The 72,089-nt window shown below is 33.8% G+C and overlaps 4 protein-coding genes across 4 annotated transcripts; 3 read left to right on the top strand and 1 right to left on the bottom strand.

Moving 5' to 3' along the window:
- The first annotated feature begins 2,202 nt into the window (after positions 1-2,202).
- Positions 2,203-8,763, top strand: LOC111998520 (pterin-4-alpha-carbinolamine dehydratase 2, mitochondrial). Its single transcript, XM_024030615.2, has 7 exons — positions 2,203-2,347; positions 2,454-2,488; positions 3,487-3,584; positions 6,843-6,928; positions 7,011-7,134; positions 7,252-7,320; positions 8,402-8,763. Exons 1-7 carry the CDS (start codon positions 2,252-2,254, stop codon positions 8,488-8,490), a joined length of 597 nt encoding a protein of 198 aa, XP_023886383.1. The 5' UTR covers positions 2,203-2,251; the 3' UTR covers positions 8,491-8,763.
- Positions 8,764-11,986: 3,223 nt separating this feature from the next.
- LOC111998503 (probable methyltransferase At1g29790) lies at positions 11,987-15,472 on the bottom strand. Its single transcript, XM_024030596.2, has 2 exons — positions 14,032-15,472; positions 11,987-12,311 (listed from the first exon to the last, which is right to left on the bottom strand). Exon 1 carries the CDS (start codon positions 15,171-15,173, stop codon positions 14,049-14,051), a length of 1,125 nt encoding a protein of 374 aa, XP_023886364.1. The 5' UTR covers positions 15,174-15,472; the 3' UTR covers positions 11,987-12,311; positions 14,032-14,048.
- Positions 15,473-18,185: 2,713 nt separating this feature from the next.
- Positions 18,186-26,208, top strand: LOC111998517 (uncharacterized). Its single transcript, XM_024030614.2, has 7 exons — positions 18,186-18,331; positions 19,850-19,915; positions 20,018-20,067; positions 20,198-20,262; positions 25,431-25,522; positions 25,781-25,852; positions 25,938-26,208. Exons 1-7 carry the CDS (start codon positions 18,329-18,331, stop codon positions 25,974-25,976), a joined length of 387 nt encoding a protein of 128 aa, XP_023886382.1. The 5' UTR covers positions 18,186-18,328; the 3' UTR covers positions 25,977-26,208.
- Positions 26,209-30,625: 4,417 nt separating this feature from the next.
- LOC111998504 (two-pore potassium channel 3) lies at positions 30,626-37,381 on the top strand. The gene is made up of 3 exons (XM_065761139.1): positions 30,626-32,158; positions 36,678-36,938; positions 37,033-37,381. Exons 1-2 carry the CDS (start codon positions 31,023-31,025, stop codon positions 36,823-36,825), a joined length of 1,284 nt encoding a protein of 427 aa, XP_065617211.1. The 5' UTR covers positions 30,626-31,022; the 3' UTR covers positions 36,826-36,938; positions 37,033-37,381.
- The last annotated feature ends 34,708 nt before the right edge of the window (positions 37,382-72,089 follow it).

Genomic DNA, 72,089 nt, shown 5'->3' with positions numbered 1-72,089 from the left:
AAACCCCAAAGAGATCCAAGAGGCTTGGCTGGATGTGCCCGGCCCTGAATCGATTCATTTCCAGGTCGGCCGACGATGCAGACCGTTCTACCTCACTGCTTACTAGTGGAAGGATTTGAGTGGTTCGAGGAATGCCCGGCAACTTCCACATCCAAGAGCCGCAAGATTCATCCTGGCCTGCACCAGAAAAGAGCATGGCACTGATTGCCGTCAACTCTCTGTGGGCAACTCACTTGCAGCAAGGTGATTTGAGGGTAGCATGAGATCTCGTCGGAAAAGAACCTGGTTTCGCCCTAGCAAGCCCATTGCTCTCAAGCCAAACCTGTAAACTTCTTGGAGAAAGCCAAATTGCTCCTGCTCGGCGCGAAACTGAGGCTCCTGAGGAAGACCATGGTCGTCCTTAAACTACAAACGATGCTCTCCGTATCTTTGAGGAAAAAAAAAAAAAAAAAAAAGACTCCTGATAGGATTCGCTCTTCTCTCCTTAAAACCCAAGCAATTGCCATCTCAAAACCCTAAATTTAAATTCACTTTAAGATTAAAAAAAAAAACAAGAAGAGAGACTCACATAAAAAAATAATAAATAAAAAATAAATAAAAATAAAAAAGATGTAGGTTCTCATGTGCTTGAGATTTTCATTCTATCTTATTCTTTTGTTATGTTTAGAATTGATTTTCTTTTGAGTATTTGGGTTAATCTCTATATTTTGGCAGTGTTTTTGTGGGTTTAGTTTTTGGGTTGAAATTTCTAATAATTATTTTATATTGTATATGGCAGATGAAGCATCTTTATTTTTTAGAGAAAAATCAAAGCTGCAACCTATGTCTTCCAACCCAAGGAGTGGTAAATTTTTATTTGGTGTATTGTATATGAATTTTTTGATCTTAATTCTTTACCTTATATGTTTTTACTTTATTGAGAATTTTTATTTGGGTTCATGTGATTTTTTGTTTTCTTAATTAAAACTATGATTTTTGGTTGATTGATTATTTGTTTGGATTAATTTCAATTAATTATTTGTTTAGATTCAACTTAAAAGATAATAGAATTAGGTGTTATAATTTTGATAATGTTCCATGTTTTAATTTTGATAATGTTCCATGTTTTGAATTGTTTATATTGTTATTACTATGACTAAGTAAGATTTTTTTTATATCTTTGTAGTTTATATTAGTTTTGAGTGTGTGTGCATATATAACTTTTGGGAATTTTGATTTATTAATTTAGGAATTGTAAATTATTTTGTAGGTTTCAGTAACTATGCAATACAATATAAGCATACATATATATATATATATGGTATAAAATTTTATAAAATTTTTCTTACAACCCAATAACATTCTATGTTAGACAACACTTATAATCTATAGAAAAACATAGAAGTTAAATATTTCTTCCTATTGTATTTTATTTAATTATTACAAATCTTTTTTTTTAAATGCTAACTAGCAAAATGTCTATAATATGCATATTATTGACCCAATTTTCTATTTCTAAAGTTCTTAGATTTTATTATATAAATAAATTTTCCGTGCATCGCACGGGTTAGTGACTAATATATATATATAAAATCAAAACTTCTGAAATTCCCACAATTTTTTACGTCAGCATAATATTTAAATAAAATTGTCATTTTATTTAAATAAAATTATTTTTTTGGATCCAAACTTAATAAGGAGTGAAACTCTATCTCTCTGACAAGTCCAACCAAAACTCAAACTCATCATTTTTTTTAAACAAAATTATTTTTTTTTAATCCAAACTTAACAAGGAGTGAAACTTTATCTTTCTAACAAGTCTAACTTAAACTCAAACTCAAATGTTGATAATTTTTCTTTAATATTTTTTGGCTTTTTAGAAGTTTTAATATCTGAATTTTTAAGTTTTTTTTTTTTTTTTGTAATAATTAAAATTGTCTGACAAATTTTTTGTAAGCTATTGCAATGGTGTAGTTTCTTAATCAATTTAAGATTTTATAAAATTATTTTAATTTATCTTACAAATAAATAAGTTCACGTGCATAATACGGGTTAGCGACTAGTTAATTAATTATTCTCAAAATAAATTTTATTATATGATGATAGAATCATAGATAGATATGGTAAAAAAAAATATTGTGAGGAAGTGGAATTGGGCCCAAAAACAAAAAAATATACTATTTGATGAGATTGAGAGTTGGTTGAGACTTATCAGAAAAAAGTGCGAACCTATCCAGTCCTATTGTAGAGCAGATAAAAAACAGCACTTATTATGAGACATACGATGTTTCGTGACTCTATATCTATGTTTCGGATGCTACGTCTCCATCATCCCGTTCTCTGTCTCTCTAAACCTGATCTTTTTAAGGTACCAAACTCTCTCACTTCTCTTTTTTGTTAAGCTTTCATGAGTTTTACATAATACCCTTTTGGCTAATCATAAATCTTTGCTTGTGATTTTGTTATGCTTTCAGCCTCCATCGGTGTCTTTGTTTGGAACTCATGGACGGTACTTGCTTTTCCTATACCATGTTTAATTTCAAGAATAACCCATGTATTGGATTCTAGTTTGTGTTCTGGGTCTAAGTTCAATTCCGAATTTTGTACATGTTCGTTTGTTATATCCTAGTTATAATATTAGAAAAAAAAAAAAAAAAAGATATGGGATTTGACGAGTTTAAGCTATGCAGTGCAATGTTTGTGTTTATACCTGATTTTTTTTTATTAATATTTATTGTATATTCCTGAATTTATATTCCTGAATTAATGTCCAAGTTTAAAAAAATAATTCAATAAGTCTTATATGGTTGGCTATAATATATGGGTATAACTATAAGAGTCTCTGTGGGAAAACAAGGTGTTGTTTTTGATAGGCCCAGTTGTGGAAAACGAGTTGGGTAATTCTATTTCCATGGTTTATGGTTTGTAAAGGGCTATTTTCTGAATATGAAGATTGAACGGCATAGCCAAATATGTCATAATTCGTCTAGCAGGCCGGTGCTTCCCAAACACAGTTAGTTTTGTTTTTAGGATTTCCCTAAGAGATTCTTAGACTGACATGTTAATTTTCTGCAATGATATAAGCTAAAGGGGGTCAATTCATGTCCTTCTAACCGGCATTAAACTCTTTTTGATTCTTATATTCGATTGGTATCTGTGTCTTCAATATAATATCAAATTAGTTCATGAAAGTATTAACGTTTGATTTTTTCGCAGAAACTTTTCCACTCATGTTGGTGAACATGATAGAGCTTTCTGTCACCTTATGAATTGCACATGATTTACCTAGAGTACTTAGATAATCTTCATGAAAAATGTAACTCTCTTATGTTATTATTGTTACATGGTCTTTGACTTATGTACTTGATGCTTTGAAATGACACTCTAAAACTTCTCCTAGTTTTCTGAGATGCTGCTCGTCTTTCCTCTTTTTAAAATTTCCCCCCTTTTCACATCCATTTCTTTTGGATTTAATTTTATTTGTGCATATGAAATTTGTACTTACAGTTCCAGTATACAAGTAACTGAGATACTTCTAGACCATGTGGGGGTGTCATCAAATAGGAACTCACTTTATGGATTTAGAACTTTTTGCACTGGCCAAGGTGTGTGTGTACATTTAACCAGCTTGTTCATTTGATTATTAAATGTGATTCCACTCATGTGCCAATCTATATACATCCTTTTCAATTTACATGCAGAACAACGTCCAGGTTCTTTGTTATAATCACCACACCATTTTGAGGTCATTATTTCATATAGGCCTATTGCTGACCTCAAAGTTTAGGGAATAAGGGTTTTTTTTTTTTTTTTTTGAATTCCATATTGGTCTATTCAAAGAGTGTGAATTGCTTTTAGCATCATATAAATATCCTCTTAATGCTTGGAGAAATCACTTTTTCTTGCTACACACAAATTCAAACAACTGGTGATTAGATTAGATTTTATGCATGTCTCTGTCTTGATTGATTCCTGTGAGATAATAGTTTCTTCACTTTCTTACTTCTTTGTTTCATCTTCCATATGACAAAGATTCCAAAATTCTCTTAAAGCTTCATTTATAATATAACTTTATTTGCCTATTGTCCTGTTTTATAGCCCTGAAACATTTTTTATTGAGAATATTAATACTATTGTTTTTTTTCAATAAATGTTTGGTATGATTTGTGGTGCCTACGTATATCTGTAAGACTGTGTTGCTTCTATGATTAAAGCATGCTATTTTGTGAAAGACAAATTTCTTCACCTTATGTCAATCATTATATTTGTATTATTATTATTTTGGTTAGTCTGATTCCAATTCAAATTCCAATATCTTACTGCATTTAGTTAATATTAGAAATGCTAAAATGTATTGGCAATGCTAAAGCCAAAATTTTAGCCAATGTCCTTTTCTGCCTGGTAGTAGTTCTGAATTTGCAAGATAATTAGGGCCATAACCTAGCCAAGAGTCTTGTAGCTTAATTTGCACCTCTTGGTGTTTCTGACGTAGACATCCAGGGTTCAAATCCCCCCACTCCAACTATCAAATTATCAAAAAATAAAAAATAGAATCAGGGCCATAACTTTACTTTACCCTATGCTTAACTATTTTTATATGGTAAAACAAATAAAGTATATATTACATATATATCACACCTCTAATACAGAAGAAGAGAGAAGAGATTAAATCATAAACTTTCAACAAATCCCTAAGTCAAGAATCTCACTATCTCTAGATCTTTCTATTTTTTAGTAAAATAAGTGGTGGAAACCCATAATGATGGTTGGATATCATAGATAACCTTGGGTTTTCACTTCTCAGATGGTTTGGGTTTAATATTCCTCCTTCAAATTTCAATCTAATGTATTTTTGATAATTGTGTTTAGAAATGAAGTATTGGTTTTTGGGTTTTCAAAAATCATTCATCATAGAATATACATAAATTGATGTATGAGATGTACATGAGTCAAGAGCTCCTTGGCACTAATTCTAGGACTTGGCTAACCAATATGCATCACGGTGGGTCAGTAAGAGCTTAGAAATTAATTTAAATCCTCTTAGCTTTTCCATTGATGATTCTTATTCTTGGAATTCCTTTATCTCAGTCTCTAGATTGGGTGGTAGAATATTTTTCTGCCGTATGCCATTGTTGTTTAGTCTAAGGTTAAAGTCCTCATGAATTATTTGGTATCACTTTTGATGTGTAGCATAAACATTTTATGTGGATTGGTAGTTTCATACATTGCCTAGTAAATGGTTATGAAGGTAATGGAAGTTCTGGTAACTTTGATTTTTTTAACTTTGATATGTTAATGAAGCTATAGGCCTGTTTCAAATCAAAATTGCCTCTATTGGCTAGTTTAGGGACTGGCCTCTTTTCCTAAAAGGGTGCATGGTCATGAGATGCTTATTAATGCCATAGGTTCAATCTGCCTTTTGTAGCTTCTAAGGCAGCATTTGAGGAGACAACAGCAAATAGATTTTAAACTTTGGTAGAATGAATTCAGACCAAATAAATTTTTTTGACTACATTCTTTTGAGAAATAAATTTTGGTATCATGCTAACTCTTACTAGAAAGTAATTATACTAAATGAAATTATGTTCAGTTATGTCATTGGAGAATTTATATTTTGTCAATAAATAATATAAAATATTATTCAATGTGACAATTTCTCCAATTTCTCTATAATGATCCACAATTTCTACAATTGCTCTACTACCCTTCCAACCCACAAATACCAGACCAACCCCAACCAAATTATCCAAATCCCAACTTTATACACCACCGTGAACGACCCAGATTCCCTAATCACAAGTTGGTTTTGTGATTGTGGGGTTCCATTGTCGAATCAAAATGTTACAAACGAAAAGGGTAAAGAAAATTCAAGAAATTGAACTAAATGAATCAAATTCAATTGTCAATCATGCAAAAAATAGTCAGCCTCTTCGAAGACCCATACCAAATCATCGGCCAAGGTTCAAGCTGCCACCATTGTGAAACCCATCCAAACTGCCATCATGCAAAGACCCAGCCACCTGAATAACAACACCCCACCCCTCTCTCTCCATTAATGCACCACCACCCTCCATGCCACCTTGAGCCACCATGACCCAAATTGCATAAATAGATTATTGAAAAACTTTGGGAAAATCAATTACCTCCATTACCCACATAAAATCACTTTGGGAGAAAAACCACCGTGACCCAAACTCCAAGCCTTTGACTTACATGAACCTGTGCCATGAACCCATGGTCAAGCCACCACACACATTGCCAATCTCCATCACCCAAAATCAAATCAACTACCATTTTCATCCGAACAAAAATCCCCAATCCACTAAATGCATCCTCCCCCAAACCTCCACACTCAGTCAATACCATGGCTACCCGCATCTGCTAATCTACAATTTAAAAAATAAAGAGGCCTAAAAAAAGAAACAAGAGAAACAGAGCTTGTGCTATCTTGTGCAATATGATATGTGTCCCATTGATTTTTAGCAAGAATTATAACTAGAATCCTTTTTGGCTTAAAATATCGAGAGAGAATGCATTCTCAGAAATCTTACTAAACAGGGGCTAAATTGGTAGTTTACTTCTATTTTATTTTGTTCAGGAGATAGGAGGCGTGTAACTTGTTTACTTCTGACTTCCTTTCTTGTAATAATTATTGTCTTTTTTCTGTATCATGCTTATGCACTTCCCATATTTTGCTGGCTGCTGCATGTTGCTTTTCAACTTACAAATTGTGTCTTTTCTATCATCTTTCCATCATTGGCTCTCAATGCCCACTCATTTCATAAGTTGGAATTGGGTACTGTTAGATTTGTCTGAGATTGCATATTTTAAATTGGGTAGTTGTGTGACACATTTGATGTTAGATTTGTCAATTAAGAAGTGTGTGCCATGCGACTTAAAAGATCTGCGACCCATGACCGAAGAAGTGGCAAATGGTCTACTTCGACAGGTTGGTGCTTGCACATATGTTATCTTTCACTCCTTTTTTTTATTATATAAATTCATATTTCTTAGTGCTCTATATTGTTTAGGTGGCTGGATGGAATTTAGTGAATGAAGGTGGTGTGTTGAAGCTGAATCGATCAATGAAAGTGAAGAGTTTTACCAAAGGTCTGGAATTATTCCAGCTTATAGCTGGTGTTGCAGAAGCAGAAGGTATCTAGCTCTTAGCTAATAAGTTTGTGAATATGCACATGCCGTCAATTGAAACACATGGGAAGCATATTTTATGTTGTGAAGTAACAAATTAACAACAATACCTGTTCAATGCAGGTCACCATCCAGATCTTCATCTTGTTGAATGGAACAACATAACGATTGAGATCTGGACTCATGCAGTTGGTAAGAGATATCCATTAATCAAGTAAAATTATCTGTTCTTTTTGTAAAGGCCAATAAAACTGACTGGTTGAATAAACATTTTCTACAGTCCCTCTAATCTGTCATTGTTGAGCTATAAATTTTCTTCTAACCAGGAACAGAAGCAATTATCTTCAACCTATGTTTGTAAAACGTTTTTGCTAACTTTGCTTGTTATGGTTTCAAACTCCCAGAGAACGTACTTCAGTGTCATAAGTTATTTGACCTGAATTGATGTTGTATTCCTTACACATATTTCTTACACCTCGTCGGTATCTTCTCAAAGCAAAATGTAATACATATCGCTGATTTGAATCCTTTTAAGTAAGCATCAAAATATCATTTTATGTGTTGAATACTTAATCAGGAGGTATTAATCTTTTTGAGAACAACAGAGATGGAGAATAATTAGAATCCAATATGTTACATTACTTATGTTAAGGATCACTCAATTTTTTTGGGTGTGTGTGTAGTGTGGGAATTCTATAGGGGCTATATTACTCAAAGGTGTTTAATATATCAGTGCCACTTTTTTATAATGTTTATAAATTTTAAGAAAATATGGCAAGCAGAAGAAAATAAGGCTTTGTTGTTGTTATAATAGAATATCATTATTGAGTTGGCAAAGCTGGCCCAATTTAGCCGCTTGCTTTGGATTTAGTCCTGGTATCCATTGACCAGCATCTGATGCCATTGTATAATGTTATAGGCTCCTAGAATATTTTTCAGACAATTTTTTTTTTTCTTTTTCTTTTTCTTTTGGTTGCTTTTTAGTCTTGGTTATATGTGGCTTAATATATACTTCAGTTTTTTAACCAGGAGGACAGGGCAGTTTCAAGACCTGCATGAATCTGACCCACTCAACAGTGAAATCACCCTATCCTTATTCCTAACCCATTGCATGATAAAACCTACTACATATCACTCTAACAAAGCATTTGAATTTTGAAGTCATTCTTTTGGAATCTAGTTTCAGACATAATATTTTCTTAAATTTTCTTTTTCTGGCACAAGTTTGCTGTGCATTAGAGGTGAGCTTTTGACATCATTTTTATTTGTGCAGATGGACTGACTGAAAATGACTTCATACTTGCTACAAAGATCAATAAGCTGAATATGCATCACCTACTGAGGCGAAAACTTACCGATTAAACAGTCGGCATAATATGGCGTGTGAAATCTGTTACGTCAGTGTGATGTAGTGGATTTCTATCTCTTGTTGATATTTTGAGTTTGAAAATAAGGCACATGAATTTTGCATCTGTCATCTGTCAGTGTGGCATTCTTTTTTTTCTGTCTTTTATGGATACAAATTTGAGTTTGAAATGGACAACCTTAGTAGCATTTAGTTTGTGACGAATTTTGGGATATGTGAGACATTGCAGCTGTGTACAGAACACTCAATCCACAGTAGGTGTTCAATATTGCACTGTTGTTCTGAAGTTGCAAATTAATTTTCTAGTCCATCTTCTGTTAGTGGATCTATATTAGAAGTGCATATGGAGGCCCTATGGTTTGGGGAAAATACAGTATATTTTGTGTATTATGTCTCTCTCATATTACTGGATATAATGTGTTACAGGTGAGGCCTACCCTTATGTGAGATGTTTTGAATAGACTGCATAATCATGTTCGCAAACCAGCCATATGAAAAGAAGCTTCATCTATGAAGCTTGTCCCACATTGTTTGGCTTAAGCAAAATTCTAGTCATATTTAGAATAAGAAGTTACTTTATGTATTTTAACTAATCGCTTTTTACAACAATCCATATCTCTTTATTCTAAACTTTATTTTCTTTAAATATTCTTTCTTCGTTTATTTTTATTAAGTCTCCAACAGTCATTAAATACATTCAAGTGTCTTCTTAAAAAAAAAAAAAAGCATTCAACTGAAACAAAATTTTCTCATAGAAAGAAACAAGTTTCATGAAGGTCTCTTTGTCCAAATTCTTTTGGAATCAATAATAATAATAATAACTCATACATTACCTCAAACAAGCATGTGTAAGTGAAAAGGGACGAGATTGTAAATCATTCAACCATGGAGCTTAATCCATCCCAGTCATTCCCATCAAATACTAACCACTGCCATCAAAGAATCTCCATAGGCACTAAACAAAGAAAGCCTCAAGGAGATGTTAAGGTCCAAACTTTAATAGGACAGAAAATATGGAAAAAAAAAATTTCTCATCAAAAGAAAAAGAAGGGTGTAAGTTGTCTACCTCCCATGAACATGGCTGGGAAAGATTTGCAATTGCTTGGGTCTTGAAGCAACCCTCCATGATCACACATCACGAGTTTCCCTTTTTCCTTTTTTGGTTAATCACTATAGCTAAAATCTATTTTAGCTAATGAGTTACTAATCCAATGTGTGTCAGTTTTTTAGGTTTATTAGGACTATTTTAGTTGAAATGATGTTTCGGCTAAAAGCCATTGGGAATGCTCTAAGAAGAGAGTTAGTTGTGGTTTATAACTAATAAGCATCCAAGCTGCAAAGTACTCCTTTTGAGTAGACTTGTGGCTTACACCTATAAATGAAGATTTTATGTTATATACTATTCTCTTTTGCCGGGTGATGGACATATATTCATCACATTAAATAGAAACAGCTACTTTAGGGGATTTTGTCCCCTTTTAGCTGCTTCAGCTTTTCCTCCTTTCTTTATATATACGAGCTTCTGCTCTTATTGTTAGGTGCACTAAGAAATATTTGAGAAATACCAAGAGTAAAGAAAGATGTACATATGTGTATTCTATATCAGTCTCAGAAATTATATATTGTGGTGAATGACCACTAGACAAGAAGCAATTTAGATATAATCTCATTCTCATATCTTCTTTTATTGCCTATATATTTCCTCTATTTTACAACAGTTTATTCATCTTCTCTCCTTTTTTTAATTACATTTATAATTAAAAGAAAAGGAAAAAAAAAAAAAAACTTTAAAAGGGTCCAAGGTGGACTTCAACCCACATCAGTAGGAGGGAGTTAGTCGGGTGGGCTTCGAGGGTATGCTTGGAAGCTCTGCCATTAAGTTTTTATCTACTCCTCTCTCTCTTCTTACTTATTAAAAGAAAAGCAATAATGCTAAGACCAAAATTTTGCTTAAATTTGCCTACAAAGTAAGTTGTGAGTAGTAGAGTTATGAACTCACTATTTTTACTCAACTACTCACAAATCACCATGTGAGCAAATTGTGGCTATATATATATATATTGTGGATTTAGTTGTGATTCTAGTATTTTTAAAATAAAGTGTTTGGAAAAAATATATGCCCTTAGGCGAACCTAAAATATATATAGGGTTCGTTTGGATACAACTTATTTTACTGAAAACTGAAAATACTGTAACAAAATAATTTTTAAATATGTGAATAGTACCGCGGAACCAATTTTTAATATTTTTTTCTAAATAAAGTGACGGTGAGTTTCGTGAACAGTGCGTAAACAGTATATAAACAGTAATAAAGTGATGAACAGTAATTTTGTCACCTTGAAATGCATGCAGCAGAAGGAAAAAAAAAAAAATGAAAGAGAAAGAGAGAAAAATGCAAACACAAAACGCAAATACGCCAGATCCAAACACTCACATAGTTAGTAAAAGAAAAAACAAAAGGTTCCTTGAACTAGGTTCTTGTATCAGACAAGTGATGCTCGTCCACATCCTGAAAATGGGAGAAACGATTGTCCTTTTAAAAGTTATGATTAGAAAAAGGCCCACAAGGTATGTAAAGTCAATACCATTTCAAGTTTTCAACTAACCGTTTGTTTTGTTAGGAGTTAGGAGGATTGGAGAAGAAAAGAAAGGAAGGGAAAAGAAATATAATTGTTACCCTATGGCTTGGAGAGTATGACTTTAATGTCGATTCTTATCCAATATCCATGTAGTGCTATTTAGATTAAAATAGAATTTTCATAATCTTATATGGGAAAGTTTGCTTGTGAACCCACAGCTTGTGACATTTCACATTTCAGGATCATGCCTATGTAACTTTAATGTTTTAGAAAGGCACATTTATTTACTGGTCTCCATTTTCATCTTGGAGGATCAAGGAACACATAATCGAGTACATATGAAGAAAAGGATTTGACAAGTTTCCATTGTTTATCAAATGTTTCACTTTAATATTCTAAAAGATTGATACAATCAATTAAGGTAAAAGAAAGATGATGAGGAGAATGAAATTTCTTTGCTCGCAATGAAGAAGATAATCACTTAAAAAAGAACAAAACTGATTGTGTCTTTTTTTTTTAGATCCATTCCCTTTTAAGCAAAGGCACATCACATAAAATAGCAACATGAGTAAAGTTAGATCATCAACTTGCCATGCATGATTTCCATGGACAGTTTGTAGTTGTATAACCAGACAACTAGGAGTGGTGTGTTGAAAACTTAAAAAAGCAATAAAGTTCGATCATCCTTCATGTTCCCCTTCCTCTTTGCTTTCTTTCTCGCTTTTTAACATGGTATGGGATCAAAAATCCATACTTTTTTTTTTAATCTAAAAAAAAAATCCATATTTTTGGGCTTTAGAGCCTTAGACCACCAAATGTCTCTATAAAATAAATGCAACTTTTTTTTTAAGTGTAATTGCTCTGCAGATTTATCTCTAAACAATTAAACAGAAATAACATAATCTAGCAAGGATTATTAAGAGAAGGTTAAAAAAAATATAACAATCAATCAAAACCAATAAAGGGGATCCACCTCAAAGCATGCCTTCCACACCACACCCCCCCCTCCCCCCCCAAAAAAAAAAAAAAAAGACCCTTTGGATCTACAACTAGACTTCAACTTCCCTATGATTTTTTTCATTCTACAAGACTTTACATCATTGATATCATGATAAATGTATAACCCACCTAAGTGGAAATAAAATATTTTGCTTCATAACTCATTTACGGAGGACTCCATGTCTAGGAGCACGGGGGAATCAAATCCTTTGATGAGGCAATCAGTTTCGCAGCGATACCTGTGAGCCAACCAATAATCAACTCAGAGCACTCAAAACAGAAGTTGCAGAAAGTAGTGTAAACTATACTCTTGAGTCTTAAGACATGTTCATTGATTTAGATAAATTAATTTGAAGTTTGATGAGGAGAAAAAAAGGTTCGAAACCCGTAATCCATTTTAATGAAAACTGTTAAATGGTAAATCAATCTAACTGGTTGGACTTATAAGTACTAGAGAATGTATACAATATAATTCACAGACGGATCAGATAACCATGATGCATCATGTAATAGTGACCTAAATTACACAATCAAGCAAGAATACAATCTATCTTTAGGTTTTTTAGGTTCATATGGAGCCCAAAAACTCTCGACAATCCAATTCAATTTTTGCATACAAATTTGTCATGAATTTTATTGCATTTGATAGGAATATTTCCTCGTGATAGGGAAAACTTCACTGTTTTTGAAGATTTCTTTGTGAGGAGGAACTTTAGGGGAACTAATCAAGGAACAGAGGAGAAATGGGAGACTAGAAGCCTTCTCATCGGCATACTTCATCAACTCTTCAAAATGAGTCATGAATGTGAACATCCATAGTTTAAACAAAATCATTATTAATCATCTCTTGCTAAATTTATTTTTTTATTTTTAAAAGAAACTAATGAGAAGAACTTATGAAATCATGAATATTCATTGGTTAGCCTATCAATTCTTGAATTTGATTCAAAATGTTCACTGACTAACAACTAATCACTACTAAGGGTTATCAAACTGAACGCCCATAGAAGACGTGGATTTGATGGGATTATTGAGCTTGATGTATAGTATGTCAAATGGCCTCTTTACCACTGATGAATTGCCAAAAGTTGAAAACCAAGGTTTTTTTGTAAAACACTAAAACTTATGTCAGTCTCAGGAAGGAAGATTACTTCTTCTTTCAGAAGAGATATCATGAAAACCAGTAATTAAAACAGAGCCATATCAGGGCTTCAGATGAAAGTTACTGATCTAAGCTTCAAGATATTGTTCCTGGATAGTTTACATGGATATCCCTTTTGTATGTTGGAAAATATAAGCATAAAAAAAGAGGGCCATCATGACTAGTGATTTGTGAATTAGCTAAGTACCTAACAATCTGATAATAACAGAGCCAAACTTAAGCGAAAAAGACAGGACTATTTCAGCTAGGAATTTCAAGCAGTGCTCACAATTGACTTCAGTTTGCATAAAAAACTTGAATTAACTTTGTCAATCAAAGAGCTATAATTGCTTGATAGATCAATGATGTGGGCGAAATGTCATTAGATCAATTGAAATTGACAGATATTATCAATGCATACAAAATACCACAACCAAACTTTCTCGTATGTAATCGAAAAGAGCACAACAAACAACACACCACAATTGCAAATCAGCAAATCCTGTGTCTTCACCAACCAGATTCAGCTTTGGACACAGGATTATGAACCAGGTCTCATCTCTAAGTAACACTTTAATCTACACTCTGCACCCCCCATTATTTTCTTACCAACAAAAAAAAAAAAAAAATGCAGTCAGTACTATATGCTAATATTATAAATAAATACCCACCAACAAACTAAGTTAATTGTTCAAATCTCAATTATTATATTAAACAGAACACCAAGAAGTTCTAAATGCACATCAAACTCCACCGAGGTAAATAAATTTCCGAATTCAATTCAAACTACTAAGGTACCAAACATTTGTCTACCTTACCTCAAAATATTGAAAGCTCATTTGGAACCAGGCTTTTGCAAGAGGGCAGTCAAATAAACCTCCCCATACTTCGAATTGGCCTTACTCCCAGTTGCCCACTTCACTTTCTTGTACCCCAACTTCCCAATCAACGGCCCATAAACCTTATCAAGATCCACACTTTTGCTAAAGAAATGATCCAACCACAAGTACCCTCCACTCCTCAACACTCTGTCCACATCAAAAAGCAAGAACTCCAGCGCCGCCGCCGGTATCCACCTATTCACGGCGTGTCCACACCGCACCAGATCCAACACCCCGTCGAAAACCGGCAACCTCTGCTGCAACGGCACGTGCAGAGGCACCAATCCCCTCAGTGCCACCGCCTCGTTGTAAGGAGCTCCTAAATTCATGGTCGTCGTAACGACAGTCACATTGTGGAGCTTCATTGTCGCGGCGAAAGTCCCGGTTCCGCCTCCGATGTCGAGGCCGAGTCGGAGGGCGGAGTTGGCCGATTTCGCAATCTGGAACAGCTGCGGGATCGGGAGGTCGAGCTCGTTGGCGTAGGAGGTGAATCTGTCGATTTCGCGAGATGGGTCGAAGCCAAGCTTCGGGTTTGAGCGAATGAGGCAGCTGAAGGAGCTGCAAGAGTAGTTTTTGTCAGACCAGAGGACGTTTTGGTCGGGAAGAGAAGAAGGGAAAGGGTTGTGGGGAAGAGAGGAAGTGGGTTTTGGTGGGGTTTTGGAGAAGCAGCGGCGGCGAGGGAGAGGGTGGCAGCCGCGGAGGATGAGGGACTCGGCGACGGAGTCGGAGTCCGGTGGGCAGAGAGAGTAAGGAGTGTAAGTCATGTACTTGTGGAGGAGGTCAGCGTGGTTGTGGCAAGACGAGGCGATTGGGGAGAGGCGGGAGTGGAGGAGGAGATCTGATGGGGTGGTTGTGGTTGTGGCGGTGGTGACGGTGGTGGTGGGTTGGAGGCGCGTGAGTTGGTTGATGGTGGCGCGGATGGTGTGGAGCTGCTGAATGAGGTGGTCGGGGACTAGAGGTGCAGCGGTTGGGGGCTTCTTTGGGGTCTGAATTGTGGAGGAAAGGTGGTAGAGAGATAAGATGTTTGTAGCCACCATGGCTAGGAGGAGCAGCAAGTTCAGTCCCATGGTGAAACCCATTTCTCCTTTTCCTCACTTCTGCACTTCTAGACACTGTTGTTTTGTGTCTGTCTGTACTTAGATTTTGTTTTTGCTTTTAAGCTTTCACTGTTTGTTGACTTAATTTAAGTGTGAAAGTGAGTTGAAGTGAAGTAAATAATAAGTTTGAGTGTGGTAGATCTTTGGAGAGTGTTATAGAATTTTTATGGCCGTTGGATTGGAATGATTGGTGGCAATGGAATCTGGAGAGTAACTATGTTTTAAAAGATGCAAATCTAGAGATTTTGTTGGGATCCAGTGGAGGAAAGTGGGTTGCATGGGTCGGCCATTTAGGGCTCACCAATATTTTACTTCTTTTCTTTTTTTCCTCTTTCTTCTTTGCTTCTTTAACGTGAAAATGAACAAATTGAAAGGGAAATCAAATAACTGGAGGCACGTGAATTAAGGGACCTACTTTGGTCTTTGTCAAAGCATATTTCATGCAGATCTGTGTTTCTGTGCTTATCATTAGAATAATGTATGAGATAATGGTATTGTTACCATGTTTCAAGGTATTGTCTGATAGTACCAAAACCACAAATACTTGTTTTTAATTGGTTTTTTTTTTCTTTAACAAAGAAGCTTCATTCCCAAATCAATAAACAAGACACAGGCACTTTCACATGACTTTTTTTTTTCTTCTTCTGTCCTCCACATGACTCTCTAGTATTTTTTTTTTTTTTGGAGAAACGACTCTCTAGTAAATATAATATCAGTAAACTCAACATCATTGCGTGCCCTTCCAAGACATAGCACGTTGTTACGAATTTCAATTTACTCAAGAAAATCCCCCCCCCCCCTAAAAAAAAAAAAAAAAAAAAAAGAGTCTAATAAAGAAAGAGTCAACTCAATATTGTTTGAGGTACTGATAAATTTAAGTAGGACATATTATATTTAAATATTAATTAAATAAAATTATTTAATATTGACTAAATTTTTTTTTTTGGGTGTGGAAATACTGTATAAAATTAAGGTTTTTTTAATTTTATTTTATTTATTTAAGAATCAAGTTTAATTTGATTAATTAAATACATAACTTGATGAATTAATTCTAACAAAATTAGGGTTAATTAATATCATATAGAGAATCAAATATTATAGTTCAAGCATAAAAATATTTAATAAAAAGAAATGAAAAGTTTATATATGTGGGGAGTGGAAGAGTCCCCATCCAGGCTTGGGGCCCAAAAAGTAGTTAGGCCATGGGAAATGAGTTGGACCCATCTTATATGCTACAAGGAAGGCCCAAGGGATAATGGGCTGCGGAGGAAAAGCAGCTAATCCATCCTAAGTACCATGGAAGAAGACGGCGACGTGGGAAGGTAGTTCTCGTGGAGAAGTAAAGAACTAATCTTATTTGAAGGATGCTACATGGATTGTCCACGTGTGGTTTCTAGGAGATGCCTGGAACTGCGAGAAACTTCCAAAACATGCAAGAAGATTGAACATCTTTGCCTTTGCATTAATGATGGGGTTCTTACTTAACCTCTGCCACATTAAATACAAATAAGATAGTCTGAACAATACAAACAACTCCCAAAAGTCAGAGTTCTAGGATAAGGGTGGAGAGGAAACCGATAAAGCTAAGGAATATATTCCTAAGACTTTGGTAGGCAACATGACAGTTTCAGTGATAAGAGCAAGGATTGAAGCTATAAAATGGGAGGGAGAGGCAAAAGGCAAGGGATCCAAAGAAAAAGAAGGAATAGGATACACAGAAGAAAAATCAATCAGAGAGAGAGTGAGGGTAACACCGTAGGAATGGGAGAGTCACCTATTGTAATATCTAGATAGAAATTATAACATTTGAGGTCAAAGAAATCAATTGCTTGAGTTTTCCATTGTGAAGTGTTTATCCCTTGTTGTTTACTTATATATAGGTTATTTGAATAATCGTAATGGTAATTCGCAGAGAACTCCTCGAGGGCCAGTTTTTGTGTCCCCATAATATATATATATATATATATTTAAAGAGGGGTTTACTTTATCTTGGATATATGGAGATGCATGGTTAAGTAAAGTTGTAATTTAATTTTGATTTTGGTATTAAGAGAGAGATAGAGATTGTTTGGTATATAGCCACGAGGGAGATTAAGTAGCTAATCTTGAAAATCTACCATTTAGAATATTGGTTTACAAAAATTATAATCTCAAGTTGTTAAGGAAAATTAATCATTATTAATAATTGGGCTTATTTACAACATTTTTTTTTCAAACAATTTAGGATTTAAATTGGATTGCATTTGTATGGGTTTAATATTTTTGGAGAACTTAATAGAGGTGAGAAAAATAATGCATAATTTTTTTATAGAAATTTTTTTGTCTCCTTTCATAAGGAAAGACAAGGCCTATTGACAAGGACATAAAGCCTTTTTGTAGTGGGAGCGTTAGGCTTAGGCCTTGTACCGACCCTAAATAAAGAATAAGGTAGAACATGTTGTTAGTCTCTAAATTTTAGCCCATGAGCAATTTTCGTTAAAGTTTAAAGTGATTCTTTTTAGTCCTTTAAGTGACATGGACAAATTATAAATTGACATATTATCACTCTTTTAGACACATATATGGACTAAAATCAATCCTATCAAATTTGTAAAGGATTAAAATCAATTATATTTTTTTTTTATATAAGATAGAAATTTTATTATAACTTAATCTAAATGTATATGTGTGTAAAACTCTCTCTTAGAAACTTGAATTCCAACCTCGACCTTGACTCTCCATACTTCACAAATACTTATACTTATAAAGTGATCATTACACAAAAGATACGTGGCAAATACTTTTGTTTTGTTAGTAACCGACAGAAATCGCTTTAAATTTTTTTTTTTTTTTAGAAACAATCGCTTTAAATTTAAGATTAAAAATCAAAGTGTATTTTGACCTTAAGAAATAGGAAGGAAAGTGAAAAAAAGAAAAGAAAAATGTTGCAATGGGTAATGGAACAATGGTGGACCTGAGGCCCATAAAAAGCCTGTAAAATTGCGTCATACAAACGCGAGTGCAAAGCTAAAACAAAAACCCCCAAAAAATCTGTTGCTTTGTGTGCAAGGAGGAGAAGAAGAAGAAGAAGAAGATCCTAATTCCCAAATCCACAGCAAAACAAAACCCACTTTGCTTCTCTGCGTTCAAATCAAACAATGGTGCGTATTATAATTTCTACTTTTTCTTCTTTACTTTACCTATTTTTCTCAAAAAAGGAAAAAAAATCATTTTTTTTGGACGAACCAAACAGAGCATTAGGTTTTGTGTTCATCTTGTAAAAAGTTAGTTATCGATAAGTTTTTGTTGTTGTTGTTGTTTTTGATTTCATGTACTGAATGTCTTATACACTTGCTCACTTTTCAGATTCTGGGTATTGTAGCTTTTGGGTCATTGTAGTTTGAAAATTATGCTGTTGCAATTGTGTGTGTGTAATGTGATTTTGATAACTGTGAATTGGCTAAGAAATAGTTAGTGAAAAATGAAAACCCATTTTTTATTTGTTTGTGTAAAAACTGAGCAGGGCTAAATTGAATCTGGAGTATGCTCATTTTTAGTGGGTTTGCTTTGCTTGGTCTTTGAAGAGATTTTAGTACTTGGTGGTTTTTGGATACTCTGACTACAATAATGTGCATGTGTGTGTTCCTTGGCATGAGCATGAATTGCTTAGTTCATCAGATTAGTGGGTTCAGTTGCATGTTGGTTATTCTGGCTAGAGGCGAGTCCAATGGGCTCTTCTTTAGAAAGGTTCCCTACCTATTAAAAAGGGGAATCAGCTTCAATGAATCAAAAAGAATACTGTGTGTGATACCGATGATACATATGAAATGTGGCTACATTGTTGGGTCAGGATAATTAGCGAACCTAGCTAATAATCGCTTTTAAAAGGACGAACTATGATTTATGAAGCAACTTTATATTCCTTAAGAGTTTGTGCATTATTAATTAGCAATGATGTATTTTTATAAGGTGTGAAACTGAATATCTAGTTGCATAAAGAATAACGCATAAGTTGAGTCTGTTCTGGTCATAGAAGAAACCTTGATCATGATGATAAGCTGCTAAATATAGCCTAAAAGAAATAGAAGGAAGAATCATAAAGTGAAGTTGTCTATGTACTCGCTTGTTCTCATGAGCCCACACTTGCAAGAGTCACGTGAAATATGCTTCCCAAGTAGTGCTCGTCTGTAGTGAGGGTAATCTGCTATCAACTATGCAAGCAAGAAAGGCCATACAATTTGGCACTCAAATGACTACTTAGCTTTTTCTAAGAATAAATGAAGACAGTGAAACTTTAAATTCAATAGTTGTTGAAATGGAATTTCACCTTGAAGCTGTTACCTAAGTATTCTTGCTTTCACCCTTGTTATGTGTACACACTCCAGATGCTGCTCATGGTCCTGAATTTTGTATTCAATGTTTTGTGCTGGATCAGCATTTGATATTTGATTATGGTTCCACTGACGGATGTTTACAGTTTTCTCATTGCAATATGGCTTAATAAATGCTAAAATTAGCATTTTAATTCAACTGATAGGCATTGGTAATAATTTGTTTTGGTTTTCTAGAATATGGTGCCCTTTGGGAGTGTTTATTTAAATTTGAAGTTTTCTTCCTGCCCTTTATTACTGGAACAATTATTTGGGTTTCAAAATTTACCACTTATTGTTTTTATTTAGGCTGATCCTGAGTTAGAAGCAATCAGACAAAGAAGAATGCAGGAGCTTATGGGTCAACATGGTGCGGTAGGCAATCTTCTTTTGACATGTAAATTTTTTGCATAATAGTATTGCAGCTTGCTTCTCATGCTTTGGTGTTGAATGCTTATCATATTATTTGATTTATAGGGGAATCAACAAAATTCTGAACAGCAGAATGCTCAGGAAGAGGCCAAGAGGTTGGTTTTTGAATCTAGTTCTATGCTTGTGGCATTCTGCCACAAATGTTTGCCAGTTCAAGGGTTTTTACTGTAAAGGCAATTGCTTATTCATTTTTAAGTTATTGATTTGAGCAAGAAATTTATGTAGGGAGGCAGAAGAACGGAGGCAAATGATGCTTAGTCAGATTTTGTCAGCTGAAGCACGGGAAAGACGTAAGGTCAAATCTGAAATTAGTGGTTGTAGTTGTTTATTAGGACCGTTATTTTTTTTCCTCTTAATATAATCATTTCTTCATATGTTTGTCAGCTCTTGCATTTTCCTGAAGAATTTACTGTTGGATACTGCTTGTCTAAAAGGCAACCAATTCTAATCTTGGTTTATTTTTATATTTGATCTCCTTTTGCCTGTTGGTAAACTATGCAACTTGCACTCAATCTAGATATCACTATGTCTTATCATATAGGTCTAGCAGTGTTTCTGTTGTTTAAGAAGTTTGGACTGGTCACTTTGGTCATGAATGGAGAATTTAATTCTCAAAATGTGAGGAAGTCTACCAGAATTCTTTATTTATTTATTATTATTTATTTTATTTTATAGGTAAGTAAAAACTTCATTAAAAATAAACCGAAGTAGTTCAAAAAAAAAAAAAAAAACAGTTACCCTGGTACACAGGGAGTGTACCAAGGGCAACAAAAACTAAACAAAACTACATAAATCTTGAAAATCCAGCAAAGAAGGTTAGGCGAGACCACTCATAGCAGTCATCCAATCAAATAAAGACAGTATGAAAAAGCATTTCAACTCTAGAATGCTCCTCCCCTTTGAAAGTTCGGTTGTTCTACTCCCTCCAAATAATCCACATAATACACTGCGGAATAGCATCCCAAACAGTTGCTGCTCTATGTCACCCAACGCCTCCATGCCAACAAGCTAGCAACTCAACCACTTGCTTATAAATAACCCAAGAAATACCAAACAAGCTAAATACAAATGACCACGGGTTATACTTATCCAAAAAAACAAATGACCACGGGTTATATAAATAGGAATAATGAAGGAGTAGGTGATCCACCAATTCCCAATCATTCTTACACATGCAACACCTGTTAACAACACAAATATTCCTCTTACTCAAATTATCCAATGTGAGAATCTTTCCCTTAGCAGCTGTCCAAGTGAAAAAGGCAACCTTAGAAGGAGCTTTCACCTTCTAGATACTTTCCCAAGGGAAAGAATGGCTTCCTCTACCCGTTAAAGTTTTATAAGACGACTTTACTTCAAAGAAACCACTCCAGGTAGGTAACCCGTAACCACACCAATTTATCTTCCTCATTCTGACCAACATCAGCAGAATAAAGAAGAGAAAAAAAAAGATTCCAAGCTCTCCAACTCCCAATCTTGTATCTGGTTAATAATGAGCACATCCCAATGAGCAATCCCGTTTTTCTAACCCAAATGTTTGGCCACAAACGCATCCTTGTTCCTTGCAATGTGATACAACAGTGAGAAAGTTGTCTTAAGAAGTAGCTCCCCCTCCCCACACCACATGTCATCCCAAAAATGAATCTGAGAACCCCTCCCCACCTCAAACTGGACATTTTGAGAAAAACTTCCCCAGCCACCTCTAATTTACTTCCTCAAAGAAACCCCATGAGGTTCATTTGACACTCCAGAACACCAATCACTCCTACAGCAGCTATATTTGTTATCTATCACTACTCTTCACAAAGCATTTGTCTCTAAAGCAAACTGGCATAACCACTTACCCAATAAGGCAGTGTTAAAATAAGTAAGACTTCTAATACCCAAACCACCCGATTGTAGTGGTTGACATACAGTCTTCCAATTAACCAATTGCATTTAAACTTCATTGCCTAAACCACCCAACAGAAGATCTTGCTGTAAATTTTCCAATCGGCGAGCCACACTGGTAGGGGTCGGAAATAATGATAAGAAATGGGTAGGGAGACTAGAAAGGGTACTCTTGATGAGAGTAATTCTCCCACCTCTAGATAAATACCTCTTCAAGGCACAACAATAAGTCGTTTCTCCATCCTTTTTAATATCGAAGTCCAAACAGCAGTGGATTTAAACTGGGCCCCCAATGGCAACTCAACATAAACTTGCTAAAGGCCTCCATTGCTAAAACAAATAAAAGAGCAGAAAGAGAATCCCTTGTCGCAGGTCCCTAGTAACGATAATATTTAAGTGATGTGTGTTTGTCTATTATCCATATTAGTTTGCTGTTTGTTATATTTCTTCTCTTCCTTTTGTTTTTGTGCAGACAACACCTGTAGGTTTAAGCCTTATATGTATATATATATATATATATAAAATTTATGATAAGTAGGTTTAAGGCTTTTTTTTTTATTTTAGGGTTTTCATTGTAAGATTATAGATGAATTCGGGTCAATGTGTGTGTTTGTAGGGCTGTCCACCGTAATACTGGTTGATTGTTGTTGTGTTTTGTTTGTTTTTCTTTCTTCTCCTTTGGCTTGACAATATCTGTATGGCTCAATGGGTTTTGCTGGGCATGCCTAAGAGCATTGTGGTTGTGCTATTTGGTTGGAGATTATGGTTTGGTAAACAACATCAGAGCTCTATTGCTTGGAATGTTGCCCCCTTATACTTAACGTGGTCCATGTAGTGGGATAAAAGCAATTACACTTCTAATGGTGTGGAACTCTCAATCATTGAGCTGAAAATGAAATGACCATATGTGACAATGTTGTTTGAGTGGTCCCACAACCGTGGCACAGGGGATAAAGTTTCTATTGTTGATTTTTTGAGTCTCTCCCTTCGTTTGGAAAAATGTGTTATGTAATACTTTAGGGGAGCTTTGTGTGTATATCCTGTATTCATGTGGGTTCTCCTCTATTTTAATAAAATGTTACTAGTTATCAGGAAAAAAAGTAAACTGTATGGCTCAGAGTTTTTAAGGTCTGTGAAGGGAATTATGGTTGTGTTTTGTGTGGTTTTTAGGTGTTTTTACAGAATACAGTAAAACAAGTTGCTCCAATTCTACATCAAACAAAATTTTAGATCTCAATAAAGGTAGTAGGGTTTTCTGGCGAATGGGTTTAGGTTAACTGGATGAATCTGGTGTTAATGATAGGCTGATTATGGCTGAGAGCTCTATGCTGCAGACTGTAAATTAACAAAAGAATAAAGAGAGAAGAACTCTATGCAAGTCTTATCTTTGAATCACTGCAAACTCTGCATTAAATTCCCATATGTAAACTTGTTTGATTGTCTCTCATATGGAAGCAAAACTAAGACAAACCCACTTTGGAAATTCTTACTTAGTCAAGTCAAAACTTGCTCATAACTAAACAGAATTTTAGAAAGTCCCCAAATTGGAAACTGCCACTTAGCCAAGTTTGAAACTTTCTAATAATTGCACAGGACTCAAACCTAAAATTTTTTATTTTTTTATAAGCAGGACTCAAAGTCTCAAACTAGCATAAAGCTAGAATAAAATTAATTTGATCCGCACTCTTGCTCAAATTTACTTCCTTCTCACAAGCAAATATTTTCAAACAACTTTTCTTTATGGTATGATTTCAAATATAATACAACAAGTGGTTGGTTTTGGGTTATTGGTGTGAAAGCAAAGTTATAAAATTTTCGCTGTATTGACTATTACAACTGAAAATTTTTTGTACCGGTTACTAAACTGGTATGGTTAAGCCCTCAGAAACATACTGGTTTAAATACTGGCCTGTTTCAGCCTATACTGGCCGTTTCAGTCTGTTTTTGGAAAGTTCCGCTAGTAAATGCAATTCGGGCTGGTAGAACTTCAGCTCCTCTTCTTTCTTTATTTTCTCTATCCCGTATGACAGCTCACGACTTTTCTTTTTGGTTTTCTCTGGGTTGTTAGATGGTTAGGTGTCATCTTTTCAAGTTTTACTCTCTAGGTGTACTTTCTTTTTTAATTAGATTTATTAGGGTCCACATGTACTTTTTTGTTTGATTTATTAGGTTGGTGGTGAACATGACCAGAATATGGCTGATTGGCTGGTGGCATGAGTTTGCATTTTTGAAGACTCTCCATGATTCTGTGGGTTTTAAATTGTAACCAAATATATATGTTCATATATATATATATATATATATTTTTTTTTTAAGTTCACGGTTATATGTTCATATATATATATATATATATATATTTTTTTTTTTAAGTTCACGGATAAATATAAATATATAAATAGCAATAATCCTGAAATGTTACTTTGGTATTGACTTGTACCAAAACATTTATGTTCCTTGGCTAATCTTAAACGGTCATTGGTATGGAACTTTGTGTCAAAGGCTTAGAAACATAATAATATTGACCAAAACTTAATAGGTTGAAAAAATTGATAGCCTGAGAATCAATTGTAAATAGAAGTGGTTTCCATGGCAGCATGCTTTCTTAGGCTTCACCTTTTTATGATGGAAAATAATTGAGTAGAATTGTACTAACAGTTATGCAGCATTATGATTGTGATGTTTGTAAAACCTATTAATTTTACATTAATTGTAGGTAAATATAACTCATGCACCTATACGGGGTTGAAACCTATAACCTAATCCTCTATCCCTTATCTAAGTGGGGAAAGATTGCTGTTTGGTTCAAAGACCATTTGAAATCTCTTATACCTGAAAATTCTGTGACGGTTCTTTTTTCTGGATACATAAAGTCGGGGACAAGATGTTAATTTTGAATAACCTTGCTGAAACGAGCTTCTAAATACTACCAGACATGATTTTGTGTAAGTGGAGATCACTTGCTAATGTAAACTAATTCTTTTGGAATTGGTATGAAAGCAGACATTAGTTTACATGCAGAGATGGAGATGACCTGCTAATGTAAATGATACATGACAGATGTGTGATGTGCTTCACAGCAAATGTAAATGATACTTTGTTGTTGCAAAACTTCTTAGAAATATTATAACATAAGCTTCAGGTTATGATCTCCTTTTTTCATTAGATGTCTTCTCTCCTGTAATTAATTTTCTGTTCTTTTATTTTTTTTTTGCTTGTACTATTTGACTACTTTGTTCTCTTTTTGCATAAGGTTGTATTTTTAATGAAGACTTTTCTTACTTATCAAAAAATAAAGGGGGCAATAAGAAGTCACTGAGTGGACGGCAAGGTCATGGGTTAGGTGTGTGTATAATAGTAACTGTAACTTATGAATAAAAGCGGGCAGTAAAATCTAAAAAGCCAGTAATGATGCGTTATATCTCTTTGTAAATCAGCAGCATATGGGAATGCGTCTTAACCAATTTGTACATTTGTTTCATTAGGCAAATTTGTTTGATTTTATTGTATGTTTATTCTGTATATGATTGGCATCACGTGTCCAATGTCTGTTGTTATGCTGTCTGTGCAGTTGCCCGAATTGCTTTGGTGAAACCTGAGAAAGCTAGAGGTGTTGAAGATGTGTTGCTAAATGCTGCTCAAAGGGGTCAGATAGTTGAGAAGGTATACCAAATCAATCTTGAGCTTATCATCTTATGTAACAATTGCATGCAACACCCCTCTCACTTGGTTGAGAAGCATGGGATCAATTGCTATGCAAGGGGCGTTGTATGCATCTGTTACATGAGATAATGCCTCACCAATCGTGTCCTAGTGCAATCTTAGATGCCATTTGCTTTTGGTGGAGCATCTATCTTAAAAAATAAATCAAAAGAAGTTGGTCTCTGACCAATAGCACACACTTTTACATTTTATATGTAGGTTTCTGAAGAGAGGCTCATATCATTGCTGGAACAAATTAACACCCAAACGACTAGGCAAACCAAAGTCACAGTAAGTACTCAAGGTTTTTTACAACTTGCAAAATTTTTTTCCTCATTGCTGTAATTGCTGTCTTATATTGCTATATATATTCCAGATCCAGAGGCGTCGGAGTGTTCTTGATGACGATGATTAGCTCGTATCTGGAATGAGTGTGCTTATTTGATTATATAATGCTGTTTGGAGTGAGATACATCAATGGTACAATGCTTTGTTGGTTGTATATTAACAAAGTTCACAGTTGTATTTTTATGGGCGAAATGTTTGGTTGAAAAGGACGTTGGAGTTGTAGATCTTCATCTTGCGTTATGTTTTATTACAGTATCTTTTATGCTTAATTATTGAATCAATGTTTGCTACCTAAATAATTTGATGTTCATCCTAGTCCTATAAGTTGCTCTAATATTGATGCAAATTGAAAATTATCCCATGCAACAGTTTAGCTGGAATCTTCTCCTTAGAGATTTGAAACTCCAAGTGACAGGATCACAGAGACAAATACTTTTTTTTTTCAGTTGAACTACAGAATTAGCTATTTTGGTTAGAGTTCATGGAGCTCAAACGAAATAGAAAATGCTTATATATATATATATATATTTGTGATAATGAAATATAAAATACTTGGAAGACATGATCTATTTGGTACTGTACTTTTTATTATCAGATGGTACTATACATATTAATTGTCAATAGTTATTTATTTTCGTATTAGACGGAAAAGTATGGATAAGGGTCATCAAATAGCCCATGGCTCACGGGCCGACCCAAAAACCCGGCAGCCCATCGGGCTAATGGGCAGCCCAGCCCGTTGTTATTAAGGCACATGGGTAGCCCACTAGCCCAGTGGGTTAGGCCGTGGGCTAGTTTTTATGCCCATGGGCACCCAGTGGGCTAGCCCAGTAGCCCAGCCCGTTGGCCCAACCCGTTGCCCAGTCCAATAACTTAAAATTTTTAACAAAAATATATAGGAAGTGTATGAAGAATTGATCTTGAGATATTGTAATAGAATTTCTTAAGAAAACTCTCCCAACTAGGGCTGTCCACGGGTCGGGCCGGGTCGGTTTTGGACCCAATCCGGACTCGACCCGCCGGCGTCGGGTGAAGAGTGGAGGAACCCGGACTCGACCCGCCGGAAGCATCGTTCGAGTCGGTTTCGGGTGAGGGTGAACGTCGGTCGGGTCGGGCGGGTCACCGGAATAAAGAAAGCATCAAAATCTGGAAAAAAAAAGTCGCCGGAACCTGGAAATCTCACCGGATTCTGGAAATATTCGCCGGATTCTGGAATTTCTCGCCGGATTCTGCATTTTTTGGCTAAAAATTGATGGGACTTGGCCGGATCTCCTCGAATCTAAGCTCGACCTCGCTGGATCTGCTCGAATCTAAGCTCGACCTCGCCGGATCTACTCGAATCTAAGCTCGACCTCGCCGGATCTCTTCGAATCTAAGCTCGACCTCGCCGGATTCTGCATTTTTTGTATAGAACATCGGTCGGGTCGAGTGGCTCGGGTTTTGGAGAAGAAAACCGCCACTCGACCCGCCGGCGTCGGGTCTTGGGCGCGGCAACCCGTAACCGACTGACAGGAGCGTCGGTTCGGGCTGAAATCGGGTGGAGATCGGGCGGTTTGGTCGGTCCGGCGGGTGTGGGTCAGGTCTGGACACCCCTACTCCCAACCACTAAGATACTTAAAGTAATTATGCTAAACTTAGTTTACTAAATATATATTTTTCTAGTAGTCTAGCAAATTTGAATTAACCATTTGATTTTTTTTATTAAAGATAAAAATAAAAAACCATTTGAAGCCTTATTTTTTTAAAAAAAATTAAATAGATTTGACAATAAAAAAATTTGTAATTAAGTATTAAAGTCTTTGATCCTTTCCTTTTAAAAAAACTAGATTGACTATTTCCTTATTAAAAATTGATTATTTATTTCTAAAAATAATAAAATAATATGCTAACACAATCTCATGGGTAGCCCATTAGGCCCAACTTAGTAACCTAGCCCATTAAAGACAAAATGGGCATTGCCCATGGGCAGGGTCATAGGCTGAGGTTTTCTCTTTCGGCCCCGCCCGACCCGGCCCGTTAACTAGTTAATAGCCCATTATGCCCAGCCCATTGTGCCCTTGGGCCAAGTAAAAATGGGCCGGGCCAGCCCGACCCGACCCATTGACGACCCTTAAGTATGGAAAAAAAAAAAAATCAGCTTCCCTATAATCTAAATTTTTTCCTTATATATGCGGTATCTTTTTTGGTTTTCCTTGTATATGCGGTATCTGTTTTTGGTTTGGTTTGGGTTCCCTTTTCATCGATCCGATGCTGGAGCACTCTCCCACAATGGGATGGTAGCAACTGGATGAATGTCATACCATCAAAACACTTGGTGCTTATTAATGGTTATACCCACCAAGGACCTTGGTATGAAGGAAACACTTATCTCAACTACAGCAATCCCCATAGTCTTGCTGAATGTTGGAGGTCCTATTTCAACAACGAAATTCCCGTTGTTGCCAAAGAATTATGGAAGAATTATCATTTTGTTGGAAGTACAGGAAGGATTTCTGTATTCACCACCAGGAACTACTCAAGTGCAGCCATGGGTCTCCGCTGGATCAACTATGCTACTCCTAGCGATTTCCTTACTCGGCCATCAGAGAGAGAAGATTTAAATTGGTGTGGAGTTTATATATATATATATATATATTTTTTTTTTTGTATTTTTTTATTAAAAAGAAAAAAAGAAGAAGAAGCGCCTTTCTTTCCCCCTACTTTTTTTTTTTTGTATTTTTTTATTAAAAAGAAAAAAAGAAGAAGAAGCGCCTTTCTTTCCCCCTACTTGATAATTCTTAACAAACATATATGATATATTGTACCCAAAATTATAAGAAGTCTTATTTGGTGGAAGTGTTAGCAGCACCGAGAGCAATCTGTTTTGCACAAGAACTGAACTTTCCTCAAGTAATTTGTGAGGGAGCCTCTGAAGTTATCATTAAGGTACTAAGGGTCTGTTTGGATATAATTTATTTTGCTGAAAATTAAAAACACTGTAACAAAATAATTTTTAAATGTGTGAATAGTGTAGTGAGACCTATTTTTAATTAAACTTTTGGCGAAAAAAGATATTTGTGGGTCTCGTGAACAGTGCACAGAACCCATTGACAGTGCCATTTCAATGAAATGTGTGGACGTAGAAAGTGGTAGTGGGTCCTGTACATAGTGCATGGGACCCACTGGCAGGTTTGTGTTCACGTGCTTCTGGTAAAGAAAAAAGAAAAAAAGGAAACGCAAGTGCAAAACGCGCTGCTTTCATTGAATCCAAACGCTGCTTAAATAGTAATAATTTCACTTCTTCTAGCTTTGGGCATATCTTACAGGATATCAAGTTTGTTCCTTCCTCTTTCCAAAACTACATCTTCAGCCACACTAGAAGACAAGGGAATAGAGTAAGCTCATGGTCTTGCTAGATTAGCCAATTTGTCTTCCAATTTTCAAGTCTAAAAGGAAGATGTTTCACCAAATATAACTAATGTCTACATTTACGAAATTACTTAATAAATTTTCTCGTACTCCAGTTGGAGTGGATTCCCCAAAAAAAAAAAAAAAAAAATAGTTGGTTGGTAATTAGTTGGTAAGAATGGGCCAAAGATTGGATCAAGTGTTTTTGTGCATTAGACTTTTTGAAATGTAGACACGTAACAAGCGTTTGACCCATATCTACATATCAATGAATCTAGTACACATAAGCAATCGATCCAAGCTGATTTCCATAAGAATTTAAAGTGGAAGTCAAGGGAATTATCAATATTACATAGCTTGTTTGGTTAATAAATATCTAAAATTTCAAAAATGTAAAATGTCTCAATTATCTATTCTTATAAAATTTTGTACCTTGAGTGTCCGTTTGGCAAATATTATTTTTGCCAACTTATTTTATTATTTAGCTTATTTTTGTTACTTTGCATGAATTTTATTGTACTTTTTGATACTATTTATGAGTTTTATTGTACTATTTTAGTTAACTTTTACTTTTATCTATAATACTTTGAGTAAAAAATTTTCAGTTTTAGCAAAATAAACAGATTCTAAACAGACCCTGAACAGTGCTAATGAGAAAAGATCTCCTCCATTTAAATCCTCTGATTCCTTCTTATTTTTATGCAAGCAATAATTGATATTTATTTGCACTTAAATATCATATATCTTACATTTAAATAAAAATAAGAAGAAAATAAGTTACGCAATGGGAGGAAATACTATCATATTTCACTTATGACAATTTTTTTGTCAATAATTCTAAAACCAAAATTTTAAGATCTTCTCAATATAAAATAATAAGATATAACTGGACAGTAACGGTCCACCACAATCAGAATTACCCACATCACCCATAAATTCATTTCTTTTACGAATATTAAAATACCACCCAAACTCTTTTTATGGAAAATAAAAAAATAAAAAGAAGAGAGAAATCCAGCATTTTCCTTTTCCAACATATTTTTATAGAAAAAATATTAAGTGCAGAAAAGACAAAAAAAATTTGTCAGAAAAAGTAAGAAAAATCTGATATTGTACCTACAAAACTGAAAAAGTGACATAAAATTGAAAAAAAAGACAAAAATTATGTCAGGAAAAAGTCTCCTTAACGGGCACCGTAACACAACCCAAAAAATGAAATAGAAAAAGAAGAGTGAAATCCAGCATTTTCATTTTTCCAATTATTGGCCAAAATGTCCAATCTATGACGCAACGATAAAGTACGTCTCCTTTTTCGACTCTCCATCCATTTTCTTCCACGCACACCACAAAACAAAGCGCGTTTCCCCAAGTATATACACCTCTCCTTTTCTCTCTCTTTCTGCACCACATACCGAATCCATTAACGCTTGTCTCTCTCTCTCTCTCACTCCCAGCTTCACTCGCCACGTTCCTAGGCTTCACAGTTACTTCACAGTCACACACACACAAACACAAACACAACCCATTAAACACAAACACAAACACACACAAAAACAAACCGTCCGAATCATACTCTCAACACCAACAAAAAACCAACAACAACAACAACCACCCTTTTTCTCGAACTCTTTGTTTGTGTTGTTTCATTCGTTCCATGTAAAAAAAAAACATCCTTAAATTTTATATATTTTTTTCCTTAAACCAAAACAAAAATTTTCAGACCCATATGGAGAAAGAGCCTCTGCTTTCTTATCTAAGCCCAAGAAAAAAATATCAACCAACACCACCGCCAGTATTAGTACCACTCCCAGAAAACGACGAGATCTCTATCCCTTTAACACCTTCTGAGCTCAAAGACCGTCTCATCTTTGGACCCTTTTCCTCTTCTCCACAAGAAGCTTCACCTTTAGTTGATGCCTTGACCCTTTCTCTCAGTTCTCCGAGACCCTCTTCATCTTCCATTTCTATATTTGACCCTTCAACCCCACAAGCTCATGACACGCCTCAATCCCAACAAGCTTGGCTTCTTGACCCCAATTGCCCATGGACCAAAACCAATCTTCACCGATCCAAAACTGCACCGGCTCTGGCTGTTCTCAACGATTTTACCCACCCTTCTGTGCCAAGACCTCAATTTGGGTCCCAATCTGTTGTGGGTCAAGCTTGTATTCTTCTAATTTTGTATCTGGCATTAGGGGTGGTTATTTATTGGTTTAATAGGGACAATTTCTCTTCTAATGAGACACACCCCGTTGTGGACGCTTTGTATTTTTGTATTGTCACAATGTGTACTATTGGTTATGGTGATATTACGCCCAAAACTACAACAACCAAGTTGTTCTCCATATTGTTTGTGTTGGTGGGGTTTGGTTTTATTGATATATTGCTGAGTGGGATGGTCAGCTATGTGCTTGATTTGCAGGAGAATTATTTGTTGAGGACTATGAAGAGTAAGGGTGGGAAAGAAGCCGGGAGGTCTTATATTGTTGATGTGAAGAAAGGGAGGATGAGGATTAGGATGAAGGTGGGATTGGCATTGGGGGTTGTGGTTCTTTGTATTGGAATTGGGGTGGCTGTAATGCATTTTGTGGAGGAGCTTGGGTGGGTGGATTCGTTTTATCTTTCAGTTATGTCGGTTACCACAGTTGGGTACGGTGACCGGGCTTTTGAGTCCTTGACTGGTCGTATTTTTGCTTCCATTTGGTTGCTGTTTTCGACACTCGCGGTTGCTCGAGCATTTTTGTACTTGGCCGAGGCAAGAGTTGATAAGCGGCATAGGAGGATGGCAAAGTGGGTTCTTGGTCAGGACATGACTGTCTCTGAGTTTCTTGCTGCTGACATTGACAACAATGGCTTTGTGAGGTATATATTGGCCTTGAGTCAATTGCTTGCATTTTTATTTTAATAATTATTTTGTGGTTTATGCATCTCCATTTTATTGTATTATGTATTGATAGATAAAGCTCAAATGGGAGATATTGAAAGTAGCAAAATAATAAATGCAACCTATGTTTATTACTTCAAGAATGAAATAGATAACAAGTGAACTTCATTTATATGAAAACTTAAATAATCGTTTATTTCTTTATAGAAACTTAGGAATTGGGAATAATTGTTTATGAAATGTGAGTATTAGGTCCTTAATTTAGAAATGCTACATAATTATACTCTGTAGATTTATGAATTTGCTAGAAAAACCATTTGATTGCACAACTACTGTACTTTTATTTATTATGTCAAGTTTTAATGTCAAGTACTGTACTTTTCATTTTAAAAACCGTATTGTTCATAACGATTTCTTTTTATTGATAAAAATTTATCAATAGGAGGGGAACCTAAGTGCAGAGGAAGTATGCAAATGAGTCCCCTAAAGAACTATAAGTTGAATTTACTCATAATATAGTCAAAGAGATCTACAAAAGAATGAGAAGCAACATTTCCAAATGCTGTGTACCGCTAAGACAAAAATTTGTAGTAATAAGAATTTTGGCTCAATAGTAGATAACTCAACGCAGTTTCTCTCTTTCTCTCTCTCTCCCCAAACTATCCACATAAGGAAAAGATGTGTCATGAATGTGTTAGTTCCGTGAGAATTCCCACCCCCCCTAATTTTTGTCCAAGAAAACCGAAGCATAGGCTTTTAAGTGTGTTGTTATGTGTGTGTAATTTTTTTTTTAAAAAAATATCATTATGAAAATAATAATATTATTAGTTGACCCCAAAAAAATTAGGACTAGGGCTTTGTTGTATTATGACAATGGCCTTTTCTTATTTTTTGGAGATTTGTAAGTTTATGCACATAAAACAAGAGTAAGTTTTTGTTGTACAATGAGAAAACTGTGGAAGTGTTGCAATCACCCTGGCTCTAGCATGTTTTACTGGTTTTATATGATATGATAAAGATGCAACTCACGTTGGCAGTGCATCAACCATATTATTGTATAAATGTATTGTACTAATGGTTGCACATGACTATAAGGCCTAACTAATTTTTAAGTTTACATGAAATATATTCTGAAATTTCTGATACCTTTTGACATGAGTTATTGTTCTGTAAGAACCCCTCATTTCACTTTTAACATACATGTTTAACAATGTTCTCTGAGTGACTTAATGAAGTCCTATAATCTTCAACTTTAACAGATTGTGAGGACTTTCTGTGTGAAGTAATGATGACTTAAACTTTATGTTGTGACACTCCCCCCCCCCCCTCCCCCCCCCCCCCCCCCCCCCCCCAAAAAAAAAAAAGAAAAAAAAAAAAGAGAAAATGTTTGGATTTCTAATGTTATTTTTGGCTCTCTTGGGCTTTGGAATGAAGGCTCAGGTGAATTTCTCTTGCTTTTGTGATTCTAGTAAATTGTGATACAACTTTAATTAGAGGCCCTCTATATGCATTACCTTTGTAAGTGAGAACATAAAATATCCCCAAAATATATAAATTATATCTAAATTAAATATTAATTAATTAATTTTCGTATCCTAGTTTTTCAAGAATTTCCGTGTCACCATGTCCCTTGCTGTGTCCATGGTTCTTAGGTCCATTGAGTGCATTGTAACTTACCAATAATAAAAAGTTACATTTGTCAAAGAACTTGAAATTATGTTGTACTTGTTGAATGCCTCCATCAAATGATGAGCATTGCATTCAACCATCTGGCTCTACCAATAATTAAATTTGGTTAGACATACAATACACTTTCATAATTCTTTTATTGTATTTGGTTTATCAAGATCATAACAGGGTTGTCTGTTAAAGTGGAAGGAGTTTAGGGCTTTTAGTTTGATCAGAATTAACATAAAATGAGGTTTGGAAGCAAAATGTTTAAAATATAGAAGAAACCAGTTGTGGAGTTTTCTGGGCAGCCACAATGAAGGGTTTTAAGTTTGGTTTTGGTGGGCTAATTGGTTGCAAAAGGTCAAGGAGACCTTTGGAGGTTCTGAGGATTGGAAGGGTGTGAGATAAGCCAGGATTTTGACCAATGACAATTTGAGGAAGCATTGGCTTATTGTTATTGATTGGTGTTGTATATGTAAAAGGGCAGGGGAGACCGTAAATCATCTACTCTTGCATTGCCCAATAGCTGGAGAGTTGTGGAGTATGTTATCTTGCGTTATGCCTAAGGAGGTTGTGGAGCTTCTAGCTATCTGGCCAGGAAAATTCAGAAAACATAAGAATGGGGTGATTTGGAACGTGGTCCCCACTGTTTGATGTGGGGCATTTGGAGGGAGAGGAATGCTCAGATTTTTGAAGGAACCGAAAGAGTGATTCATGAGCTGAAGATGACATTTTTACAAACTTTGCTTGGGTGGAAAAATGCATTGGGCGTCTTCCTTTTTTCTTGCTTGACTGATCTGCTAGATAGATGTAGCTTAAGTTCTTTTTAGTTTCTGCTTATTCTTTCATTGTCCTTAGTACACGTCCTGTGTGCTTTGGTTTATGTTGTTATTTTGTACTGTCCTCTTTTTCTATCAATGAAGCTTATTTACTTATAAAAAAGGTTGTGAGATAAGCCTTTGGTATGGGGTTGTAAAGACGTAAGAAAAGGGGTATGAGCAGTAATCTGAGACAGAAACATTGTTCTTTTGAGTTATTAAGGACTAGTTTTTTATGGTGGAAAGGTTTGGGTTATCAAATTAGGATTTATCAAGGTTAAATAAGTCATGCTGGGATCTGGTTCCAGGATTAAGAGGGTGATGAAAATGCAGAAAATTACAGGGAAGAGTAGGAATTAGGAAAGAAAAGAGAGAAAAATGCAGCCAGATAAGAATGCCTTCAAGTTAAAAAGTACTTAAGATCTCAGCAATTAAACTGTAATGATCTTTGGATGGTTCTCAGATTTATTGGTTTACAACCTTTCTTTATCCTAGTAGGTATTGGACTTCATCATTTAAAAACTTTGAACAATAGACCAAGCTGATAGAGCAAGAACTTCTTTCTGCAACTACTGCCCGCTTCCATCAATTATTAAAATATAAAATTACCCTTGACTAAATAAATGTGGCTAAGTATGCTTTCATCTTTTCCTAAAAGGAGAAAAGGCAATCCAAAAGGTTCAAGATTACATGGTGATTTTGAATGCAATGCTGTGAATGCCAGAGTTTTTGTATTTGTACTTGTGGTGTTGTGATTTGATGCCTAGAAGATGAAATCCACAGGTGCATCACATTCCTGGACCTGGGTGATTTTAATGGACTTGGTTGATTGTGACTGCCACTGATTAATGCTATTAGAGAGATTTGATTACTACTTGATTTTTTTCTCCATATAATGTCGTAATTTCATTATGAAGGTTTTTTTTTTTTTTTTTCATGTCTGATGTAATTTAAAAACCATATTTTAAAGGGTCCAAAATTCATTAATGTAGGAAATTAATCATGGATTAATGATATTTTGGTTGGAAGTTTTCTAATAATGCGTTGAGCTGATTCTAAGGAAGCCTGGGTGCTGATTCTTGGGTTCTGTCATTATCCATGCTTGGTGGCGATTCCTAGGTTCTATTTTTCTATTTTTAATCACTTGGTGCTAATTCCCAACAAACTTATATGCTATTTCTGAGGTCCTATCTGTTTGTTTTTTTCTTCTTTTGCTTCCCCAAGACAATTCTCCTTGTTTGATTTGATTTTCCTGCATCAGATTATCTGCCTAGATTTGTGCATCAAAGACAAGGCAAATGGTTGATTATTGTTGCTTCTGTGCATCCAATGTTTATTTCCTCTTTGCTTAGTTTTCCTTAGGAAAATCATAGCCATGGTTATTGTTGCTTCTGTGGTCTATGATTTTACTTACCCAAAAACAGAAAAGGGGATCTCTCGTGAAATCTAGTGATAAGTTACGTTCAAGTTTTTTCTGTGCTAAGGAATAACATGGCAAGTTTTTTTGGGTTAATTTTTTTATAAGTAGTTTGTTTTGTTTGGTTAATAGTAGCACAGTAGCTTCTGATTATACTAAAAAGAAGGTGGGATGTAATGTGGCATCCTGCTGATGATAAAGAATCCAATCCCTTGCTTTCTATTTTGTGGCCGTTTGTCATCTATCCGCACCTATTTTGACTTGAATGCAGATGTCTTTAGTAATACAACAGTGATAAAAGCCCCAGATGTCTTTAGTAATACAAAAGTGATAAAAGCCCCAGATGTATCATCTTCATTGTGATTGAATTTTTCTGTTCTTGTAGAAAGTAGCTATATTATTTGCTTGATCAGCTCATACTTGCTACTTCACTTATTTTTCTTTGTCTTGGTCCCTGATATTAGCATTGATTTCTTTCTTTCTTATTCTCAATGATTTTTTTTAGTTTTCATTTATCTTGAGTTCGAAGCCAACCCAAGCAGTTAGGTTGAGTCTTTGTTGAGTATTTTTTTCCTGGTTTTATATATGCAGTAAATCAGAATACGTCATATACAAGCTCAAGGAGATGGGAAAGGTATCAGAGAAAGACATTGTGCAGATCTGTGACAAATTTGATAGGCTAGACACCGGAAACTGTGGAAAGATAACTCTTGCTGATCTTATGGAGAACCATCATTGATATAAAAGTACTCTTGGTAAGATTCTTATTATAATGCTACAGAAAGGCAGAAGAAAATCCTTGTTGTTATTGTAAGTTGATGAAGGTGCTACTATGTATTCAAGTTCCATAAGGTAATTTATGAACTTAATTTCCTTATCAGTTGTTCCTCATTTGTATTTAAATTCTGATCTTCCAATTGAATAGCTATATCATTTTTGTTACTAGTGGGAGTTCTAGGTATTGATTTGAGTTTGTTCAACAAGAACATTGGATGAAGCGTGATTAATACGAGTGCATCACAAACACCATCTTTCATGGTTTTATTGCTCACTCAATTGTACAAATCAGTTAGAGACAGTGATGGTCACTGCATCTTCGAACTTGCCCTTGCCCATCATGATGTGCGGTAGATCAAGGGTTTTGACACGTGGAACAATTTTTCTGCTTGAAGCTATTTTCAACTTTGTACAAAGTTATGTTAGGACTACTTTTTCAAAGGTCTGTATTTATTCTTTGCAAAAACCTGATGATAAAAGATTATGATCAATCATTATAAAGTTTATTATTGGTTCTATATTTTGCTTTTGAGCTCCTCTTTCTCTCCCTCACGGTGGATGTTCACTGTGGTCAGATCTAGTTAATTGTTGTAAATACAAACAGTTCTTTTTATTTTAAAATTACATGTTTCAGCCATCAGCCAAACTTATAGGTCAATTACTTTTCTGTTTTATATGGACCATATGAGTTTGTTCATCAATAAGTTTTATAATGAAGATACATATCTACATCCCTTTGGAAATGACGGTTTCATTGTGATGATGCAGCATTTGAAGTATCTCACCCTCACTCTCTGTGCACCAACTGATTGAGTTCCGTTGCACCCATAGTTTGTCATTTCATTTTTTAGTTGTAAACTTTGTGCCCGAATATGCTATGATATATAAAAAGTTGGAAGCATTGCATTGTTATGGATCATAATCATAGCTCCAGGGTAGGCTTTGAGATTTTAGAGAGTCTTGTAATTCAAGTTTGGCTTGCTTCTTAGATCTTTTTTTTCCTGTGTGTATTTGTTAGGTTTGGATTGAGAGAATGATCTGGATTTTTGGGTGGGATTGCAATGTCAGTGTTTGTTATTAGTGATAGAAGGTGAAAATGGTTTGACCTCCATTAATGGTACTACCAGAGTTTTTATTATTATAATTTATTGTAGATATGATAGAATTTGAAGTTATAGCGTCTGGATGATTGTTCTTTACTATCAGGCCAAAATAGCAATTGTTTTTTTTGGGGTAAGCAAAATTTCAATCCCTGAGTTGATTGCATTTTTGGTTTTCATAGCTCTTGAAAGTTAGTGATCATTCTCTATCTTGCATGTGATACTTGTAAAAAACACTTTTTTTTTGGGCTTCAAGGGAGGAGAGATAAAAAGGGGTTGAAAGAGAAGGGGGGGGGGGGGGTGTTGTAACTTTTAGTTCTGTATTTTTTTTATAGTTATTCTCTCTCTGGATTGATGGGCCAATCGTCTAAACCTTTGTATTATTCTAGTATATGTATTTGGGCTAGGGGTATATTTGCATTGCAAATTTTATTCAGGTAGAAAGTATGGTAATTTTATCTAGGTGGTTACAACTTGTTGAGTTGAAAAAAAAAAAACTTGTTGAGTTAGTATTTACTATTTAGCAATGTTTTTGTGTCAACTTAGATGGTGAGAGTTTTATCCAATTTATAGCACCGTTGGATGGCTGTGTTTTTTGAAATGAGAAAGGACCATGTTGTGTTTAGATGAAAGGATATCTTATAAGACTCTCTCACAATATATAGGATCCACACATGAAGTGATCATCTCATAAGATGCTTTTTCAGCTTCATTTATAAGTCGCCGACTTGGGTCTTTTATTTATACATTTGACTGCAATGTTACTCGGCCACTAAAGTGGGCCCTTTAGCTTATCAAAAAAAAAAAAAAAAAAAGAAGTGGGCCCTTTACTTTTGAATTCTTCACTCAAAAGTAGGCTTTGATCTAAACAAAAGCCTTGTTGACTTTAGAGCGAGGGAAAAGTACAGCATCTTATCTTGATACTCTTTTTTGATGGCTATCTTATCTTCATACTCAGTATTACATGTAGATGACCCAGATCGTTTGGATTTCTTACATGAACTCGTTGTTGTAAGTATTCAGTCTTGTTCAAATCTTAACTAGCTCAAATAAACACCTCCCCCTTTTGGAGATGAGAATGACTTCCTTTGATTCGAAACTCCCAAGTTCTTTCTTGACTAGTAGAAAGACATGCCTTGGTTGGCCTACTGATGGGCCGAGCCTAATTTTATGAACTTTTTTAAACATCAGAATGGGTTGCCTGGCCTACTTTTTTTTTTTTTTTTAACAAATAAATCTGGCCAGTCGTTGATAATTATTGCACATTCTGAATCTGTGCCTCTATTAAACTACTAAAATTTCTGGAATGAAACTTTTAGGACCTAAAATTTTTGGTCTCTATTGCTATTTGGCCTCTATTAAAGAATTCACCATGTCAACAATCAAACATTAGGACACATTGGTTTTTGAAGTCTGCTAAGTTTAAAACCCTTTAATAGGGTAAGCTAGATAAAAGTTAAAAGGGAGGGAAAAAAAAAAAAAAAAAAAAAAGACAAAGAACTATACAAGTTATGGAAAAATTTCAACAAACAAACTCAATACCTATCAATGATTGGGTAAAACTTAATACAACTTTTTAGGACCTAAGGTTCTCAAATAAATTCAATCATATGATTACATTGACCAATAACATACATGATTGAATTTAATTGTTTTTGACAAAACAAAAATAACTCTATTTGCATTGCATTGGTTAGTGTAGTCATGTTGTGAAATATAATTGGGGACCTAAGGAATAATACTTGAGAAATTGTACAAATTTTAACCTTAATGATTTAATATTCTAATCTAAGTTAAACAAAAAGAAAATAATAAATAACCTACTAAAACACAAATTACAAACCTACAAGACTATGAAGATAGATGAATTAGTTGGATTTTACAAACATACGAGCTTACCTTCCTGGCTTCCCCTTCCCACGAATTATATAAGGGGTTTGTTTCCCTTTTCATGTCTAAATGTGTGAGTTGGGCTGGATTGATTGTTTAGGAAAATAAAAAGGATTGTCGGTTCTGATCGGTTTCTTCAGTTCCTTGAAGGGTTGACCTCCTCTAGTTTCAGGTAATTCAAGGATATAAATCATGTCTTGCTTGCAAAGATTGATTGGATGCTTATAATTGGGAAAAATATTATATGCAGTGAAGTTCTAAAAAGCACATACAAGGTCAGATGGATTGGTTAAGAAGGTCTTGAAGTGTCAATGCATCACCAATTTGGAAGGGAATTGAGAATTTGTAAGATCTCCATTATTAATGGAAGTTTGTTTTACTGTTGGTGATGGCTCTTAAATATAAGTATACCGTAGGTTCCATGGCTTGATGGCTTATCCCAAGTTTGAGAATCAACTTTCTAGTATGCTGTTGAATTTTAATTAACCTAAAAGACTTTAACGAGAGTAACTTCAGGCATTATGCCCCTTATGCTTCAAATAAAAGGTGAATACTACACACAATTTAGGTGGGCACGAGTTCAACTGCATCACCCAAAAAAAAAAAAAAAAAAAAAAAAACCCTAGTGAGTCATCACTTATGAGTGGCATGCAAATTATGTATACAAATATTATTTCATATATGTGTGATTGTTATACATAGCTATATGCAAATGTGACACCAATTACATTTATTGCTGTGTTAGTTTGTAAATATTTTTATATTAAAATTATTAACAACTTTTGCATTTTTCATAACTTAAAGGATGTTGGAACCCACACTAAAGAGTTTCAAGGGCATAAACAATGGCCTTCAAGAGTGAATATATATATATATATATATAATTTTTTTAAATACAAGATAGAAATTCTACTCAAGCCTAATTTAAGTGTATATATTTGTGAAACTTCCTCCTAAAGACTTGAATCCCGGCCTTTGCCTCTTATCGGGGACGTTTTTGTGACAAGGGCCAAAAATGCTAGATTAGCCCAAATCTCTCCTTAGGTTCTTTAGAAGTGTTTATTTGTAGAGAATCAAGCCCAAAATTTCAAATGTATAATGAACTGTGCGTACCCAAAATATATGGCTATTGGGCTTAGCCTCTACTTGGGCTCACAATCTATTTGTTTTGTGGGCTTTTGTGTTTCCTACTGTGGGTGGCCCTATGCTTGGCAGACCCAAATATACTTCTATTTCCTCAAGCCTTTCTCTCTCCCTCACAGGATCGCTCCTTTGCTTCGTCTGTGTGTTTGCTCTCTTCTCTTAGTATTCTTCCCATAATTGCCAACCCCTTTTCCTCATTCTCATCTCTTATTTATAGCTCAAGATTAGTAGAAGGGTTATGATTACTTTAGGTTATTAGTAGGTTTGGAGGCTCAATTCCATTGCTTTTAAGTGGGTGTTTATTTGGGAGTGGGAGTAGTGGCTTTGGAATTGGTTCCCACCCCAAGAAGGACGTACGACAGCGATATTCCCTAGGGCGATGTCGAGCAGCTGAGACATAGTATTCCCGAGCAATCACATTTCCGGCCAAAATATGTTGGCTGGGTAGGTCTCTGGCTATGAACCATGAGGTGTACGACTCAAGATTGCATGCTCAATGGGCCTTGGGTCAAGCATAGTGGTATGGATCCTGGGCCCATAGCCTTAGCAGGCCTAGGGCCCAGCTTTGGTCAAAAGGGTTAGAACTATGGGCCACACCGTAAGGTTGAAGTTCATGGCCCAAGTAGGCCTCGGGACCCTTGTGCTGTATAATAGCCCCCCCTTGATTTGTGCTCGGCCCCTAGGAATGAATCAAGGACATTAAGAGGCGGAAACTAACCGAGAAGCTGAACGAGTAAATTCTGGATGGTTAAAAACTCATTAATGCACCCTCAAAAGGTGTGTTGTATTTGATTGTTTGATTTAACCATCACCATTGTCTGACGGTTTGTGAACTAAGGAGACGCGCATGGTAGTTACAATGGGGATTCGTAGAGTTTCTTGCCATGCACTTATTAAATGTTATTTACTCCACTATTGGCCCCTAAAAATAGTCTCTCTTGAGTTTCTTCTTCACTTTTTCATTCTTCATCCTTCAAACTCCTTTTCTGCCGAGTATACTATTTTCGTACGCTCATTTTCCAGCCCAGAACACCACTCCTTCCTAGGGCCCCTAGTAAGTCCTTTCTGCCTTTCCTTTTACTCTCTCATCTTCTTTCAGTTTTCCATTGTTCTTAGTTTAAGAACCTTAGTTGCTGAAAAAGTACACAGGTCTAAAACTTTGACCCACAGTTAGCGAGAAGAGTAAATTGAGAGAGGTTGTGAGGAAGAGAAGGAAGGTTCCCTTGTACCCATATTTCCATTCCTAAACTTTAGAATTGTGAAAATGTTTGTTGGTTGAATGGGATTTTGGTCTCAATTTTTAGCTCTGTGGGGGAAAACGTAGTTCTTGGTTTTTTAGCTGAAGAGAGACTCTTATATTAAGCTTGGGGTGTTGCTCTCAAAGTCAGACGTGATTTCTTTGTTTTGAATCTGATTGTGGCATTTATATTGAGTTTGTAGTGCTTTAAGTGACTGGTTTTTGGTCAATAGAAGAGGCTTTGGACCCCAAGGTGTTAAGCAAGTAGTAATTTCTAGGTTTGCTTTTGTTTGGATAAAAGGAAGGATTACTTTTATCATTATTAAAGGAAATGCTTGACTAAGCCCCCATTGGCTCCCCCTCTTCAGTTTTTTTAGACCATTGGGAGGCTCATTTGAATGAAAGCTAGTAGCTGAAGTTGGCCAATGAGAGCCAACCATTTTTAAAGGAAAAAAGAGTTTGGGTAGAAACTTTGGGCCACAGTCAGCTAGAGCATAAAAGCTGTTGGAAATTTTGGGTACAAGACCTCCTTCATGAGCCTGAGGTGCTACCAGTGTCTTTTACCTACTTGGTAGCATGCATGGACTGGGCTTATGCAAAAGGTTTGAAGGAAATTGACCTATTCCCTCCAAACCATACTTTCTCAATTTCTTCAATATGTTGCATGAGCTTGGGCCATGTTTAAAAGAATAAAATATAATAAAATACCTGAATTGAGCCCACGAGTAAGTCTGGCTTGGTTGAATGGGCTTGTAAAAAGTGTGTTGCGAAAATGGGTATCAACGCCTCCTACACCCTACAAACACTTATATTTGTAGAGTGACTATCGTGCTAAGGGTGCGCGCAGTGGTTCAAGAGTGAATATTAGAGTAAAAAATAGTGGAGAGAGAGAGAGAGAGAGAGATGAAGAGGTTATATTATTTGTGCTCATTGAAGGTCATTATCTACATTTCTATCTTTCTTAATTTTCTATGTTCTCACTTTATTAGGGGAAAAAAATGACTATTTAGCCTTAATTTTTGGGCGAAAATAGCCAAATACCACATTTTGGCAAAATTTGTGGCAAATTAGTACTGTTTCGGAAATATTTAGCAATCTACCATTTCTTTAGTACTTGAGTTTCACAAAATCGAGTTCTAAATAGTATTTGAATTCAGTGAACTCGAGTTCCTAAATAAGTTGCCAACATGGCACTGTTGATTTGGAATTTGTGAAAGTAATGTGGTATTTGATAATACGGAAATCGAGTGCTTCTTTATAGCACTTGATCTTACTGATGTCGAGTACCTTGTTATTCTCTTCTTTTTTTTTTTTTTTTTTGGTGGGGGAAGACTAGTTCCCACCAACTCTCCTGAAACTTCCAAGCAAGTGATGAAATGTAAATGTAAACGTAAACAAACAGCAAACCCTTTCTTTTTGCCTTTTTGTCCTTCCATCCCACTCCCACACAACAACTGACTTTTCAAAGTCATTATTACTTTTATTAGAATTATTAAAAACTCTTTTCTCTTTTCTCTTTCTTTACATTGCAGTCAACAGCTTCATTTTTAAGTCACCCTGAGCTTAAAATTGGCCGTTGCTCTATTTTTTTTAATATATATTTTTGTCTTAGCGTCTCCATTTTTAGAACCAAAATCCAATTTTACTCTGTCTGAGAGAGAAAGAGAGTTAGAGAACTTGTTGCCTTTTTGTTTGTTTGTTTGAAGCTCCCTACTACCCATTACTACTATTCAGCTCCTTCCAAACATGTATTTCAAAACCCAGTTATTCCAACTTTCATTTTGAACGGTTTTAGACCCTTAAAACAACCAGATTGGTTAGCCTAGATTAATTAGCCAAGTTGTTACTTAGTCAAATTATGCAATTCTAGGTTAAAGCAATCAAATAATCATATCAAGATATAAAGCAGCGGAAAATAAATGAACACAAGATATGATGACCCAGGAAACCACACGGTAAAAACTTGGGGAGGATTTGACCTAGCTATCCTCAAGGTAAACCTGAATCCACTATGCGACAGAATCGAAGTTCATACAGAAGGACTACAAGCTCCCCGCTTGACTTCCTAATGCTACCCACCAGTAGAACTTACTGACGCGACCATGTGCAAGCTCCGAATCCACGGACTCCTTCTTTCTTGGACTCTTCAATCAAGTACAAGCACCTCCGCTTGTGTATCTTTAAGTTCTTGAATTTGCAACTGAATGATCATCAAGGTTTTGATAATATCTCCACCTTGAAAACCCTAAACTTTGTGTAAAGGAAAGCTCCTCAAAGATCTCACAAGAGATTTACACAAAACAGCAATATGAGCAACAAAGACTTAGAGAGGTTTGGGTACAAAACCCTAGATACAAAAGAGACACTCTCTTCTCTCTCTCTAAAAGCTCTCAAAATGTGGCTTAGGGTTTCCTTTATATAGTGGGAGAATTAGATCTGAAACCCTAATCCTTAATGGGCTTAATTTGCTGTTTGGGCCGACTTAAAATTCTGCAGATACGATTTTCAATCGATCGAGCCTGTTCTTCGATCGATCGAACCAAGCAGAATATGAAGTCTTCTTCCTGCAGCTTGTATGTTCTTGAATCTTGACTTGAATCACCTTGAGCATTGTCTAATAAAACCTATAGACTCTAAGACCTATATCTAGACAAGTTTGTGTTCACGATTTGCCAATTGTTCTAAACATTTAGAACCTAACACTTTTTTTTTTTTTTTTTTTTTTTGTGAAAAATCTTCTTTTTCATTTACATTTACATTTCGTCACTTGCTTGGAAGTTTCAGCAGAGTTGGTGGGAACTAGTCTTCTACTACGAAAAAAAAAAAAAAAAACAAGGTACTCGACTTCAGTAAAATCGAGTACTGTAAGGAAGTACTCGATTTCCATAATATTGAGTACCACATTACTTTTTTAACCGCACGAATTCCAGGCCAGTAGTGCTACGTTGGCGACTCACCTAGGAACTCGAGTTCACTGAACTTAAGTACTATTTAGAACTCGATTTTGTAAAACTCGAGTACTAAAAAAGTGGTAGATTACTAAATATTTCTGAAACAGTGCTAGTTTGCCATAAATGTTGCCCAAAATGTGGTATTTGGCCGTTTTCACCTTACTTTTTGAACTATGTAGCCAAGTAGCCCACTTTTCAAACTATGTAGTAAAATACCCCTATTTTGGAACATGATATTACCAATGTCAAGTTTTGCCTATAACTCAATATTAGCAATGTAGAGTTTTATGCGTATTTTGCCACTTAATTTTTTTTCTTTTTAAAATTTTGCACAGAACTCGACATTGAGAATGTTGAGTTCCACTTAAAAATACACATAGAACTCAACATCAGCAATATCAAGTTTCAAAATATGGACATTTTGCTACATAGTTTGAAAAAGAGGCTGTTTGACTACATAGTTAAAAAATTAAGGCTAAATAGCCATTTCCCCCAACATTTCCATCCTCCCAACTAGATATATATATATATATATATTTTTTTTTTTTTTCCTGTTGAAGTTGTGTTAGTGGTTAATAATGAAGAGCCATTCAATGCATTTTTTTCCTTTTGTGTTTTAATGGAAAGTAGCGGTTTGTAACCATTGGGGTGATTCTTGGAACCTGATTAATTTGTGAGTTGCTAGTTATAGTTTTTGTGCAAATCAAGCAGAGATGTTAGATTGTTCTAAGTAGGCTATTTGTCAAACTCATCTTAATTTTACCAAGTTGAGTAGATAATATGGACTGAGTAATAACTAAATCTATATCAATCAAAAATATAATTACACCAAAAAAGAGAGAATTAACATGATTTGGGATCATTAGTTATAGAAAAATTACATACGAAAAGTTACATATAACACTTTGATTGGATCTTTAGACTTGGTATATGAACAGTCCCTAGTTTTTATACTCATGAATATCCCAAGCAGTGGAGTTTCTTCACTTTCTTGTGGTGAAATAAGATCTATAACGTATTTGAATCAGCATATTTTTGAAAATTTATTTGGTTTACAAAATAAACAATTTGAAACTATAATTATATTTAAAAAAAAAATACATAATCTAACAATAAATTAAATTAACATTTTAAGCCAATCATACCTAAGTCCCAAACTTACTTAATTTACTTCCACAGTTTCACCACTCTCCTTAATTCTCACAAACATTTCATATTTGTCAAAAATCTTTAATTTTGACTAGAAATTTGCAAACTAATATAAGTAAAGCAAATAAAGAGAGTATTCGAACGTCAGGTTTTAAGCAATACCTCCTGGTACTTCTCCCCTAATGGAGATTTTAAGCTAAAGGAGGCGTATTGCCTAGCTAATTGGGAAGACAGCAACACGGTATGACAGGCCTTCAGAGGTGAGTGGGTGTGGAAAGTGTCATCCCTTCCAAAGATCAAGTGTTTTCTCTTAACAATGTTGCCACCATAGCATCCCGGTTCGAGCCTTACTATCTAAGAGAGGTATGGACATTCCTGTGCAACAATGCTCCTGAAACAATTATCCCCGCCTTAAGGGACTGCCCTAAGGCCCAGTTGTTTTGGAGCTCCTTCTCCTTGCCGTTCCAAAGCCCCCCTTTTTTTTTTTATGGATCTCACTTGGTGGATTGGCTGAAGCTAAATTGCAAGAGCTCCAGGACCTGTGACTCATCGAACATCGCTTTGGGTACTATCTTTCCCATCGCGCTTTGGACGCTATGGGCCTATGGCTATATTGAAACAATACTGTCTTTGGAAGAACGCCCCACCAGAAGAATCTGAAGGCAGAAGCACTGGCCAAAGCAACTAAGTTTGTGTATCTAGGGATAAATGGGAAAGGCTCGAGCTAAGTAAAAAATCCAAGTTCAATGGCTTCTCCCTTCTCCCAACTGGTTCAAGTTGAATACGAATGGCTCCTCCCTGTTTAACCCGGTCTGGCTGGTGGAGGTGGCCTAATCTGGAATGAGAATGGAGAATGGGTTGAGGGATATGCAAGAGCAATTGGGATTACAAAGAGTGTAGCAGTGAAACTTTGGGCTCTCAGAGACGGGATCTGATTGTGTATTGCTCTCAAGCTTCCAACGGTAGAAATTGAACTGGATTTCAAACTGCTAGTTGAGCTTATGAAGAAAGAACTGGATAATCCTAATGGTATAGATGTCTTGGTAGCTGATTGCAGAAACAGTTTGAGAGCTATTCCTCTAGTAAGGATCCAGCATTGCTATAGGGAGGCTAATAAATGTGCATACGCCCTCGGGGCGCACTCTTAAGCCAAGAATTTTTTTTTTTTTTTTAATTTTTTAAAAATTTTTCTAGATCCTCCTTTTGATGTTGCTTTTCTTCTTAGCCTTGATTCGGTTGGAACTTTGTATGATCGTTTTGTACCCTCTGTTTTAGAGGCCGGCTAGTTTTCTCAATGAAGTATCCTTTTAACAGCCCCCCCCCTCCCCCCCCCCAACAAAAAAAGAGAGTTTTAAGCAATACCTATGCTAAACGTGTCCTATACTATGGGTCTGTTTGGGATTCGTTTATTTTGCTGAAATTGAAAACTTTTTGCTGAAAGTACTATAGATAAAGGTAAAAGTTAGCTGAAATAGTACAGTGAGATCCATGAATAGTATCAAAAAGTGCAGTGAGGTCTATAAATAGTAACAAAAATAAGCTGAATAGTAAAATAAGCTGACTTTTTAAGCTGGAGCCAAACGCACACTATTTGTCTTACTTTACATATGGTTGATAAAAAGAGATGCATATGTCTCCTACTTTTCTATGTCTCATTTCTACTCTCTAACTAGACCATCGTGTGCCCCTACGAATAATTATTTAAATGTAAAAAGGAATTGCTCTACTACTCCACATATGTTGTGGTCAATATCATCTCTATGAACATGGGGAAAAATAAAAACCAAACAGAGAATAACAACAGAAGGCATGGTTCAAGAAGCCACTATGATAGTGGTGACTCCAAAATTTTTTTTCAAGGTGTTCCTCAACAAGCATAAATTACACAATCTAATAAAAAGAAAATTTTATATATTGACAGCAACAACAATTAAAAAACACGAGATGAATCTGGCACAGGAGATGAATCTTGGGTACGTGGTTTTTTTATCAAATATTTGTCTATAATTCTAGTAAAAGAATAAACAATAAACTATAAGTTCATTTGAAGAGTCCAAATCTTCTGTCCCACTTTTCCTGCTTTACTCTATACTCCACCAATAAATTTTTGCCATGTGTTCACCTAATTAATTAAATACTACTATTAATTAATAACTATAGTATTAATAAGTCAATAATGATAGTATTTAATTAATTAGGTGAACACGTGATAAATATTTATTGGTGGAGTATAGAGTTGAGCAAGAAAAGTAGGACAGAAGATTTGGACTCTCATTTGAAATATTAATAAAATTATTAATTATTGTTGTAACGTTGTTTAGTTGTTTCATTAATTTGTTTGTCTTTTATAAACTATAATTTGTTATATTGTTGTTTCATTACTTATAAAATTATTAATTGTTGTTTAGCCTAACATAATTTAATTTGTTTGTCTTTTATAATGTATTGGTTTATTAATTATTATACTGCTTTAATTATTGTTGTTTAGCCCAACAATAAACTATATTGCTTTAATTTGTTATATTGTTTAGCCTCATGTGCACATTACACTAAAAGCACTAAAAGAGCCATTGATGTGCACATTATTTACACATTCCATGTGTAGCACAATAATTAAAGCACTAAAACTGTGTAATGTGCACTTGTGCAGCCCAACCCCATCCCATGTGCCCATCCACCCCCACCCCACTCAACACACAAGCATGCTGCCAATCAGAAAATTTCATAATCACGCATTACACTAAAAGACAACTAATATTTCACCAACACCAACACACTACACATGCCAACACTAACACCAACATGAATAGATAAGATAAACTCATAAAGCCAAATTCAATTTTCAAAAAGTCAAAAACAGACAAAATTTAATAAAGCTAAAGACTAAAGTTCGGCCAATCAAAAGAGAGAGAGAGTTACTGAGTTGGTCTTATTAAAGAACAAAGAGAGAGAGAGAGAGAGAGAGTGAGAGTCATTTCATAATTTTCATTTCAAACTTTTTAGTTCAGATAGAGAGAGAGTGAGAGTCAGAAGGAGAGTGAGAGAGTGAGAGATTGATAGAGAGTCAGAGAGAAAAAGAGAGAGACTGAGAGAAGTTAGCTTAGAAAAAAAATGAAATACCTTGAGGGAAGGTCGGATTGTCGAAGGGAGCACTGGAGCAGCGGCAGCAATCGAGTAGCAAGCAGGGAGGCGGGAGGCCTGAATTGGACTGGGCACGAGCAGACAAGTCGGCGGGTGAGCGACTATTAAGAGTCATTTGCATAGTAATCATAGTGACTATGATTAATATGCAAATGACTCTTAATAGTTGTCGATTGTGGATCCATCTTGGACATGGATTTGGGAGTATGCAAATAATGTTGCGATTAAAATACTTCAAACCCAAGTTATTGGAAGTAATAATATTTAGGTTAGGTGAGTCTGAGGTTGATCCGTAGTGAATGACTGACAATAATGTAAAAATTTCTATTATTAAGCATAAAGAAAAATAGTTTTTTGTTTGTTTTTGCACCAAAAGATATGGAGCAAGATAATGTTAAAATACAATTGAAAATAAGTAAATAAATTTGAGGGAAGTTAATGGAGAAAGTCATATTAAATCTTAAGAACTTGTGAACATGCAACGATTCTAAATAGTTAGGGCTATAAATGAAATAAGCCTGTTCATAAGCAACTCACACTTAACTTGATAAAAAGCTTGTTCATGTTTGTTTGTTTAAAAACGAGTCAAGCTTGAGCTTTAGTTTTAGGCTTGTTTAATAAACAAGCCGAGCCTAAGCACAAAAAAAAAAAAAAAAGGAAAAGTTCATGAACAAACTCGTGAGTTATAAGGCTTGATACAAAACAAGTTGAGCATAGACTCATTTATAGGCTTGATATGTGTTTGCTATATAAACTCATTACACATCTTAATAATGATATGACTCACATAGTCACATGGAACCAATACCCATTACCCTAAGTTTTCACCTTCCCTTTAAACTGACCAAACACCACATTAGACTTTATTTACAATTAAAAAAATTGGGCCACGTATAGTCCTTTCTCATCCAACATCTAATGCATAGTTACAAAACATGTTAGTCTTTTCATATTCATATAGTCACAAAAAAATATTTTTTTAGTTCTTCACCATCTAATGTGGATGTAAAAATTGTATTTTAAGCAAATGTTGAAGCTATAGATAAGGAAGGATTAATGGATGAATTTAATCATGTAAAGTTGTAATTTGAATAATGGCTAATCATAGGTAGTATGCTATTTTATTTATTTTTAACTTGACTCTTGGAGGTATAATCATTTGATAATGTAATTTTGTTGGATCTCAAGCTCAAAAGCTTGATTTGATCTTGAGTTTGAGCTTGATATTAAGCTCAACGCTGGCTTGACTAATTAATCAAGTTAAGTCAAGCAAAGCTCAAACCTTTTGGCTTTCCCACAAGCTCAAGTTCAAACATTAGTTTAGGCTTATCTCAAACTCGAGTCAAGCTTGAACATGCACTACACGGCAGAGCTCAGCTCATTTACAACCCTACAAATGGTAAAATCAACCTCAAATTCAGTCTTCAATCCATAAAAAACATATAGATAATCTCAAGAATAAATGATAAAAATATTAGTTTTCACCTTTAACCCTGGCTAGAGATTTAGCCACACCTAGTTATGCAAAATAAATCCATAAAAATAATACTAAATGTCTAAAAGAAATAAACAACATGATGAAAAACATTCTAGTGTTTTTGTGCCTCTATAACCTCAACCTCCCTCAAATTTAGGATGTGAATCCCATAATTTTCGGAGTTTTGTCCACTATTAACTTCTATCCACTTTTGACCTCCAATTTTTTTTTCCCAAATTTGTGGTGAACTAAAAAGTTTTTCGAGTTTTCTTTTTGAGGCCACAAGAATCAAGTAAATAAGACATCTATGTAAAAAGTTGTGGCAAAAATACCAAGACATCGTATGATATTTCCATACCAAGAATTTTTTTTATAAAAATTTTGGATTGAAGAAATTTATTTCTTGACTTTTATATTTTCACACATTTTTGACTTGTATAATGCTTCAAAAACCATGCCTCAATTGATCTTGACTCTTGGCTGCATGTGTGTATGATTAGTGCTTTTTTTTTTTTGGAGAAGACTATATGATTAGTTGATCAATTTTAATATCCCACAAGAGAAAAATACATAATGAGTATATTTTAGAGAAAACTTTCAATTATATTCACATATTCGGTTTTGGTCAAAGAACCACTCTTTCGACCTATACACAAAGGTCCAATTCAATCATACTTTAAGTTCAAAATTAGGTTACGGATTTAGGAAGGTATTAGGTACCCAATCCCACCTAATTTGATGGATTAGACTCCACTTTTACTTCCTAACCATTTTCTAAAAAGGTTTCAAATAGGTTGGTTTCCTTTTAAGCATGCAATATTTGAATAAGACAAAAAAATTCAAACAAAGCTCAAGATTCAATCATTCAAAAGAGTTGATTGTCTAAGTGTCTGTTTGGAAATAACTTATTTAGCTGAAATTGAAAACTTTTTGTTGAAAGTACTGTAGAGAAAGCTAAAAGGTAGTTGAAATAGTACAGTGAGACTCATGAATAGTACCAAAAAGTGCAATGAGACCCATAAATAGTACCAAAAATAAGTTGAATAGTAAAAAAAAAAAAAAGGCTTTTTAAGCCAATGCCAAATGCACACTAATGATAGGAAACAAAGCATTGATAATGCATAATTAAAAGAAAGGAGGAAACATACCTTGGATTCATACCATATATGTGCACATTTATTGAAAAAAAGCAAAGAGCAACTAGGGTTTTTATTTATAGTCAAGCAACTGCATATGTAGGATCTCAAGCTGTGTACTCATTACTTCATTATGCATAGGCCTAATTTTACATATCGATTGATGACTTAAATAAGAAACACTTCCATTTAAAAAAATGGAAAAGGTAGTTTGGGAACAAAAGGAAAATAAAAGCAAGAAAGAAAAGGAATTAAAATAGAATGGAATTCGAAAAGAGGAAAATTTTACATAGTGTTGAGAATTCATGCACTACCTTAATCATATCAAACTTACCTAAATCCCTAACGCCCATTAAATATGTCCCTTTTAAAGAAAAAATATTCAAATTGTTGGGTTATTGATTGACATTAGTTAATTAATTAAATTACTCAAATTGATTAATTATGTTAAATTACATGCAAATCACGGAGGCACCCATAAATCACTAAAAAAACTAAGCGTAGCGGAAATTTAATGACACAGTGATTTGTTGATGAATGAGGAAAACCTCTTGCAAGGCAAAAATCTCACTGGGTGAATTTCAGGTTACCACTCCTAAGAATCCATTAATCAAGAACAAGTAGCTACAAGTATAAAGAATTTGACCACTACCTTGGACTATTCCAAAATACCAACCTACAGTTGAACTTTTACTTCAATCCCCAATTGGTCTTGCTCTTGTAGAGACTTCTTCCATTGCACGAATCACAGTATATGACTAGTTTTTTTTTGCATGAATCCTAGTACGTGACTAACTCCACAGCAACCCTTTGATTGTTGTAGTTCATTTGCAACAGTTTCCCATAGAAACACCAATAAAATCTTTAATGTTGGTGCTAAAGACTTTGTTGGTTATAGAACCCAAAGGCGTACAAGAAATGCAGCAGTATCTCTTTCTTTGTAAGAGGAGGCAAGAGTTTCAAAAAGAAAACTTTATGAAACTTTCTAGGGTTTGAGTTTTCCTTCTCCACCTCTTTATTTAAATAGGAGCTTAATGGATCATTTAAATAGGCTCTCCTATTTCAATTAGGTTTACACAAACCTTGGTCTTTCCTAATACTATTAGGATTATACAAACCCATAAACAAATATCCTCTTAGAATTAGTGATATTTTGAAATTTGTTAGCTTGATAGATTGAGAGGTGTCGAGCTTGTGTCGAGAATTCTTCGTTAAGCCTCGATAGATGCTAGTGTCAAAAGACTTGGAACTAGTGTTGAGTTTCACTGTTTCATTGGCCACCTTTTTCAGAAATTGATACAATTATTACAAAAAATGGTATTCAACTTATACTCCAAAAAATTCCAACTATTACAAGTAACATCAAACTATATAAGTACCAGCTTTATAGTACCAAAAATATGCGCAAATGGGATGAATGTAAATAATTATTAATTTCTTTCATATGTCTTAAAAACATGTTTATGTTTATGTTTAAAAAAAATTCAAATATTTTTTTTTGGGTATACACAATTCTATAAAATACATTAGAGATTTTTATCACTAACTCTCACTAAATATCTCCTTTTATTAGAAAAAAAATTTGAGCAAAAGAAGAATTGTTGGATACATTTTTTTAATATAAAGTAGCACAAATATCTTGTTTGGCAAAGAATTTTTCGTTATTCTTTTCTATGTGTATAGCATAGTACAAAAACATGGTCACATATAGACTGAATTTTAAAGTTATCCAATTTCTTTCACATGTTTAAAATTTAAGTTCATATTTAAATACAAATATATGTTAAAATATGTTTGTCTATTTCATTTGGGGGAAAAAAAAAAAACACTTCCCCTTTTATCTTTGAAACTAACCAATTTCTCCTTGTATGTTTTCAAAATGAGCAAATACCCTCATTCTATTAATCCCTTAGTTAAGTCCAACGAATCTTTTGATCCCTGGAATATTATTTTGTGAAAAGTCTAAAATACCCTCTATTAAAAAATAAAATACTGAAATTACCCCATATAACATTACATGAGAGTAAACTTGATCCATCCCATAAATTAAAACTGAATACTAGAATGGTAATTAAAATTGAAGTTTTCTTCCCTAATTTATATTTTATCTAGATACTAACTTCAATCGAAAAATAGATTTATGTTAAGTGAGGAATCTTTAAGACAGCTACATAAAAAGGGTAAAATTTTCAAAACTTTGAAGGCATTGGCCTTAGAACTAAAGTTGATCAAGCCTAAACAATCCAATAACAAAAAAGAAAAGAAAAGAAAACATTGTAATAAACCGAAATATATTAATAATAAAACTTAATAGCTTTAAGATTTCTTTTTGCTATCAAAGACAATTAGTCCCAACAATCTCCGTTATTTTTTAGGGATTTTTTGAGAAACAAGATGTAGTAATTTGTATGTGTTATGTTTAATTTACGGGTTGGGTTAATTTTACAAAGTTTAGATTATTTGGGGTCATTTCAACATTTTCTTTCTAGTTAGAGTTATTTTACACTTTTTATAAAATAATTTTCCAAGAATCAAAAGATTTCATTGGATTTAATTGATGGAGTAATGGAATATGGGTATTTACTTATTTTGGAAACATGAAACAAAAAATTGGTTAGTTTCAAAGATTGGGGGGGGGGGGGGGGGGGGGGGGGGGGATTGTGAACTACCCCAAACATAAAGCACAAAGGGCAATGCTTTTTATAATGAATTCAACAAAAAAATTTTAAACATTAATTTGTACGTAAACATAAACTTGAATTTTAAACATTGGAAGAAATTATATAAATTTTACAATTCATTCCATATGTGCTCATGTTTTTATATGATGCTATACACATAAATATCTCCTTTTATTTAAAAAAAAAAGATTCAATAAAAAGAAGAATCATTAGTTACATTTTTTAGAAATAAATGCAAATATTTTGGTTTTGGCATAAAATATTTCAATATTCTCTTTTATGTGTAAAACATAGTACAAAAATATGAGTAAATATGGAATAAAATTAAAAAATTATCTACTTTTTTTTCATTCGTTTTAAATTCAAGTTTATGTTTAAGTACAATTTATATTAAAAAAAAAGTTGAGTTCACTAAGGGAAAAAGCACTTTCCCATTATATGTTTGGAGTAATTCATTATTTGTCACTTATTTTTAAAACTAACTAATACCCCTTATACGTTTTCAAAATGAGCAAATGCCCTCATTTAGTTATTCCCTTAGTTAAGTCTAATGGAATATTATGATTTATTAAATATTCTTTTATGAAAAGCTTGAAATATTATGATAAAGTTAAAAGGTAGCTAAAATAGTATAGTGAGACTCACGAATAGTACCAAAAAGTGCAATAGGACTCATGAATAGTATAAAAAATAAGCTGAATAATAAAAAAAAAAAAAAAGAATTTTTAAGCAAATGTCAAATGCACACTAATTATAGTAAACAAAGCATTGGTAATGCATAATTAAAAGAAAGGAGGAAACAAAGCATTGCGATAATTTAATCTAATTAGTTAAAAAAAAAAGATAATGCATTTTGTTAATAGAGAAATGTTGTCCACAATATTTCATAACAAATTACAGGTAGTTAATTATTATTGATTTTAATTTGAACCTATTACTGAAATTACATTTTTTTTTCTATGCCAATAATAACCTGTAGCAATTTACCACTTAGATTTTTGTTTGTTATTTACATAGCATTCCTTTGTTTATATTGTTACTTAATTAGGTAGAACGTTATATAATTGGATGGACATAGGGAGGAATATAGTCACGCCCTTCAAATATATGATCTTAATCAACTCAACTATCATCATTAGTTTTCCCATGTCTTAAAATTTAGATAAATTTTGTTATTACGAAGTTAAAATTAAAAACAGTTAAAATATTTATAAGGATTTGTTACATGTGTATGCTCATTTGAATTTATACATCCTGCTTATTTTCTTCCTCAATAAAAGTAATTCCTAGAGCTCCACTTTCTTAATTTCCATTCAAGAAAATTCATTAGGCTTTTATCCTAATGAATTAAACAAACAGTTTTGTTACATAAATTTGTTTTTAAACATAAGAAAGAAATTAGATAACTTTTGAAGTTCGTTCCATATGTGTTCGTGACTTTTGTATGACACAATACACATAAAAGAGAATTTGGGAACTTTTATGCCAAAACCAAAATTTTAGCCACAAAATATTTTTTGATATCTAATACGTAAAAGAAAAAGGTTCCAAGAAGTTAAAATAAAAAAAAGAGTGAAAAGAATAATACTATGTATGTTTCTTTAAATCCAACTTGTGTGCAAAACACAAGGAGAATTTTTGAATTTATAGATAGACACAATAAGACTTTCCGTTTAAGATGTGGCGAGTTTCTTCCTTCCTATTTATCACCCCTTTTGTATTCTTGCTTTTTTATTGAAGGGTCTTGTTTTAAATTTTTTGGAGTTTTGATTTCTTCCATTTTAATCATTTCCTTAAATATTTTTAACAAACATTTTTTATTTCTTCAAAAGTACGATATTTTTGTGAGACAATTTTTTTTTTTTGAATTTTTTATCCAACAAATAATCACATCTAAATAGAATGTGAAGGATTTTGTAAGAATTGCCTTTTGATGCTGTAGGAGAATTTGAAAAGAATATACCTTTTGAGTGTTGTGTTGTCCTCCATAGACTCTGGTGAAACTTGCGACTGTGTTTATGAAATCCTATTATGATTGAAGAAGACGAAGGCATAATTAAATTAAATTTTTTAAAATTTTTTATTTGAGTATTTCCATTCTTCTTTATTATGACAGCATCTAAAGAATCATTTTTTTTTCTTTTAATCATTACATTGTCTTTGATTGCTCCCCTTAGAGAATGTGGTAATGAATGTGGTTGTCTTACAAATATAGCTGAAAAAAACACAATTCTAGCATTTGGTTGTAAGGACTTAGGAGTGATACCACTACCTATGATTCTGTTGGGAGCATTTTTTTTTTTCTTTTAATCATTACATTGTCTTTGATTGCTCCCCTTAGAGAATGTGGTAATGAATGTGGTTGTCTTACAAATATAGCTGAAAAAAACACAATTCTAGCATTTGGTTGTAAGGACTTAGGAGTGATACCACTACCTATGATTCTGTTGGGAGCATTGAGCTTCAAGTTATATTGTTAAAGGTGTTTTGGACCAGTTTCTCCCACCATCTGTTTCGGCCTAGGTGGTTTACAACTTGTTAAGTTAGTATTTAGCAATATTTTTTTGTCAACTTGGACCATTTGAGTTTCATCCAATTTATATAGCATTGTTGGATGGTCCTGGTTTTTTAAATGGGAAGGAACTATGTAGTGCTTAGATGAGATAATACCGTACGGGATTACCCTATTACAATATGTAGGATCAACACACGATGGGAGGTGTAATGAGATCATCTCATAAGATATATATTTTCATTTTCATTTTTAAGCATGAAAAGTTATAAACATGTCATAGTCACTAGCAACTGAGCTATTTTATTTATCCATTGAAAGGAATCCCTTCACAGTTAGCTTGAATTCTTCACTCATTGTAAAGTTTTGGTCAATCATAGCTCAAATTAATAACACCTCCCCCTTTTGGAGATGAGAGAGACTTGCCATGATTCGAAACTGTCTTGTTCTTTATTTGTCTAGTAGAAAGACTTTCCTTGGTTTGTTAGGTTGGTTGGGCCAACTGATAGTGATGGGCTGAGCTTAAATTTTTGAAATTTTAAACATCAGAATGGGTTGCCTGTTTGGGCTAGGGGTTCATTTTTTATTTATTTATTATTATTATAATGAAAAACCAGGCTAGACGTTGATAACCATGGTCCATTTTGAATATGTGCCTCTATTAAACTACTAAAATTTCTGCAATGAAAGTTTTAGGAACCAAAAATTTTGGACTCTATTGCTATTTGGGCCTCTATTAAGAATTAAAATTTCAACAATCAAACTTTAGGACATATTTGTTTTTGTTTTGTTTTTTAGAAGTCTGCCAAGCCAAGTTGAAAACTTTTAATTTAGGGTAAGCTAAATAAAAGTTATGAGGAAAAAAAAAAAAAGAAACAAAAAAAAAGAACTATGTTTCGCTATAGGCCACGTCCTTGAGCAGTATGAGACATTTAAGAAGGAGGTTCAAAGACATTTAAGAAGGAGACATTTAATTGGTCAATATATATATTGAACCAAATTGGTCAATATTTTTAGTCTGAAGTCTGAACAAGAAAACTTTCAGTACCCATCAATAATGGGGTAAAGCTTAGAATAGTTTTTTCAGGAACTTAGGGTCCCACTTAAATTCAATAAATGACATAGTTAAATTTCACTGCTTTTGAGAAAAATAGTTTTGTTTGTGCTTCATTAGTCAATATAGTCATGGGGTTAAATTTAATTAAAAATCTAACTATCTAAGGTATAAAACCAAATAATTTGTACAAATTTTAACATTAATAATTTAATATTCTAATATAAGTTACACAAATTCACAAACTACACAAATAAGAAATAATAAATAACCTACTAAAACACAAACTACAAATACACATTATACAAACTAAGATTTGACAATGGGCTTCAAACTCTGCAATGTCCTACTCATGTTAAAACCAAACTTAGGATTCTATCTTTATACCTTAATAATTATCAAAAAAATATTGTTAACCCACAAGATTTTGATGTCTTCATATAAAATCATCCCTTCTCTTGTCTAACTGTGTGAGTTGGGTTGGATTGAGCATTAGGAAATTAAAAAGGGCGGTCAGTTCTAATCAGTTTTTTTTTTTTTTTTTTTCAATTCCTTGAATACATCTAGTTCCAAGTGATTCAAGGATATAAATCATGTCTTGCTTGCAAAAATCGACTGGATGCTTATAATTGGGAAAAATATTATATGAAGTGAAGTACTAAAAAGCACATACAAAGTCCAGGTGGATTGGTTAAGCAGGTCTTGAAGTGTCAATGTATCATCAATTTGGAAGGGAATTGAGAAGGTAAGATCTCCATTATTAATGGAAGTTTGCTAATGGAAGTTTGTTTTACTGTTGGCAATGACTGTTAAATATAAGTGTACCGTGGGTTCCATGAGTATGTGTAGGTTAAAAGAGTACAATCTTATGGTTGTCCAATTTTTTTTCAATAACCAAGAATATATAGCTGTACTCTACCTTGGGGCTACATAATGTGGAACGCTTGCATTTTATGGCAATGGTCCACTGTCTAGTATTGTGTTGAATTTTAATTTTCCTGGAGGACCTTAAAGAGAGCAACTTCAAGCATTATGCCCAAAGCCCTCGTACTTCAAATAAACCAGTGAGTCGTCACTTATGAGTGGCATGCAAATTAAAATATGCGTACATTAATATTTCTGTCTAATTCAGGTTATAAATTCTTTTCTCTAGATTGGAGTTTTCCAAAAATAGTAAGGCTCAAAGACCTTTGGGTGTATGGGGTTATATATGTGTCATTGTTATACGTAATTACGTAATTACGTACTTACGTGTAAATGTGCAAATGTGACACCAATCATATTTATTACTATGTTAGTTTGTAAATATTTTTATAATAAAATTAATAATAGCTTTCGCTTTTTCATAACTTAAAAGATGTTGGTAACCCACAATAAGAGTCTCCCAAGGGCATGTATACTGGGCTTGAAGATTGAAAACTAAGTATAAAACAGTGAAGAGATCAATAAATAGAGAGAGAGAGAACAAAAAAATAAAACAAATGAAAAGACATGAAATTATTTGTTTCTCATTGACCGTCATCATCCACGTGTTTTTTTTCCCTTGAAAATTCAAGAAAAATCCAAATGAATCATATCTTGAATTGACAACAAAATTCATCAAGTTGCGCTTTCCAAGTCAAGCTTTCTCCTACCTAGGCACCTATACGATCTTTTTTAAGTAATGGAATCAAAGCATTATATTCATTCGTATTCCACTAGAAGTATTCAGTGAACTTTTAATGTTAAAAAGGAAAAGTAGATTAGCGGTCATGTTAGCACTCATGTCTTCCTTGAAAGTTCACTTTCAAAAGCTTATTCAGAGTTCACATCAGATCGATCACTTTGTAACATAATTTGAATGAAATGTGGTTTTGGATGAAGAGAAGCACGTGTTGGACTATGTTGCTTTAAGTTTAGTTCTCATACATTTTCAAGTTTCAACACAACTTTCCAAATTCAAGGTCCTTTTAGGTTAAAACAGCTTACATTAATGATGAATCAAAAATGGGGTATAGACTTTATAGACAATAAACTATTATGAAGAAAGTATTGCATGCCATAGTCTCACTCTCTCTCTTTCTCAATAACTTAAAAACATATAAAGAATCATAGTGCAAACTTTTGAATTCTAATGAGATGGACTTTCTTCACTGGTCTTGACTGGGCAAGCATAGACCATGTCTACTTTTTAATAAAGCATTTGCCCAAGAGGAAAAAGAAAATGAAAAGGTTTTTATGTTGTGGCATGGCTAGCTATAGTCAACTTTGTCCTGTTACAATTTTATGACACTTGCTGACTCTATCAATAAACAATTGAAAAAACAAAAACAAAGGTCTTTTCTTTTTCTATCTTCTTGTTTACTAGTTAGTAGATGGTGGGGGCATAATATTAGAAAATTCAACTTAAGAAATTAGCATAAGTTTAAATAAAGTGGAATCGAATTTTTAGTAGTTAGAACCAGTCAAATTAATTCTTGACCTATGAGAGAATCAAACCAAAAGAAGACCTTTCACATTAGAAGCTTTCTGGAACACTATCTAGGTGGATTAGAGAGAAGGCATGGATGTGTTTTGCCTATTAAATCTGCAACTATGATTGATACTATTATTGTATGATGTTTTAAAAAACTAGAAATATTGACCTATATGGAACATTCCAAGTGGAGTGGATGGTGAATAGTTTTCATTGGTGCATGCTGACCTTCGCTTTCGAGTCAATAGAACTAAATAATATCATCAAAAAAGAAAAAAAGAAAAGAAAAGCAAAAGATGTTAAACGTTTCATATGAGTGATGTGGATTGGTGATATGCTAGCGTAGATGAAAGAACAATTAAAATGAACTAGAGATTAGATGCAATGGGAAAGAACAAAATTGTAGAATAAAATAAAGTTAAGCTTGTATTAGGCTTTCACTCTGCTTACCAAAAAGATTTCTACTCCTATGCATTTTCCACATTAACCACGCTAGTCTCATCAATATGCATATTAGAAAGATCCAAAGAAATGGAAGGAAAATCGTGGAATTTAAGTTTTCTTTTGTATCATTAGTGGAAATTTCCTCTCTCCCATGTTTGTTGTAATCCAAAGCATTAAGAAGTTTCATAAACTCATCATATATGGCACAACCTAATAAAGTGAATATGTTTTCTCACATCCCCCACATGCACTAGTAATTTGAATATAGACAAGGTTGTTTCCCAACTAATTTGGTGATTCAGACGTTAATTACAAAAGAAATGGAAAATGTTTTAGCCGACATGCTATTTTTAAAGAGAAAGAAAGGAAAAAAAAAAACCCTTGTTTCAATTCCTGTGTTCTACTCTATGTTCAGTCAATCGCAATGTGCCATACATTTCTTTTTTTAAGCAACTAAAATTTAAAGGAAAAAAAAGATAGAAAAACAAACACATGACATACCATGCAGTCATGTACAGTTAAAGAAAACCAGAAATTTTTTGTTGCTTCAAGGATGTCGGTGTATATCTTTTGTGGTTTCATTACAAAGTGACTATCAATAATTGTGTGTAACACTTGTTTTGCATAAATTAACCTGCGGTTTGGTAGAAAGTAACTGATTTCTACCTGTCCATGCGCATGCAGTGAATGTCTGTATAAACTTCTAAAATAATGACTCTAAAATAAGATTGTTTTTACTGTAAACAAAAAGTGTTAGGTCATTCAGCGGATTAAACAAAAGTGTTGTATGTGTTATTTATGTCAATAGCAGAAGTAAAAGGTTGGATGGAATCTGAGTATTTTGTATATATCCTCCCATAAGTTCATCACTTATCATTTAAAGCCCCCCTGAAAAGTTACTTTTGGAAAAAAATTCAAGACCTGGTAGGATACAAGCTGCAACCAATATTCTAAGACAAATCATGTCTTATGCAATCGCATGGACATTGATTTCAGACATAATTTGGTAAAGAATTAAGTGAAAATGGAAATATGAAATTCTTACTCATGTGAAAAGTTACAGTCCTGAAAGAATCACTAATAAAATACCACATCACAAACCCAACCTATTTCGAAATTTAGACAAAATGGTCGAAACGGGCAATATCTTAGTAGGTAAATTAACGCTTTATGTGGCGAAAGAATTGTCATATGCTCTGATGGACAGATTATTACGAGTATTCACTTCAAAAGAAACTTGTCTTAAACTACTTATAAGTAGTAAGGGTTGAGTTATCGATGCGAGGTAAATCTAGAAACACAAAAAGTGGAACATATTATTTGTATTTTTCTAAACTTGCAGCTTCCTAGCTAACAAGTTAATGTAGTTTTCTTTTGTTCTTTTTTTTTTTTTTTTTCTCATTCTTGAATGGTTAGGCAAATGGAAGCAGTGACGTTGCTGAGATGTGAAGGGAGAAAGGTACATCATTTCATTAGGCCTTAAATTAGGGGGTTAATTGGGTTGCTACCCAAATGAGTCTATATCTCAAAGATTCTTTTTTCCTAGTGCACACCTAACAAAAAACCTGCTCTCTTCCATATTGACAAGGACTTCCAATACCAATCCAAAGACCACACTTTATGTCACATATAACGGACACACTCAACCAATCAAGGTCAACAATCTCATGCTATTATTATTATTTATTTAAATTCAAGCTCTCTACCATTTGAAAGTCCGTCTCACTCAAGCAACCGCCCCATCCTAATTGCTCTCTTTGCTACCGTTTCCCATACCTCATCTATCAACTTTGTATCATTTACACTTTCCATTATTGATGTAAATGTGTTAACTTTCTTTCTTGGTGAGTACCATCCAATTAGAAAAAAGAGAATATATGTTACTCTTCTAGATTCAACCCCGCAATCATCTATAAACTATTTGACGAAGTTATATATATTATTATTGTGTTATAGAACAAGTGATATACTCATGACGCATAGGTAGCCCCTTTTGCACGTCATGCTTCTTTGTAATATTCAAGTTTTCTCTTCTTGTGGTAGGAATTAGAGCCAATAAAAAAGCAAAGTATGTAAACTCAGTCTTTTATGACAAATTGATCTTTCAACATCCAACCAGTAAGCTCTCTTGCAATTGTTGATTTTGATGTGTTGAATGAGATAGCTGTCCCGGATTTGTATTATATAATGTTATTATGTTAATCGTGTTCAACATCCATGCTCTATCAAAAAGAAAAAAAAAGGAATTAATATTTTTTAAATACCTTTTTTTTTCTCTCTTTTTGTTGTTACTATTATTATTATTGTTGTTGTTGTTGTTGTTGTTGTTGTTCTTTGAGGAGTTTAGGATATTTCAGCATATATATAATGAATATTAGTCATTTAGTTTCATAGATTTCCTTGATCGACCTAAAAATTTGGTTGCTGTCTTTTCATTCATTTGTGAACTCTTCGTAAGCAATTTTGATGTGTTTCAAATAGGCAGTGTTGTGGACAAAAAAGGTGGCTAATTTTGTTACTTAACAACTAACAACTGAAGAAGGTAGGTAGATGTCACACATAGTTGATAAAATGACATTATGAATAAGTACCAAGAAAAAAAAAAGAGGTAGTTTTGAATTGTTCAATTAGTTTACTACACAAAGGTTAATTTTACTACACCAATGGCGTAAGATTCATGTTATGCAAACAATTAGCCACAAATTACGGCATGGCACAAATTTTTTTATAATGTTCGACTGGGAACTTTTTACCATTTTACACTATTGCTTTTTGATCATGATATGAGTCAAGACCATAAAAAAGCAATCAATTTTATTCAACTAATCAATAGGGGATGATTATATTCATATTCATATTCATATTCCTTTTTTTTTTTTTTTTTTCACCATCTTTCTGAGTGGGTACACGAATTCCACGAAGGCTATTTTGACTGCTCCAATGACAAGCGTTTGCCTGTTAGGAACACAAAGTAACTTTTGTGCCCTTTGATTTTTCTAAGCTAGTCTATTATTGACCAAATCTCATAAGTGAGGTGGTTGTTTTTCATAATTTCCTAGTTTGTCTATTTCTTTTCGGCATGTGATGACTATTGGAAAATGCATTATGTTGACTGTACTATAAGTGTAGGAATCAAGATATGTACGTGTTCAACCTAAAATGTCATTGGATAAAATTTTATGCTCTCATCGTCATCACTATAATATATTGCTAATAAAATTAACTCACTTGGGATGAGAAATATATAGAAAATGACATGAAGTGTATGGGACAAAACATGATTGATTGATTTATTGTATTGAATTAGACAATTTACTAATGAAAAATAATATTACTTAATTCATATATATCTGATCCTTGGTGAGTTCTGTAGTTTTATCTTTTTTTTGTTTCATTTTCATGGGCGCGAGGATAGAAGACATTAATGTTCTTGATGGTGAAAAGAAATGATAGTTCTTGACTATTGACTAACTAAGATCTCTAAGCTTCGTTTTTGACCTAATCTCAACTAGTGAAATCAAACTTTGTTAAAATAAGCTGTTATTTAATATATATACATGCGTTACATGAGTCAGATTGTTAAATATTTTACATATGTTTCAAGGCCAAGGATGGTCTTCCCTGTCGTGGTGGGTGTCGTTGTGTTCATCAATGGACCGCTATTGGTCAATGTATCAGTGGGTTTACCAATAAAACAATGCCTATGGTGGGACATCAATAGAAACCAATAGCGATGTTAGGAATTGGATTCAACAATATACTGAAGAAATACTAGTCGTATTCTATGACTATTCTAAATGTACAAGATCATTTTCATTTTTGCATCTTTGGGATACTGTTCTCATTTAACAATATTTGCTAATAAAGCGTATTTACTACTTTCTACAAGGATGAGGTATAGGTTGGCTGTATTTAGACGGTTTGATGTAGTCAATACACACTTGTAGAAAAGTTTAAATGGGGGTGGTGACATCCGCCAATTCTCCAATACTTTGATCGATTTGGTTCAGTGGAAAAAGAGAAAGATAGAAAATGGAAGTTTTTCATTGTTTGCTGAGATGGAAAACTTTCATATTTTTGGTCTTAATGTAATAATGGTGTAATAGTAAATTTGTTTGATTAACTTTTCTATTCTTTCACCTTCTCATCTTCTTTACCAAGCTCATATAAGGAAAAACTAAAACATTTTCTATCATTTTTAAATATTCTATTTTCTCACTTTTCCCTCCCTACCAAATAGATTGTATTTTTGGAAAGAAAGTAAAATGTGCTTCTATCATGAAATTTGTTTCTCTTCTCTCTTTTCCTTTAAAAGTTGTCTTAGTGGTTAATAATGAAGAACCGTTCCATGCTTCTTTGCTATCGTGTTTTAATGCCAAATGGCAGTTTGTAATTGTTAGCCGTGATTCTCGGAACTTGATTAATTCATGAGTTGACTAGTTATGTTGACATGTTTAAATCAAGCTGAGATGCTAGATTGTTCTGAGTGGGTTGTTATTGGGTACTTTGGGAGTATACTTCCTCCCTCTCACATAGAGGTGGGTACTCTGGGAGTACCCAATAAATTTCTGTTTTGAGTAGGCTATTTGTTGAGCTCATCTTGATTTTACGAGTTGAGTAGATGACGTGGACCAAGCATTAACTAAATATGTATCAGTCAACTCTATAAAATGAAAACAATTATTCACACGCCCAAAAAAAGAATTAATTTAGATGATTTGGAACCATTAGTTATAGAAAAATTACATACAAAAAAACAAGTTTAAGAATAACACTTAATTGAATCTTTAGACTTACTCATACGAACATTCTCTAGATTCTATACTCATGAATATCTTAACCAGTAAAATAAGATCCATACCATATTTGGATTAGCATATTTTTTATAATTTAATTGGTTTAAAAAAAAAAATAATATAGAACTTTATCTTAAAAAAATAAAATTAAAAAATTATACATAATCTAACAATAAATTAAACTAACATTTTAAGCTAAAATAAACGACATACCTAGGTCCCAAACTTACGTAATCTACTACCACGGTTTCACCACTTTCCTTAATTCTCATTTCTCACAAACATTTCATATCTCTATCAGTAATCTTAATTTTGACTAGAAACTTATAAACCAATATAAGTAAAGCAAATAAAGAGGGTACTCACACCTCAAGTTTTAAGCAATACATGTGCTATGCATGTCTTATGTAAACCCTTCTTAGGACCACCTTCTTACTTTAAATATGGTTGATAAAAGATATGTATGTCTCTCACTTTTCTCTATATCTCTTTTCTACTCCCTAACTGGACTACCCGTGTGCCCCTATGAATACATATTTAAATGTCAAAAGGAATTGCCACTGCTCCACATATGTTGCAGTCAATCTCATCTTTATGAACATGAGAAAATGAAAAAAAAAAAAAAAATCAAATAGATCTAATAACAATAAAAGTGGGCTCTCTCTCTTAACTATTTGACTACATCATTTTATTGAAATCCAAATTTAAGAACACCTATTCCACTCCTATGAAATCCTCAATCAAAAACAATCATCACTTCATTCCAAACACAGATATATATTACAATATATCATATATTATCACCCAAGGCAGGGTTCATGAATGCCACTATAGTTACTATGCAAATGGCTCTCTTAATAGTTGTCCAATGTGGATCCATCTTAGAAACGGATTTGAGAGTTTGCAACTAACTCGTGGTTAGGGCGAAGATGAGAGTTGTCATTTGGTTTTGGTCCAAGAACCACTTTTTTGACCCATACAAAAAGATTCAATTCAATCACATTTTAAGTTCAAAATTAGGATGAGTTTAGGAAGGTATTAGGCACCCAATCGTGCCTAATTCAATGGATTAGACTCCATTTGTAATATCTAACCATTTTCTAAGAAGGTTCCAAACAAGTTGGTTCCCTTTAAAGCATGCAATATTTGAATAAGACAATTAAATTCAAACAAAACTCAAGATTCAATCATTCAAAAGAGTGGGTTACTTGATTATAGTAAACAAAGCATTGACCATTTGTAAATTAAAAGAGGGGAACTATACCTTGGATCTACACCACATATGAGCACATTTGTTGAAAGAAAGAAAAGAACAACTAGGTTATTCATTTATAGTCAGGCAACTACATAGGTATGATTTTAAACTGCGTACTCATTGCTTCATGATGCATATGCATCTTGACGCAAAAACCCTAATTTTACATATCGATAATTAAATAAGAAGCAATTTTAATTAAAAAAGAAAAAAGAAAACGTAAACAGGGAAAGAAAAGGAACTAAAATAAAATTTGGAATTTTAAAAGAGGAAAACTTACCAAGTGTGAAGAATTCATGCACTACCTTAATCACGTCAAACTTACTTTAATCCCTAACTCTCATTAAATATGTCACTTTTTTTCAGAAAAAAGACTCAACTAAATCAAAAATCATTGGCTACCATTTTTAGAAATTGATGCTAATATTACAACAACTGGTATTCAGCTTATAGCTTGAAGAATATCAATTATCACAAGCAACATCAAACTATATAAGAACCAACTTTAATAGTACCAAAAAAATATGCACAAATGGGATGAATGTAAATAATTATTAAATTTTTTTCATTTTTCTGAAAAGCCCTTTATGTCTGTGTGTATATATATCAAAATTCAATTTTTTTTTTTTGGTATACACAATTCTCTACAGTACATTAGAGACTTTTATCCCTAACTCTTACTAAATATCTCCCTTTATTAGAATAAAGATTCAATCAGAAGAAGAATCACTAGTTATCTTTTTTTAGAATTTGATGCAAATATTTTGGTTTTGGTATAAAAGTTTTCAATATTCTCTTTTGTTTGTATAGCATCGCACAAAAACATGAGCACATATGGAATGAATTTTACAAGTTATCTAATTTCTTTCATAAGTTTAAGTACAAATTTATGTTAATTTTTTTTTAAAATTTTAAATTCATTAGGGGAAAAAAAGCACTCGCTTCATTCTATGTTTGGGTTAGTTCATAATTCTCCTCTTTATCTTTGAAACAAACCAATCTCTCCCTTTATGTTTCCAAAATGAGCAAATATCTCCATTCCATTACTCCCTCAATTAAGTTTGACAAAATCTTTTGATTTCTGAAATATTCCTTTTTGAAAAATCTAAAATACCCTAAACTACAAAAAATAAAATACCTAAATTATCCCAAATAACCTAATTAACCTAGGTAAATTAAACTCAGCCCATAAATTAAACTTGAATACTACTGGAATATAACGTTGATAATCAAAATTGAAAATTTATTCCCCAATATAGTGTTGTTCTAGCTGCTTACATTTGAGTACATTAATAAATAAATTCTTAGGGAAAATTTTACAAAGCACCATCCAGATTCATACTACGTCAGGAATATTAAGCCCAAGAATTAGTGCAAACTTGATATATTTAGCATGTCTTTTGAGTGTCAAAAACACATCTTGTAATTGATTCCCAACCATTTTTATTACTTTTGAGGCCCAAGAATTAGTGCAAACTTGATATATTTAGCATGTCTTTTGAGTGTCAAAAACACATCTTGTAATTGATTCCCAACCATTTTTATTACTTTTGAGGGATTTTTTTTTTTTTTTGAGTGAAAGTTTGGATTTGTGCTAAAATTCAAGAGCTTGTTTAGACCCCTAATTAAAAATTATGACTAGATTGTTTTTACTCTAACTTAGACTAAGTGCAAAACAAGAGTAAATAAGTACAATGAACTAATAACTTTACCCTAAGCCATATTCATCCATCATCAACAATAAAAAGAAAGCTTAAAGAGTAGGGAAGAGAGATGCAAACACAAGAAAACACCGAGACATGTTATTGAAGAGGAAACCGAAGAACTTGGCAAAAAATCTCTCCGCAACCCTCTAAGTCGAAATCGATCCACTAGAAAATAAAGTTGCAGTACACGAATAACAAAAGACCCTCGAAGCCTAGTCTACCCCATGTACTTAATCCCTCCAAGCTCCTGCTACCAACTGACTTCTCGAAGTGTTGTCTTCTCTAGCTTTTCGGACCCCACAATTCAGCCCGATCGCATCCGCCAATGAATGACTCTTTCCAATACTTCCTAGCAATACCAAAATCTCACTTTACACTCAGAATGAGTGTAGTAGTGTTTGAGCTAGCAACCTCTCAAAGATCTAGAGATTGAGAGGTAGGAGTTGAGGAAAACCATAAAAAAATGTGTAAATGATTGTGAGTATAATAATCTCTAACTCTCAAGTGTATTTTCTAGGGTTTTCTCTCTGAAAAACATTCCTTACAATTTGTGGGTAATGAGAGTATATATAATGTGCATATAGCCTTGGTAAAGCAAACACAATTTTTTGTCAAACAGAAACTTTCACAGGTCCTTCGCAGGTTGGCCATTCTTGTGAGACAATCACGAAATTGACAGCTTGGCACAACTTTTCATCTTCCAGTCATGTGTCCACACGTGGCTTTTTCGCGAGTTGCTTCTAACGAGCTAGTCACGAAATCCACTGATTCAACTTTTGAAGCTTGATTCTTCACTGATCTCTCGCACTCATTCCTTACAATTAAACCCACATACATCAGGAAAAATGATTGAAAAAATTGCAATCAAATTTGATAAGGAATTAAAGCCAACACAATATAGTTGGAAATCACAACTTTACATTAAGAAACAAGATGTAGTAGTAATTTGTATGTGTTATGTTTAATTCATGGACTTGAATCCATAAAGGAACTTAATCGAAGGCTAACTCCCTGATAAGGGGAATGAATGTCATAGCGTTCAAGCACCACTAGATGTCTATCAAAGGTCCAGGGTTGACTTTTTTTTAGGATTCTTTCAACATTAGTGTTATTATCAAAGATAAACAAGACAACATGATCACAAGCATCACGCACCTTAAAACCAGAACGGACTTGCCATAATGGATTAAAGGTCCGGATAATGGCATTTGTATTTAAGGTACGGTTTGTCAAGAATTTTGCGGCTAGAAAAAACTCATTGTAGCACTTCACTTTTCTCAAATGAAGATTGTCCCCCTCTATCGGATAGAGATAGTTTCTTCTAGTGTTTTGTTAAGCTTTCCATGGTCACCATACGCACTCATATTTCCCAAAACCCCAACAAAGAAAATACCACAAAGCCTACGGACAAACTTGTTGCCCTAGGTACCAAATCAGCCTTACAAGAAGGGACAGAAATAACTATTCTATTGTCTAAGCGGAGGACCAAAGAGTCTAGCTTTCTTAAGGACACAGAAACCTCAAAATAAAAATTGAGAGAGAAACGGAATGTGGGTATTTGCCCATTTTGGAAACATAGATGAGATATTGGTTGGTTTCAAAAATAAGAGGGGAAATTGTGAACTAGAGGGAAAAGTTCTTTCCCCCTAATGAATTTAACAAACATTTTTTAACATAAATTTTTACTTAAACATAAACTTAAATTTTAAACATATGAAAGAAATTAGATAACTTTTAATATGTTTCTAAAAAAAAAAAATAACTTTTCATATTCATTTTATATATTATCCTTTTTTTTTTTTTGGTATGATGCTATAAGAAAGTATTGAGAACTTTTATCCCAAAACTAAAATTTTCGGTACAAAATATTTTTTGATATCTAACATGTAAAGAAAAATTTTCTAAGAAGATGAAAAACAAAATAAAAGGGAAAAAAACTGTACATGGATCTTTAAATCCGGCTTGTGTACAAAACACAATGAGACTTTCCATATTTATAAACTACTACTAGACACAATGAGACTTTCTGTTTAGGAGAAGGTATAGTTCTTCCTTTCTTTTTATTTTTTTAATTTTTTTTCCTTTTGTTTTCTTGCTTTTTATATTTAAGGGTTTTGTTTTACGGGTTTGACTTATTTCCAGTACTTTTTTTAATTGTAGGTCTCATTTTGTTTTAAATACACAACAACAAGTGGTAATGAGTTTTAATCTTCACATTCTATTTTATTAGTGGGTGATGTAATGATTTCTCATTAAAACTAAAGGAAATTCCTATTAAAAAAATACTGAAGGTAAGCCAAACCCTCGTTTTACCCTTTTTGGAGTTTTGATTTCTTCCTTTTTAATCATTTCCATTTTTCTATTTCTTCGAAAGTGCTTTAAATTTGTAAGACAATCTCTTTGAATTTTTTTGTCCAACAAGTAAACAATCTAATAGAATGCATGTTATGTACTTTTATAAGAATTTCCTTTTGACGCTATAGAAGAATTTTGCAAAGCATATATCTTTTGAGTGTTGTGTTGTCCTCCATAGACTATGGTGAAACTCGCGACTACCTTTTGAGTCTTGTATTGGTTTGTGGAACATACTTGTGGAGTGTATCGAAAGACCATTTGTGAAAATTGTCTTCAAGCTGTGGCATTATTGAGATGAAACAAAGGGTACAGGTGAATATATACTAATTATGTTATATATAGTTTTGTACTAAAATTATAAACATAGTTCAAAATGTAAATGAAGTATTTTATAAATCAGTAGATGTATAACAAAACAAATATTTATCAAACTTAAAAAATGTCCGCTAAGATTAAGGAAAAAGCTTAGTACTTTTTTTCCCCCAACTTTGATAAATTATCATGGAAGTACTAGGTAGGTATATGAAATAAAATATAAAAACTAAATATCCTCACTCAAAACTATAGTCTATGGTCTAATAGAGAATTAAAATAATCATATATCGAATTTGAACTAAAATTTTACTAATTTCTCATTCTTTATATAGACAACCAAATTATTTGCAAATATTTGTCCTTGAAATTTCTTAGGATGCTTTTGAGAATTTAAGTTTCAACAGTATATCCAAAGATGTATTACATTCT

This window comes from Quercus suber, unplaced genomic scaffold (genome assembly GCF_002906115.3).
Source record: "Quercus suber isolate HL8 unplaced genomic scaffold, Cork oak 2.0 scaffold_398, whole genome shotgun sequence".
Taxonomy (NCBI): domain Eukaryota; kingdom Viridiplantae; phylum Streptophyta; class Magnoliopsida; order Fagales; family Fagaceae; genus Quercus; species Quercus suber.
Note: the sequence above shows the minus strand (reverse complement) of the source record. Positions and strands in the feature narration are given on the sequence as shown.

What these genes read in the sequence shown, in the direction of transcription:
- LOC111998520 (XM_024030615.2), top strand. Translation starts at nt 2,252, where the DNA reads ATGAGACATACGATGTTTCGTGACTCTATATCTATGTTTCGGATGCTA. An exon ending in AACTTTTTGCACTGGCCAAG is followed by an intron (nt 3,585 to 6,842) that starts GTGTGTGTGTAC and finishes ATTTGATGTTAG; the next exon opens with ATTTGTCAATTAAGAAGTGT. An exon ending in TGGTGTTGCAGAAGCAGAAG is followed by an intron (nt 7,135 to 7,251) that starts GTATCTAGCTCT and finishes TGTTCAATGCAG; the next exon opens with GTCACCATCCAGATCTTCAT.
- LOC111998503 (XM_024030596.2), bottom strand. Translation starts at nt 15,173, where the DNA reads ATGGGTTTCACCATGGGACTGAACTTGCTGCTCCTCCTAGCCATGGTG.
- LOC111998517 (XM_024030614.2), top strand. An exon ending in GCTCAGGAAGAGGCCAAGAG is followed by an intron (nt 20,068 to 20,197) that starts GTTGGTTTTTGA and finishes AAATTTATGTAG; the next exon opens with GGAGGCAGAAGAACGGAGGC. An exon ending in CTAGGCAAACCAAAGTCACA is followed by an intron (nt 25,853 to 25,937) that starts GTAAGTACTCAA and finishes TATATATTCCAG; the next exon opens with ATCCAGAGGCGTCGGAGTGT.
- LOC111998504 (XM_065761139.1), top strand. Translation starts at nt 31,023, where the DNA reads ATGGAGAAAGAGCCTCTGCTTTCTTATCTAAGCCCAAGAAAAAAATAT. An exon ending in GACAACAATGGCTTTGTGAG is followed by an intron (nt 32,159 to 36,677) that starts GTATATATTGGC and finishes TTATATATGCAG; the next exon opens with TAAATCAGAATACGTCATAT.